Raw genomic sequence first — 65386 nt, 5'->3', positions numbered from 1 at the left:
TGACCTCCAGTGTCCCCAAGGGACCATGTGTAAGATGCTGGATGGTCAACCTCAATGTGTCCATCAGCAACCAACCTGCAGCGACGTCCAGTGCCAGAAGGGGACCATGTGCCAGATGGTCGATGGTTGGCCAAGATGCATCCAAGTCAAGACTGCCATAAGGAGACCTTCATGCACTGACCTCCACTGTCCTAAGGGAACAACGTGTAACACGGTCAATGGGTGGCCTCAATGTGTCCATCACCAACCTTCATGCAATGATGTCCAGTGCCAGAAGGGGACCACATGTCAGATCATCGATGGTTGGCCAAGATGCATCCAAGCCAAGACCTCCATAAGGACACCTTCATGCAGTGATGTGCATTGTCCCCAAGGTACCACCTGCAGCATGGTCAATGGCCAACCCCAGTGTGTCCAGATCAAGATACCCCCAAGGCCACCTTCCTGCCATGACCTCCAGTGTCCCCAAGGGACCACGTGTAAGATGCTGGATGGTCAACCTCAATGTGTCCATCACCAGCCAACTTGCAGCGACGTCCAGTGCCAGAAGGGGACCATGTGCCAGATGGTCGATGGTTGGCCAAGATGCATCCAAGTCAAGACATCCATAAGGAGACCTTCATGCAGTGACATCCAGTGTCCAAAGGCAACCACCTGCAGCATGGTCAATGGGTGGCCTCAATGTGTCCATCACCAACCTTCATGTAATGACGTCCAGTGCCACAAGGGGACCACTTGTCAGATCGTTGATGGTTGGCCAAGATGCATCCAAGTCAAGACATCCATAAGGAGACCTTCATGCAGTGACCTCCAGTGTCCCAAGGGCACCACCTGCAGCATGGTCAATGGCCAACCCCACTGCGTCCACAACCCACCCTCATGCCAGGATATTCAATGTCAGAAGGGGACCTCCTGCCAGATGGTCGATGGTTGGCCAAGATGCATCCAAGCCAAGACCTCCATAAGGACACCTTCATGCACTGACCTCCACTGTCCCCAAGGTACCACCTGCAGCATGGTCAATGGCCAACCCCAGTGTGTCCAGACCAAGACACCCCCAAGGCCACCTTCCTGCCATCACCTCCAGTGTCCCCAAGGGACCACGTGTAAGATGCTGGATGGTCAACCTCAATGTGTCCATCACCAGCCAACCTGCAGCGACGTCCAGTGCCAGAAGGGGACCATGTGCCAGATGGTCGATGGTTGGCCAAGATGCATCCAAGTCAAGACCTCCATAAGGAGACCTTCATGCAGTGACCTCCACTGTCCCAAAGGGACCACCTGCAGCATTGTCAACGGGTGGCCTCAATGTGTCCATCACCAACCTTCATGCCAGGACATCCAATGCCAGAAGGGGACCACATGTCAGATCATTGATGGTTGGCCAAGATGCATCCAACCCAAGACCTCCATAAGGAGACCTTCATGCACTGACCTTCACTGTCCTAAGGGGACAACGTGTAAGATGGTCAATGGGTGGCCTCAATGTGTCCATCACCAGCCCACCTGCAGTGATGTCCAGTGTCAGAAGGGGACCTCCTGCCAGATGGTCGATGGTTGGCCGAGATGCATCCAAGCCAAGACCTCCATAAGGACACCTTCATGCAGTGATGTGCATTGTCCCCAAGGTGCCACCTGCAGCATGGTCAATGGCCTACCCCAGTGTGTCCAGACCAAGATACCCCCAAGGCTGCCTTCCTGCCATGACCTCAAATGTCCTCAAGGGACCATGTGTAAGATGCTGGATGGTCAACCTCAATGTGTCCATCACCAGCCAACCTGCAGCGACGTCCAGTGCCAGAAGGGGACCATGTGCCAGATGGTCGATGGTTGGCCAAGATGCATCCAAGCCAAGACATCCATAAGGAGACCTTCATGCAGTGACCTCCACTGTCCAAAGGCAACCACCTGCAGCATGGTCAATGGGTGGCCTCAATGTGTCCATCACCAGCCAACCTGCAGTGATGTCCAGTGCCAGAAGGGGACCTCCTGTCAGATGGTCGATGGTTGGCCAAGATGCATCCAAGCCAAGACCTCCATAAGGACACCTTCATGCAGTGATGTGCATTGTCCTAAGGGAACAACGTGTAACATGGTCAATGGGTGGCCTCAATGTGTCCATCACCAGCCAACCTGCAATGATGTCCAATGTCAGAAGGGGACCTCCTGCCAGATCATTGATGGTTGGCCAAGATGCATCCAAGTCAAGACCTCCATAAGGACACCTTCATGCAGTGATGTGCATTGTCGCCAAGGTACCACCTGCAGCATGGTCAATGGCCAACCCCAGTGTGTCCAGACCAAGATACCCCCAAGGCCACCTTCCTGCCATGACCTCCAGTGTCCCCAAGGGACCACGTGTAAGATGCTGGATGGTCAACCTCAATGTGTCCATCACCAGCCAACCTGCAGCGACGTCCAGTGCCAGAAGGGAGCCTCCTGTCAGATCGTTGATGGTTGGCCAAGATGCATCCAAGTCAAGACCTCCATAAGGAGACCTTCATGCAGTGACCTCCAGTGTCCTAAGGGAACAACGTGTAACATGGTCAATGGGTGGCCTCAATGTGTCCATCACCAACCTTCATGCAGTGATGTCCAGTGCCAGAAGGGGACCACTTGTCAGATCATCGATGGTTGGCCAAGATGCATCCAAACCCTGACCTCCATTAGTAGACCTTCTTGCAGCCACATCCAATGTCCCAAAGGGACCACGTGCAGCATGGTCAATGGGTGGCCTCAATGTGTCCATCACCAACCTTCATGCAGTGATGTCCAGTGTCAAAAGGGGACTGCATGCCAGATCATTGATGGTTGGCCAAGATGCATCCAACCCAAGACCTCCATAAGAACACCTTCATGCAGTGATGTGCATTGTCCCCAAGGTGCCACCTGCAGCATGGTCAATGGCCTACCCCAGTGTGCACAAACGAAGACCTCCGTAAGGAGACCTTCATGCAGTGACATCCAGTGTCCCAAAGGTACCACCTGCAGCATGGTCAATGGGTGGCCTCAATGTGTCCATCACGAGCCTTCATGCAGTGATGTCCAGTGCCAGAAGGGGACCACATGTCAGATCATCGATGGTTGGCCAAGATGCATCCAAACCCGGACCTCCATTGGTAGACCTTCTTGCAGCCACATCCAATGTCCCAAAGGGACCACGTGCAGCATGGTCAATGGGTGGCCTCAATGTGCCCATCACCAACCAACCTGCAGCGACGTCCAGTGCCAGAAGGGGACCATGTGCCAGATGGTCGATGGTTGGCCAAGATGCATCCAAGCCAAGACCTCCATTCGTAGACCTACTTGCAGCCACACCGCATGCCCCAAGGGGACCACCTGCAGCATGGTCAATGGCCAACCCCAATGCGCCCAATCCAAGTCCGCCGTCCGGAGACCTTCCTGCGGTGACCTCCACTGTCCCATGGGCACCACGTGTGAGACGACCAATGGCTGGCCCCATTGCGTCCCCCGCCGACCCTCCTGCAGCGACACCCCGTGTCCCCCGGGTGCCACCTGCGCCGTGCTCAACGGGTGGCCCCGTTGCCTTCCCACCCGTCCCCTGCTCACCTCCGTGTCCCGGCACCTCCATAAACCCTCCCCTCCCCTGGCCCCCAGCTTCTCCTCGCCCCCCATGTCCTGCACCGGCATCCACTGCGTCTCCCTGCCCGCGTCCTGCCCCGACGTCCCCTGCCCGCCTCCCACCGCCTGCGTCCTGCTCCACGGCCGCCCCACGTGCGCGTCGCGGCCCTCCTGCCGCCACCTCCGGTGCACGGCGGGCACAGGCTGCAAGGTCCTCAACGGGTGGCCCCGCTGCGTCCGCCGGCCCTCGTGCCGCGACCTCCGCTGCCCCGTCCGCACCACGTGCCGGGCGGTGGGAGGGCGGCCCCACTGCGTCCCCATGGCCAGGAGCATCCCCGCCGCCCCCTGCTCCGCCTTGGCGTGCCCCGAGGGCTCCGCGTGCAGGGCGCTGGGGAGCACCCCCCGGTGCGTGCCGGTGCCGCAACCGCCGCTCGTGTGCCACGTCTTGGGCCGGTGGCGCTACCGGGCCTTCGATGGGAAGAGCCACGGCTTGAGCGCAGCCTGCACCCAAGGGCTGCTGAGCACCTGCGGCTCCCAGTTGGCCCCAGTCGAGGTGAGCGCCGGGGGGCAAGCGGGGAGAGGAGCAGGAGCCACCTTCGGCCACGTCAGCGTGCGAGGGGACGGCTTCGAGGTGGTTCTGCTGCGGGGAGAGGAGACCGTGGCCAGGGTGAGGAGGCGGTGGCGGGGAGGGTGGGCGATGATGATGGTGGTGGATGATGGTGATGATGATGGATAATGGTGATGATGATGATGGTGATGGATGATGGTGATGGATGGTGATGGATGATGGTGATGATGATGGATGATGGATAATGGTGATGATGATGATGGTAATGGTGATGATGATGATGGTGATGGTGATGATGATGATGACGGATGATGGTGATGATGATGCATGATGGTGATGGTGGTGATGGTGATGATGGGTGATGATGGGTGATGATGGGTGATGATGATGATGATGATAATGATGACGACAATGATGATGATGACGGATGATGATGATGGTGATGATAATGATGACGATGATGGTGGTGATGGTGGTGCTGATGATGGGTGATGACGATGATGATGATGACGATGATGGGTGATGACGATGATGATGATGACGGAGATGATGATGACGATGATGGGTGATGGTGATGATGATGATGATGACGACGCTGCCTTCTTCATCCTATCCCAACTCTCTCCCTCCCCACAGGTATCCGGCCGCCCGTCCCGCCTGCCCCTGACCCTGGCAGGGGGCTGGGTGCGTGTGGAGCGCCGCGGGGGCCAGCGCAGGGTGACCACGGCCACGGGAGTGCGGGTGGCCATGGGGGGGGACGGCGCCGTGACCGTGACGGCCCCAGTGGAGCTCAGGGGGCAGCTCTGTGGGGTCTGCACCCAGGACAAGGACAAGGAGGGAGAGGAGGGGACGTGCGGTGAGTGGGGCGGTGGGGATGGGTGATGATGGTGATGATGGATGATGATGATGGATGATCATATAATGATGGATGATGATGATGGACGATGACGATGGATGATGATGATGATGATGACAGATGATGATGATGGTGATCAATGATGGATGATGATGGATGATGATGATGATGGTGATCGATGATGGATGATGATGATGACGGATGATGACCATTACCTGCCTGCACCACCACCACCACTAACCCCTTCTCCTCTCCCCCCCCAGCTCCCCACTGCACCCCCAAATACCCCCAGGATCCTTGTCCCCCCCAACCCCTTCCATTGCCCACCTCCAGCCCCACCACCTCCACCTGTTCCGTGCTGGGCATGGGGCACCTCCGCACCTTCGACCGCCTCCATCACCAATTCCCCATCTCCTGCGGCCACCTCCTGACCGGGATCTGCTCCGGGCCCGGATCCTTCCGTGTCCTGCTCCGGGGCGGCTCCGGCGGCCTCCATGGGGTGGACGTCCTGGCAGGAACCACACGTGTGGGGCTGGAGCCCGGCTTGGTCACGGTGAGCAGCTACAATGGGGAGCACGGTGGTGGGATGGGGGGAGAGGGTGGAGCGGGGCCTTGAGGGCCCCCTCTCCCACCCCATTCCCACCCCATTCCCCCCTTTCCCACCCCATTTTCCCCCATCTCCCCTCATTCCCACCCCATTCCCTTCCATTCCCCCCACTAACACCCATTTCTCCCCATTCCCACCCCATTGCCACCCCATTCCAGGTCAACGGCATCCCCATCCGCCTGCCCTACGCCTCCCCTACGTCGGGGCTCAGCCTGGAGCGCCGGGGCTGGGAGGTGACCGTGGGCACCCACCATGGGGTGGCGTTGACCTTCGATGGCCACCACCGCTGGGTGAGCGTCACAGCCCCGGCCCCACTTGGGGGGCACCTCTGCGGGCTCTGTGGGGACATGGACGGGGACCCCCGCAACGATGTGGGGCAGGAGGACAAGGGGCAGGTGGGAAGTGAGCGACGGGAATGCCGGGAGGCGCTGGGATGCGGGAAGGAGGAGGAGGAGGAGGAGGAGTGCCGGGTGATGGTGAGGAAGGACGGACCGTTCCGGCGCTGCCATGGCCTTGTCCATCCCGGCACCTACTACCGGGATTGCGTGGCCGACGGCTGCCACCCCGGTGGGATGTGCCGGGTGCTGGCTGCCTACGCCGCTGCCTGTCGGGACGCCGGGATCACGGCTCTGGAATGGCGAGGGAAGGATCTGTGCCGTGAGTGACGTCCATGGAAAGGGGTGCAAGGGGGGGGAGGTGGAGCTGCGGGACCCATAGGGAGCCCAGGGAGCGAGGTTGGGGGGGATGGACGAGGTGGACCCATAGAGCACCCATAGGACCCATAGAGCATCCATAGGGTATCCATAGGACTAAGGTGGGATGGGGAAGAAGGTGGACCCATAGAGCATCCATAGGACCCATAGAGCATCCATAGGACCAAGGTGGGGTTGGGAGGGAGAAGATGGACCCATAGAGCATCCATAGGACCCATAGAGCATCCATAGGACCCATGAAGTATCCATAGGACCAAGGTGGGGTTGGGAGGGAGAACATGGACCCATAGAGCACCCATAGGACTGAGGCGGGGTTGGGAGGGAGAAGACGGACCCATAGAGCATCCATAGGACCCATAGAGCACCCATAGAGTATCCATAGGACCAAGGTGGGATGGGGAGGGAGAAGGTGGATCCATAGAGCATCCATAGGACCCATAGAGCATGCATAGGACCCATAGAGCACCCATAGAGTATCTACAGGACCAAGGTGGGATGGGGAGGGAGAAGGTGGACCCCTAGAGCACCCACAGAGCACCCAAAGGCGGACCCCTAGAGCACCCATAGAGCCCCCAAAGGCGACCCCAGCCCCACCAGCCTCTGCTCTCCCCCCAGCACCCAAGTGCCCCATGGGCACCCATTACTCCGCCTGCGTCCCCGGCTGCGTGTCCCCCCCCGAGGCCAGGAGCAGCCCTGGGTGCTCCGCGGGGCCGAGGGCGGCTGCGCCGGGCGCCGTGGGGAGCTGCCGCGCCGTGGGGCAGCGCCACTTCGTGACCTTCGACGGGGCAGCCGCGGCCATCGCGGGCAACTGCTCGTACGTGGTGGCGCGGAGCTGCGGGCACCGGGAGCGCCGCGGCGGCTTCGCCGTCACCGTCAGGGACCCTGCGGGAGGAGGCAGGAGCGTGGTGGTGACCGTGGGCAGGAGGAGATGGGTGATGAGGGCAGGGACGAGGAGGGAGGTGGAGGTGAGTGGGGCTGGGAGGGGATGGGGAGGGATGGGGATGGAGATGGGTTGAGATGGATGGGGATGGAGATGATGGGTGGGGATGGAGATGGGTTGAGATGGATGGAGATGGGGATGATGGGTGGGGATGGAGATGGAAGGGGACAGATGGGGATGGGGATGGATGGGGATGGATGGGGATGGAGATGATGGATGGGGATGCGGATGGATGGGGTTGGATAAGGATGAAGATGATGGATGGGGATGGAGGATGGGGATGGATGAATGTGGATGGGGATGAGTGGAGATGTTGGATGGGGATAGAGGTGGATGGGGATGGATGGAGATGGGTGGAGACGACGGATGGAGGAGGATGAAGGCTGGGGAAGGACGGATGGAGGTGGATGGAGAAGGATGAAGGACAGGGATGGATGGATGGAGGTGGATGGGGATGGAGGAGGATGAAGGCTGGAGAAGGATGGATGGAGGTGGATGGAGGAGGATGAAGGACAGGGATGGATGGATGGAGGTGGATGGAGGAGGATGAAGGACAGGGATGGATGGATGGAGGTGGATGGGGATGGAGGAGGATGAAGGACGGGGATGGACGAGCAGGATGTGACTCCCTCGTCCCCATTGCCCCCCAGCTGGATGGACTCCCTGTGCCGCTGCCCTTCTGCCTGGAGGACGGCTCTGCCTGCGTGTCCCCGTCCCCCCGGCACGGCACCACCTCGGTGGTCCTCAGCACCGCCTTCGGCCTCACCGTCACCGCCGGCCCCTCCGTGGCCATCACCTTGGCCTCCCACCACCGCAACCTCACCTGCGGCCTCTGCGGCAACTTCGACGGCCACCCCTCCAACGACCACCTCGTGGCCACCGGCCCCGGCTGCCACCGGCCCTGCCCCGGCCCCGCGTGCCCCCCCTGCCACCAGGCCCCCAAAAGAGCCTTCGTCCACGGCGAGCTCTGCGGCGTCCTCCGGGCCCCGCGAGGCCCCTTTGGGAGCTGCCACCGCGCCGTCGACCCCGGCGTCTTCTTCGACGTGTGCCTGCGGGAGCTGTGCGAGGCCCCCGGCGCCAAGCGGGTCCTGGAGGCGGTGCTGAGGGCCTACGAAGCCGCTTGCGTCCAGGCTGGGGCGCGAGTGGAGCCTTGGAGCGTGCCGGATGCGTGCCGTGAGTCGGGGAGCGCGGGCCGGGGGGGCCGGGGGCGTCCCCGGGGGCTTGCCATGGGCGACGGGGGCCATCGAGGACACCGAGACCTGCCCGTGCTCACCTTCGTGTGGCCGGCGGTGACACCCCTGGGTCCGTCTGGGACATCCCTGGGTCCGTCTGGGACATCCCTGGGTCCATCTGGGACATCCCTGGGTCCGTCTATGACATCCCTATGTTCATCTATGACATCCTTATGTGTCCATCTATGACATCCCTGTGTCCATCTATGACATCCTTATGTGTCCATCTATGACATCCCTGTGTCCATCTATGACATCCCTGTGTCCATCTATGACATCCTTATGTGTCCATCTATGACATCCCTATGTCCATCTATGACATCCTTATGTGTCCATCTATGACATCCCTATGTCCATCTATGACATCCCTGTGTGTCCATCTGTGACGTTCTCCAGCTCTTTGCCCATCCAGGACATCTTGACCCGCTCATGTTGGCCTGTGGGTGTCCATCAAGGACATCCCCATGTGCCCACAATGACCTCAGTATGGTCATCCATGGTGTCCTGCCCCTCTCCATGTGTCCCCTACGGGACTGCCCGCCCCTGTCACCTCTCCATGGCCATGGGGACCTCCATGATGGCCTTCACGTGTCCATCATGGTGTCTCTCCATGCCTCCATGGCGTTATCCACCTCTCCATGATGTCTCCCTGGTGTCACCCAACAGCCCCGTGGTGCCCCGAGGACAACGGTGGTCCCCATCGGAAGCTGCTGCCGAGAGACCTGGTCACAGGTGAGGGGGGGACATGGTGGTGGGGGGATGCCATGGGGCTGGATGGAGGTGGATGATGGTTGGATGGATGGATGGAGCCATTGGAGATGCATAGATGGATGGAGCCATTGGAGATGGATGGATGGATGGAGCCATTGGAGATGGATGGATGGATGGAGCCATTGGAGATGGATGGATGGAGCCATTGGAGATGGATGGATGGAGCCACTGGAGATGCATGGATGGAGCCATTGAGATGCATGGATGGAGCCAATGGAGATGGATGGATGGAGCCACTGGAGATGCATGGATGGAGCCATTGGAGATACATGGATGGATGGAGCCACTGGAGACGCATGGATGGGCCATGGAGGTGCTCATGGCCCCATGTCCTCCTGCAGGTCTCCTCCCTGGAGCTCTCCCCCTGCAAGGCCTCACCCAGACCCTGGCAGTCCCCGGGGCCGTGGTGGGGCAGGTCCTGGGCCTCCGACCCCTCCAAGTGCTCCCTTTGGTCCCATAGGATCCACGGGTCCGCAAGGAGCACCCATGCGACCCCCAGCGTCGGGGCTGGCACCTCCTGTGCCCGTCCCACCACCCCTGGGAAGGAATAAAAGCTTCTTGGTGGCACCTCAAGGGGGTTTGTGGTGTGGTACATGGCCTGCCCCATGGGGACACCACCATGGGGCCACCAACCACCACCATGGGGCCACCCAACCACCACCATGGGGTCATCTCCACCACCATGGGGCCACCCAACCACCACCATGGGGTCATCGCCACCACCATGGGGCCACCAAACACCAGCATGGGACCACCTGCGCCCCTTCCAAAAGCACTCCATGGAGCAGTTGAACCCTTTATTGGCCACCAGGCAGGTGACAACGTTGCCCCCTCCAGCCCCATGGTGGCCCATATCAGCCGCCACCACCACGGTGACACCGGTGTCACCTCCTTGGGGTTGGAGATGCTCAGATCTTGCCTGGGAAGATCCCTTCTTCGCGATACTCGTCCCATGTTGTCACCTGTATGGGGGACATCATGGGGACACCATGGGGACATCATGTGGGACATCATGGGGACACCATGGGGACACCATGGGGACATCATGGGGGACATCATGGGGACCATGGGGACATCATGGGGGACATTATGGGGACATCATGGGGACACCATGGGGGACATTATGGGGACATCATGGGGACATCATGGGGTGCATCATGGGGACATCATGGGGGACATCATGGGGACATCAGAGGGTGGATGGTGGCACCAGGAAGGGCTTGGGGATGATGGGGGGGACCCATAGATCATGGGGCCACCATAGGGGACCTAAGGAGCATGGGGAAGGCAAAAGGAACCCAAGGGCCATGGGGACACCATGGGGACACTGTGGGGACCTTGAGGGCCATGGGGACACCACAGGGGCCCTAAAGAGCATGGGGCCACCAAGAGGAACCCAGAGACCATGGTGACATCAAGAGGAACCCATAGACCACAGGGACCCCCTGGAGACCCCTATGGTCATAGGGACACTCTGGAGACCCCAAGGAGCATGGGGGCAACCCAGAGACCCTGAGGACCATGGGGACCCCCAAGAGGACACCAAAAAGAACCCCACCACCTTGAGGCCCCCCCCCCCCCAAGCCCCATAGGGCCCCCTTGGTGCAACCCCACAAGCCCATGGACCTCCTGCTAACACCCCCCCCCCCCCCCCACCTCGGACCCCACTCACCCACGCAGTAGGACACAGGGACTTGTAGACCCTGTAGTACCACTGGCAAGGAGCAGCGTTCGCCCCTTTGGCGGCCATGGCCTTCTGGCACCGATGGAAATCTGGGCACGGGAAGAGCAGGAGGGCGTCGGGAAGGGGTCCGGGATGAGCCCACGGCGCCGGGCCCCTCCCCGCGGGATGCCCCCGGCCCTACCGACGTAGTTCTGCCAGCAGTTCTTGGTCTGGTTCTGGTTGGGGAAGCGGCTGTCGAACGGAGCCGTCTTGTAGCGCTTCAGCTTGGCCTCGATGTCCTCAGCCATGGCCTGCGGGAGCAAGGAGCAGCGGCTAATGAGCCCCTGCTTCGTTAACAGCCCCGCAGGGGGTTGTTAATAGCTTCTAAGGGTCATTCATTGCCCTCATGGGGTCATTAATAGCTTCATAGGGTCATTAACTGCCCTGATGGGGTCATTAATAGCTTCTAGGGGTCATTAATAGCTTGTTAGGGTCATTCATTGCCCTCATAGGGTCATTAATAGCTTGTTAGGGCCATTAATTGCCCTGATGGGGTCATTAATAGCTTCTAGGGGTCATTAATTGCCTTAATGGGTCATTAATAGCTTCATAGGGTCATTAACTGCCCTAATGGGGTCATTAATAGCTTCTTAGGGTCATTAATTGCCCTGATGGGGTCATTAATAGCTTCTTGGGGTCATTAACTGCCCTGATGGGGTCATTAAGAGCTTCTTAGGGTCATTAATTGCCTTAATGAGGTCATTACTAGCTTGTTAAGGTCATTCATTGCCCTAATGGGATCATTAATAGCTTCTAAAGGTCATTAATTGCCCTGATGGGGTCATTAATAGCTTCATTGGGTCATTAATTGCCTTAATGGGGTCATTAATAGCGTCTTAGGGTCATTCATTGCCCTCATGGGGTCATTAATAGCTTCTAAGGGTCATTAATTACCCTCATGGGGTCATTAATAGCGTCTTGGGGTCATTAATTGCCCTGATGGGGTCATTAATGCTCTGCTGGCGGGGGCGGGGGTGAAAGCAAGAGGTGGGTAGAATGGAAGTAGGGGTAATAAGAGGTGATTAATGGGCTTAATTAACCCACAATGGGATAATTAAGACCCCCTGGCCTTCATTAAGAACCCTGGCATTGATTAACACCTCTTGGCATTAATTAATACCCCCGTGGGTTAATTAATGGCCATTAGGGCAGCATTAATGCCCCCCCCCCCCCGCTTTGTAATGCAAAAGGAAATGGTAATAGGAGGAGAGGCTTAATAAGGGGTAATTAATGGGTTAATTAAGCCATAATGGACTAATTAATACCCACTAGGGTCAATTAATATCCTCCCGTGGCTAATTAATAACCCCCTTCGGTAATTAAAGGCCATTAGGAGTAACTACCCCCCCCCGCAATGACAAACGGAAGGCTAGCATAGGGTAATTAATAGGTTAATTAAACCTATTAGGACTAATTAATACCCTCGGGGCTAACTAATACCCCGCAGTGCTCCCAGTAACCCCTTGGGGCCCTCCCAGTGCTCCCAGTATGGCTCCCAACAACGGCGCCATTGCTCCCAGTTCATCCCAGCGCCCCCCCTCCCAGCGCATCCCAGCGCCCTCCCATCGCTCCTAGTGGCGCTCCCGTCGATCCCAGTCGATCCCAGTCCATCCCAGTCCATCCCAGCCCCTCACCCGTCTCCGCTCAAAGTCACTTTCAAGCCGGAACCACCGAGACGCAGCGGAAGCGCGGAGCACCCCCGGAAGTGACGCGACGCACCCGCTCCATAGACTTCAACGGCAGGAACCATAGAGACGGCTGCGGGAGGGGGAGGGAGCGGCCCCATGGAGGAAGAGGGAGGGCTGAGCGACGCCATGGGGGGGGGAGGAGCCAGGAGGTGGATGGAGAGGACCCAAAATAGCACGGAATTGACCCAAAATAGCACGGAATGGCCCCCGAAAGACCCCAGCGTGGCTTTAAAAAGCTCTTCCTGCCCCATAATGCCCCTTCAGCCCCCAAAATGGTCCCAAGAGCCCTCGGGACACCCGAAAAACGCGGTTTTGACCCTAAATTCCCCCCCAAACCCCCACATTTTTGTCTCCAGTGCCGCCCAGAAGCCCCCAAGTCCCCGGTTTTATCCCCAGATCCTCCCCAGAACGGCCCAAAGCAACGTTTTTGACCCCAAACCCCCATTTCTGTCGCCAAACGCCATCAGAAACCCCCAAACCCCCATTTCTGTCCCCAAACGCCATCAGAAACCCCCAAACCCCCATTTCTGTCCCCAGATCCGCCTTAGAAATCCTGAAATTCCCATTTTTACCCCCAAATCCCCCTCAGAGGGAATTTTTATCCCCGTATTCTCTCAAAACCCCAATTTCTATCCCCAAAACCCTCCCCAAACCCTATTTCTCCCCGGAAATTCCCATTTCTGTCCTCAAATCCCCCCAGAAGCCCCCAAATTCCCCCTTTTTCACCCCAAAACCCCTTCCCCCCCCCACCCCGGGGTCACATTGGGGCCGCGGGCGGGCACTAGGACCCAGCAGCGCTGGAAGGGGGCTTTTACGTCAGAAAGGGGGCGGAGTTTAGGGGAGGCGGTTCCGGTTCCGGTGTTGTCGGAGGGGCACGTGGGATGAGGCCAGGTACGGACTGGGATAAACTGGGATAAACTGGGATCTAATGGGGTCTAATGGGAGGGAATGGGATGGGGCTGGGATGTGATGGGACAGACTGGGAGGAGCGGGGGGGGTGAGGGGTGGTGCTTGAGCCAAACTGGGAATACTGGGAGCCTGCAGCCCCGTGCTCCCAGTGCTGCCAGTTTAACACCGGTTCCACAGGGTTCAGCCCCCGCGGGGGGGGACGCGGCGGCTTCCGGGGGGGCCGAGGTAAGTGGGGACCTTCCCAGTGCTCCCAGTATGGAGCTGGGAGAGCCCCTGACCCTCCCAGTCCCCCCCAGTCCCCTCCCAGTCTATCCCTGTCTATCCCAGTCGCTTTTAATGCCCTCCCAGTCTATCCCAGTCCCTCCCAATTCCATCCCAGTCCATCCCAGTCTATCCCAGTCCATCCCAATTCCATCCCAGCCTATCCCAGTCCATCCCAGTCCCTTCCCAGTCTATCCTAGTCCATCCCAATCCCCTCTCAATCTATCCCAGTCCATGCCAATCCCCTCTCAGTCTATCCCAGTCCATCCCAATCCCCTCCCAGTCTATCCCAGTCCATCCCAATCCCCTCCCACTCTATCCCAGTCCATCCCAATCCCATCCCAGTCTATCCCAGTCCATCCCAATCCCCTCCCACTCTATCCCAGTCCATCCCAATCCCCTCTCAATCTATCCCAGTCCATGCCAATCCCCTCTCAGTCTATCCCAGTCCATCCCAATCCCCTCCCAGTCTATCCCAGTCCATCCCAATCCCCTCCTACTCTATCCCAGTCCATCCCAATCCCCTCTCAATCTATCCCAGTCCATGCCAATCCCCTCTCAGTCTATCCCAGTCCATCCCAATCCCCTCCCAGTCTATCCCAGTCCATCCCAATCCCCTCCCACTCTATCCCAGTCCATCCCAATCCCCTCTCAATCTATCCCAGTCCATGCCAGTCCCCTCTCAGTCCATCCCAATCCCCTCTCAGTCTATCCCAGTCCATCCCAATCCCATCCCAGTCCATCCCAATCCCATCCCAGTCTATCCCAGTCCCTTCCAGTCTATCCCAGTCCCTCCCCACCCTCTCCCAGTCCATCCCATTGGATCCCATTGCTGTCTGCAGGAGGCGGGTTCCAGCCCCGCGGTGGGGCCCGAGGGGGCGGGGCCGGCCCCAGGGGGCGTGGCCGAGGTGGCGCAAGGGGCGGGGCCAGAGGCGGGAGGGGTGGAGCCTCCCGCGGCGGCTTCCGGGGGGGCAAGAAAGTGACGGTGGAGCCTCATCGGCACCCAGGTAATGGGATGGGATGGGAATGGGATGGGAATGGGGTAGACTGGGATGGGGTTGGGATGGACTGGGAGGGGGTTGGGATGGATTCAGATAGACTGGGAGGGGATTGGGAGGGACTGGGATAGACTGGGAGGGGATTGGGAGGGACTGGGATAGACTGGGAGGGGATTGGGAGGGACTGGGATAGACTGGGAGGGGATTTGGATGGACTGGAATAGACTGGGAGGGGACTGGGATAGAGTGGGAGGGGATTGGGAGGGACTGGGATAGACGGGAATGGGTTTGGGATGGACTGGGATAGACTGGAATGGGTTTGGGATGGACTGGGATAGACTGAGAGGGGATTGGCATGGACTGGGATGGGATTGGGATGGGCTTGGAGGGGATTGGTATGGACTGGGATAGACTGCGATGCACTGGGATAGACTGGATGAGATTGGGATGGACTGGGATGGGGTTGGGATGGACTTGGAGGGGATTGGGATGGACTGGGATAGACTGGGATGGACTGGGAGGCACTGGGGGTCACCTGTGGGTCCCTGTGTCCCCTCTCCAGGGGTGTTCATCTGCCGGGGCCGGGAGGACGCTCTGGTCACCCGCAACCTGGTGCCGGGAGAGTCGGTCTATGGGGAGAAGAGGATCTCAGTGGAGGTACTGGGATGGACTGGGAGGGCACTGGGATAGAGTGGGAGGGCACTGGGGTGGACTGGGAGGGCGCTGGGATGGGCTGGGAGGGCACTGGGATGGACTGGGAGGGCACTGGGATGGGCTGGGAGGGCACTGGGATGGACTGGGAGGGCACTGGGATAGACTGGGAGGGCACTGGGATGGACTGGGAGGGCACTGGGATAGGCTGGGATGGAGTGGGAGAGCACTGGGATGGAGTGGGAGGGCCCTGGGATGGACTGGGAGGGCCCTGGGATGGACTGGGAGGGCACTGGGATAGACTGGGGGGGCACTGGGAGGAACTGGGAGGGCACTGGGATGGACTGGGAGGAACTGGGATGGACTGGGAGGAACTGGGATGGACTGGGAGGAACTGGGAGAGGCGGAGGGCGCCCTTGGGCCGTCTCGCACTCCGCCCTGGCCGCACTGGGAGGCTCCAGGGCTGCTCTGCGCCCCAGGACGGGGACACCAAGGTGGAATACCGCGCCTGGAACCCCTTCCGCTCCAAGCTGGCCGCCGCCATCCTGGGCGGCATCGACCGCATCCACATCCAGCCCGGAGCCAAGGTGCTCTACCTGGGAGCGGCCTCCGGGACGACCGTGTCCCACGTCTCCGACATCGTGGGGCCGGTGAGCAGCGTGGCGGGCGGGATGCCCGGAGCACAGGGGTGCTGGGGGCAGAGCGTCCGGAGGGATGCTGGGGGCAGAGTGTCCATAGGGATGCTGAGGGCAGAGTGTCCATAGGGATGCTGAGGGCACAGTGTCCATAGGGATGCTGAGGGTACCATGTCCATAGGGATGCTGAGGGTGCAGTGTCCATAGGGATGCTGAGGGTACCATGTCCATAGGGATGCTGAGGGTACCGTGTCCATAGGGATGCTGAGGGTGCAGTGTCCATAGGGATGCTGAGGGCAGAGTGTCCATAGGGATGCTGAGGGCAGAGTGTCCATAGGGATGCTGAGGGTGCAGTGTCCATAGGGATGCTGAGGGTACCGTGTCCATAGGGATGCAGAGGACCCCACTAATGCCCTATGGGTGGTGGTACCGTATCCATAGGGATGCAGAGGACCCCAGTGATGCCCTATGGGTGGTGGTACCGTATCCATAGGGATGCAGAGGACCCCAGTGATGCCCTATGGGTGGTGGTACCGTATCCATAGGGATGCAGAGGACCCCAGTGATGCCCTATGGGTGGTGGTACCGTATCCATAGGGATGCAGAGGACCCCATTGAGGCCCTATGGGCGATGCCACCACCCATGGGTGTCCTCCTTGTCCCCAGGAGGGCCTGGTTTACGCTGTGGAATTCTCCCATCGCTCCGGTCGGGATCTCATCAACGTGGCCAAGAAAAGGACCAACGTTATCCCGGTCATCGAGGATGCTCGGCATCCCCATAAGTACCGCATGCTGATTGGTGCGTTGGTTTCCATGGTGACATCCTGGGATGCTCCGGGGCGGGGGGGGAGTGTTCCTTGGGGTCCGGGTCCCATTGTCCGGGTCCGTATCCATAGGGATGGTGGACGTCATCTTCGCGGACGTGGCGCAGCCGGACCAGACGCGCATCGTGGCGCTGAACGCACAGCACTTCCTGCGCCGCGGCGGGCACTTCCTCATCTCCATCAAGGTAACACCAGTATAGACCAGTATAGACCAGTACCAAGCACCGAGAACCAGCACCGAGCAGGAATGGGGCACTGAGAAGCTGTAAGGGCCAGTAATGGGATACTGGGAACCAGTAATGGGGCATAGGAACCAGTAACAGGGCACTGGGAACCAGTCACTGGCTGCTGAGAACCAGTAAGACCTAGTAATGGGACACTGGGAACCAGTGGCAGGGCACTGGGAAGCCATAAGGACCAGTAATGGGATACTGGGAACCAGTGATAGTTCATAGGAACCAGTAACAGGCTACTGGGAACCAGTAAGGAACAGTAATGGGACACTGGGAACCAGTAACAGGGTGCTGGGAACCAGTTACTCCCCAGTACAGGGTTACTGGTCCCCCGTTAGATACAGTATGGGGTCATTGGTCCCCAGTATGGGGTCACTGGTCCCAGTTAGTCCCAGTATGAAGTCACTGGGCCCAGTTAGTCCCAGTATGGGATCACTGGTCCCCAGTATGGAGTCACTGGTCCCAGTTAGTCCCAGTATGGAGTCATTGGTCCCCAGTATGGGGTCACTGGTCCCAGTTAGTCCCAGTATGGAGTCACTGGTCCCCAGTATGAGTTCAGTCCCCCCACCAGGGGGCGCCCTCCCCACTACGTGTCTTAGCCCTCCAGCAGGGGGCGCTCTCCCCCAGTGCAGTCACCGCCCCGGCAGCAGGGGGCGCCCTCCCCGGTGCCTCACACCTCCCCCGCAGCAGGGGGCGCCCTTTCCTCAGCCCTGCCCTGGCGCCCCCTGCAGGCGAACTGCATCGACTCGACGGCGGCGCCCGAGGCCGTGTTCGCGGGCGAGGTCCGGCGCATGGCGGCCGAGAGGATGAAGCCGCAGGAGCAGCTGACGCTCGAGCCCTACGAGAGGGACCACGCCGTGGTCGTGGGGGTCTACAGGTGCCCCCTGCTGGACGGGAGGACTGGGAGGGCATTGGAGGGCACTGGGGTGGGATTGGGAGGGCATTGGGATAGACTGGGAGGGACTGGGAGGGGATTGGAGAGCACTGGGATGGCATTGGGAGGGCATTGGGATGGATTGGGAGGGCATTGGGATAGACTGGGATGGTTTGGAAGGGACTGGGAGGGATTGGAGGGCACTGGGATAGACTGGGAGGGGATCAGAAGGCACTGGGATGGATTGGGAGGGCATTGGGATAGACTGGGAGGGTCTGGAAGGGACTGGGAGGGGATTGGGGGGCACTGGGATAGACTGGGAGGGGGTTAGAAGGCACTGGGGTGGATTGGGAGGGCATTGGGATAGACTGGGATGGTCTGGAAGGGGACTGGGATAGACTGGAAGGGACTGGGAGGGGATTGGAGGGCATTAGGATGGAGTGGGGGGTATTAGAGGGCACTGGGATACACTGGGAGGGTGTTAGAAGGCATTGGGATAGACTGGGAGGGACTAGAGGGGAATTAGAGGGCATTGGGAGGGACTGGGAAGGTCTGGAAGGGAACTGGGAGGGACTGGAGGGCACTAGGATAGACTGGGAGGGGATTGGAGGGCATTGGGAGGGACTGGGATAGACTGGAAGGGACTGGAGGGGAATGAGAGGGCACTGGGAGGGGGGACTGGGGTCACATGACTGACTTGTGTTCCCCCCCGCCCCCCCTCTGTCCAGGCCTCCCCCAAAGGAGAAGTGATGCCGCCTCCTTCCACCCCCACTTCGGGGGGGGCGGGACCAGCGCTGGCCCCGCCCCGTCCACCATTTTGGGGCGAATTCTCACGAGTTTAGGGTTTTGGGGGGGAGGGCTTGAAAATAGGGGTTTGTTATAAAAATAAACTGGAAAAACCCAACTTTTGCAGCTGGGGGCACTGAATGGGGGGGAAGGAGGGGGGGGGGTATTAGCCCTGGGGGAGGGCACTAGGACCCTGCGGAGACGGTCTACATGGGCCCTAGGACCCTGCAGGCAGCATTGGGTCCTTCTGGGGGGCACTAGGACCCTGTAGGCAGCATTGGGACCTTATGGGGGGCACTAGGACCCTGTAGGCAGCATTGGGACCTTATGGGGGGCACTAGGACCCTGCAGTCTCCTTTGGGACCATTATGGGGGGCACTAGGACCCTGGGAGCCCCCAGTTCATCCCAGTCACTCCTGCCTAGAGCTTACTGGGACCCCACTAAAACCCTCTCTCAGCCACTGGGAGTAACTGGCGGACCCTGGGGGTAACTGTGAAGGAACTGGGGATAACTGGGAGCAATTGGGACCCTCCCCATTGATTCTCCCCCCCCTATTCCAACCGTTGAAACCATAGAGGGGGGGAAGAACTGAACTGGGCCCAGTTTAGACCCGTGTGTCCCTCCCAGTTGCTTAATGAGCTTAATGAGCTCCCCCAATTAACCCCCCTGGGGGAGCTCTTAAGGAGCCGCCACCCGATTGGTCGATGCAAGAGGAGCCACCACCTGATTGGTCAATGTGAGAGGAGCCTCCACCTGATTGGCTGCCGCGAGTCCTGGGTGAGGCAAAAGGAGCTGAGTCAGCCCCAGCCCAGCCCAGTTCAGCCCAGTTCAAGCCAGTTCAGGCCAGTTCAGGCCAGTTCGAGCCGGTGGCGGCGGTTGGGGCTCAACTGGGATTGGCTGGGAACCGGATGGACCCGCTCCTTGCCCTGGAGGTCCTGGGAGGGGCCTTCAAGGGGCTTCTAGGGTTGGACTGGGAGGGACTGGGAGGGACTGGGAGGTCGCGGTGATGGGCACGAGGATGCGTTGTGGGTGTAGCTCCTTCTCCTCCTCTTCTACAAAGACCAAAGGGGACCCAATGGTGGCCATCGCCATCCCCATCCATGAGGACCATGGTGGCTATCGCCATCCTCATCCATGAGGACCATGGGGGCCATCTCCATCCTCATCCATGAGGACCATGGTGGCCATCGCCATCCTCATCCATAAGGACCATGGTGGGCATCTCCATCCTCATCCATGAGGACCATGGTGGGCATCTCCATCCTCATCCATAAGGACCATGGTGGGCATCTCCATCCTCATCCATAAGGACCATGGTAGGCATCTCCATCCTCATCCATAAGGACCATGGTAGGCATCTCCATCCTCATCCGTAAGGACCACGGTGGCCATCGCCATCCTCATCCATAAGGACCATGGTGGCTATCGCCATCCTCATCCATAAGGACCATGGTGGCCGTCGCCATCCTCTTCTACAAGGACCATCTGAGATGTGACTTTGAGCTTCTCAACCATGGGCTGGTGTCCAATGATCCCACGTTTGGGATGAGATCCCATTGAAGATGCACCCATTGACCATCTTCACCCATTCCCATGGCCTGGAATCCAGCATGGAGCCACATTTGGCATCAGATCCCATTGGAAATATGTCTTTGGTGCTATCTTCTCCCATTTCCATGGCCTGGAATCCGTCATGGACCCACGTTGAGGACCCAATCCCACTGGAGATCCCCATTCCCATGGCCTGGAATCCAGCATGGACCCACATTGAGGACCCGATCCCACTGGAGATCCCCATTCCCATGGCCTGGAATCTGTCATGGACCCACATTGAGGACCCTATCCCATTGGAGAGCCTCATTCCCATGGCCTGGAATCCATCATGGACCCACACTGGGGACCCGATCCCATTGGAGATCCCAATTCCCATGGCCTGGAATCCATCATGGACCCACACTGGGGACCAGATCCCATTGGAGATGCCCATTCTCATGGCCTGGAATCCATCATGGACCCACACTGGGGACCCGATCCCATTGGAGATGCCCATTCCCATGGCCTGGAACCCCTCCCGGGCACTTCCTGGCTGCCGGAGGAAGGTTCCGGGATGGGGCGCGGGCGGAGGAGCCGCTTCCTGCTCCAGCCCCACATAAAAGGCCCCGGACGAGCGGTGCCAGGAGCAGACGCGGCCGCATCCGCCCGGGAGGAGCCGCTCCCGCCCCGGTAGGGACACGGGGCCCATTCCCAGCCCCTTTCCCAGCCCCCTCTGCCCCATTCCAGCCCCATTCCCAGCCCTTTTCCCACCCCTCCTGTGCCCTTTTCCCTTCCCCCTTTTTCCTCTTCCCATCCATTCCCACCCCTCCTTTTCCCATCCCCCTTTTCCCTCTTCCCATCCCCCTTTCCCAATCCCTTTTCCCTTCCCCCTTTTCCCTGTTCCCGTCTCAATTCCCTTCCCCCTTTTCCCACCCCTCCTTTTCCCATCCCTCTTTGCCCTATTCCCATCCCTTTTTCCTTCCTCCTTTTCCCAACACCCCTTTGTTCCCAACCTTCCTTTTCCCATCCCCCTTTCCAGTCCTTCCCCCTTTTCCTATCCTCCCTTCCCTTTTTTCCTTCTTTTTTCCCTTCTTTTTAACTTCTTTTTTTTCTTCTTTATTTCCTTCTTTTTTCCTTTCTTTTTTCTTTTTTCCCTTCTTTTTTCCCTTCTCTTTTTCCTTCTTTTTCTTTCTTTCCTTCTCTTTTCCTTTCTTTTTCCTTTTTTCCCTTCTTTTTTCCCTTCTCTTTTTCCTTTTTTCCCTTCTTTTTTCCCTTCTCTTTTTCCTTCTTTTTCTTTCTTTCCTTCTTTTTCCTTTCTTTTTCCCCTTTTCCCTTCTCTTTTTCCCTTTTTCCCTTCTTTTTCCCTTCTTTTCCCGTTCTTTTCTCTCTTTTTCCCTCCTTTTCCCACCCCACTTTTCCCTTCCCTCTTCCCCCTCCTCAGCCCTCCCTCCCTGTCCCCAGAGGTCCATGTCCCCATCCCAATCCCACCATCTCCCCCTCAGCTCCCGGTGCTCCGGCATGAAGATCCTGCTCCTGATGCTCCTGGCACTGGAAGCCACAGGTAGGAGATGACCTGGGGCCCATGGGTCCTTATGGACCCCCATTGACCCCGTGGACCCCCACTGACCTCATTGATCCCCACTGACCCTATGGACCGCCCCCCATTGACCCTTTAGACCTCCCTCCATTGTCCCCATGGACCCCCAGTGACCTCATTGACCCCCACTGTCCCTATGGACCCCCATCCATTCTATGGATCTCTCCCTGTTGACCCTATGGACCTCCCCTCATTGTGCCTATGGACCCCCATCCACCCTATGGACCTCCCCCCATTGACCCCACTGACCCCATGAACCTCCCCTGCCATTGACCCCCATTGACCCCATTGACCCCCCTGACCCCATGAACCTCCCCCCCCATTGACCCCCATTGACCCCATGGACCCCTGTTGACCCCACGGCCCTCCCAGTGTGTCCCACATCGATGTGGCCTCTTCCAACCCTCATTCACCTCCTTACCCAGGGGCTTGGAGACACGGGGCTGGGGCCACCACAAGCGGTCCCAGTGGTCACAGGAGGGCCCTGTCCCCCCCATCCCTTCCCATTGTCCCCATAGCCTCAAGGAACGTCCTCTGGGTGATCGAGGGCACCTCCTGTGACCTGCCCTGGCAAGCTGCCCTCTTCAAAGGAGACCGCTTCATCTGCGGTGGGACGCTGGTGGACAGGAGCTGGGTGCTGACGGCCGCCCATTGCCACGTCCCGGGGTAGGAACCCCCTGCCTTTGGGCTCTATGGGTTGTGGTGAAGCTTAGCTCTGCTTTGGCCTCTTCTGTGGGTCCATGGCTCTGCTCGAGGTGGGTCTCTGTGGTCACCTGCTAACCCTAACCCTAACCTTAACCATAACCATAACCCCAACCCTAACCATAACCATAACCCTAACCTTAACCATAACCCTAACCATAACCATAACCCTAACCTTAACCATAACCCTAACCATAACCCTAACCATAACCCTAACCATAACCATAACCCTAACCATAACCATAACCCTAACCATAACCCTATCCCTAACCATAACCCTAACCATAACCGTAACCCTAACCTTAACCATAACCATAACCCTAACCATAACCCTAACCATAACCATAACCATAACCCTCACCATAACCCTAACCCGATGCTTTGGGCTCCATCAGCTTCATCAACGTGCGGTTGGGTGGCCGGAGGCACAAGGACTCCAGTGGCCCCGAGCAGAGGAGACACTCGGCCATGGTCTTCAAGTACCCATGGTACAACGAGACCAACAAGGACGGGGACCTGATGCTCATCAAGTTCCACCTCCCCATCCACATCAACAAGCAGGTGAAGCCCTTGCCATTGGCCACCCATTGTCCAGTGCCCGGCAAGACCTGTCAGATCTCAGGATGGGGGTCCACCACCAGCCCAGAAGGTAGGAAGCCTGGTGACCCATATATATGGGGTGGAATGGGGACCTCTTGATGTGGGTCACATCCCCATGGGGACATGGGGAAAGGTTGGGTGAAGTTTGCCCATCTTTGACCACGGTGAGGACACCAAGAAGCAGTTGGGTGCCACCAAGAGGGTTGATGAACTCCAATGAGGTCCAAGTTGGGTCTGGGTCGGATGCTCTGGTCCATATCCCCATCATGGGTGACCCCATCTCCTCCATCACCCAACTTGGGTGGCCAGTGAGGACCTCAAGAAGCTTTGGAGCTCCTGTTGGGTACCAGCAATGGGTGCTCCAATGAGGTCCAAGTTGGGTCTGGGTTGGACGCTCTGGTCCATCTCTCCAACATGGGCGACCTCACGCTCTCCATCATCACCCACAGTCACCTTCCCTGAGGACCTCCATTGCACCAAGGTGACCATCATCCCACAGGACCAATGCCGGCGCATCTACCCGGACTCCATCACCACCAACATGGTTTGCGCCGGTGAATCCCGGAGCAGGGCCGACTCCTGCCAGGTGGGTCCGTGGGCATCGATGGACCTTTGGAGGAGGTCCTAGGAAGAGAGCAGCTGCCATTGGGTGGCATTTGGTGGGTCCATTGGGGTGATGGAAGATGAACACCCAAATGGTCCATGATCTCGGTGGGGGGGGGAGCTTTGCCATGAGCCCCATTGTCCTCCATGGCACCCATCTCCTACCCCCTCAGGGTGACTCCGGGGGACCTCTCATGTGTGATGGGCGCCTCCAAGGGATCGTCTCTTGGGGTCCTGGTGTGTGCGGAGACCCCAAGAAACCCGGAGTCTACGTCAACCTCTGCAAGTACACGCGGTGGCTTCAGGAGACCATGAGGAGGAAGTGAGAGCTCCCAGCCCAGCCCCACCCTGGCCATGGGATGGAGCCGCCCCAGAGCTTCTCTTCCTGGTCCTCTTCCATGAGGAAGGTCCCCAGAGCCGGCCGGTCCGAGCGCTGGGTGAGGAGCAGGCAGGGCTCGACCACAAGGACCCTGTGGAGTTGTTGCTGGATGAATAAAGAGCTGTTGGACGTGGCTTTTCACCACGTCTTCTACTGCTGGAGAAGGGCAAGAGGTGGTCCCAGGCGTCCCAAGGTTCATAGGGGCAGAAGATTGAGCGCAGGCTTCGGGGTAGACCTGTTGGCCCTGATGGGGCTGACCCATTGCCTCCACTGTGGGGTAGACACAAAGACCCCTCGTAGACCTGTTGGCCCTACCATGGGGTTGACCCATTGACTCCACCATGGGGTAGACCTGTTGACCCCACTACATTGGACGTGCTGACCCCACCGTGGCACATCTGGTGTCCAGTTTGGGGTCACACAGAGCTCTTTGCATCACCATGGAGGGGACCAAACCCACCTTGGTGTCCTCCAACAACAGCAACAAGCCCCAGGGCATTGTTGGGGGGGGGGGGATTGCTCATCCATGGGGTCCTCATGGTCCCATCTTGGTGTTGGGATGGGCTGGAGAAGGTGTCTCTAGGACGCTGATGGTCCATGTGTCCATGAAGTCAGTGTGTCCATGGAGCTCTGGTCAATGGGGGTCTCATCACTGTGTCCATGGAGCTGTAGAAGCCACAGCCAGGTCCTTGAGGTCCACTTGGACACCATGTCCATGGAGCTGAGGTTGTGTCCATGTGTCCAATGTGTCCATAGAGGTCTGGTCAATGTGCCCATGGAGTCAATGTGTCCATAGAGGTCTGGTCAATGTGCCCATGGAGTCAACGTGTCCATAGATGTCTGGTCACCACGTCCATGGAGCTCTGGTGTCCATGAAGAGCTGGTCACTGTGTCCATGAAGAGTTAAGATGTCCATGGAGGTGTAGAAGCCACAACCACGTCCTTGAGTTCCACTTGGTCACCACATCCACGGAGCGAGCTTGACCCATCCACATCAAAGTGACCACTACAGATCCAGGTCCTGCTGCCCATGAAGCCACCAACCAGCACCCAAGGAGGTCTCCATGTCCATACGGACACCACGGTGGGTGCTGGACCCACCCAATGGCGATGGGATGGTCCCCAAAGCCGAACCCCTACCGGGCTGAGCCACCCCGACTCCCATGTCCCCGGTGTCACCCAGGCCACTGCCACCCACGGCGCCACCAACCCCAATGTGTCACCCAGGGCCACCCCTTTGTGTCACCCAGGCCATTGCCACCCATGGAGCCAGCCTTGGGGCCACCCCTTGTGTGTCACCCATGAGGCCATCAGGGAGCGGTTGGAGGACAAGGAGGAGGAAGAGCCCTGCCCCTATGAGCTGGAGGTGGTGGGATGAGGGTGGACCAGGAGGTCCTGGGTGGCCTTGGCAATGGGTGGCAGGTCCAGGCTTAGCTCTGCCTTGGCCCCGCAGGGGGGGTGAAGTCATCGGCCCCAGTGCCACCACGTCGGAGGGAACTGGGAGAACTGGTTTGGGGCCTGCCCCTGCCTCGGGCGCTGGGAGCTTGGCAGAGGTGGGGCCATGGCTCCGTGGGGCCCCACCAGGTTCCTGCTTCAGGGCTCCCGCAGTGTGTTCTGCACCCCCCCGATGTGGGGCCGTGTCCCCCCCATGGCCCCCCGTGGACCCCCATGTGCCCTATGTCCCCCCAAGTCCTACCATGGCCCTCATGGCCCCCAATGTCTTCTTACGGCCCCCCAGTGTTCTACCATGTCCCACCATGGCCCCTCATGGCCCCCTATCTCCCCTCATATCCCCATGTGCCCCATGTCCCCCTTTGTCCTCCATATCACCCCAGTGTCCCCCCAAGCCCCCCTCATGGCCCACAGGGTCCCCTCATGGCTTCCTATGGCCCCTTATGGCCCTTCCATGGCCCTTCATGGGACCTCCATGGGTGGGATCTCCACAGCCCAGCCCTCCATGGATGAGACCTCCAGGAGTGGCTTCTTCCTGGAGCAGACACCACGGCCTGAGGACCCGGTGGACACCATCCCCATGGATGAGCTCTTTGCAGAGCAGATCTCCATGGGAGAGGCTCACTACGAGCCCAGAACCTCCATGGGATGGGATCTCCATTGGCCTGGAGGCCACAAGCTCTTTGCTGAGGAGCTCCGTGGATGTGGTGGGACCAAAGCCAAGCTCCGGGTTGCTCCTGGCAGCAGCAGAGAGCGGGATCAGCATCTTCCAGGCATGATTCATCCCATCCATGGTCTTCTCCACCCTTGGTTGCTCCTCAAGCTTTTCATTGAGCCTCGAGCTGCTCCCAACCCCACCAAAGGGACCATTGAAGAAGCCTTCAAAGCACCACGTTGATGCGGTGGTCTCACCACCACTGAGGATGAGAAGGGTTGGGACATAGGGATGGACATAGGGATGGAGGAGAAGGAAGGATGGAAGGATGGATGGGTGATGGATGATGGATGGATAAGATGATGGATCTCCATGGCTCCCAGATGGAACCACCCGTCTGGAGCAGGGTGATTCCCTCTTCTTCCGCTGTTCCCTTTGGGAACATCAAAGCCACAATCAGCCTCCAGGACCAGGGAGGTGACACCCACGTTGTCCAACCACCCTTTGACTCACCCCACCAAGGCCACATCCCACTTTCCACCTCCACTATAAAGGTGCTCAAGGCACCAGCTCCCAACTTCCCAACACAGACAGAACTGGCTCTGACCTTCTCCGTCAGGTGAGTCCCATCTCCATGGATGGTCCTGGATGCTCCAAGGGGGTTTCTCCAGCTCTTGATGGCTCCATGTCGTGGGCTGGGGTTGGATGGGTTTGGTAGGAACATTTTGGGGTTGAGCAGTTGATGTTGGGTGTCCCAGTTGATGTTGGGTGTCCCAGTTGATGTTGGATGTCCCAGTTGATGTTGGGTGTCCCAGTTGATGTTGGGTGCCCCAGTTGATGTTGGATGTCCCAGTTGATGTTGGGTGCCCCAGTTGATGTTGGATGTCCCAGTTGATGTTGGGTGCCCCAGTTGATGTTGGGTGTCCCAGTTGATGTTGGATGTCCCATTTGGATTGGGAGATGATGCTTCTTGAGCTCGGGGTGGTGGCTTTGGTGCTGAACTCAAGCAAACCAAGGCGGAGGTGCAGGTCCAAGCCCACCCCAAGGTCCATAAGGGTGATGATGCTCCGAACCCCTTGGTCACGGTGCCTTCATCCCATGCTGGAGGTAGAACATCACTGAGGACCTTGGGACCAAGAGCTCCTATGGGTTGATCCAGTGGGGTTTCTCTGCCCCAGGAATGGCTCGTGGTGGACATGGGGCCTTCAGCTTCCTCCCCATCTTCATCCTCACCACTGCTCTTCTGCTGAGGACCCCCCAGCCGGCGCAAGCTCAAGTGGATGACAACCAAGGCGATGAGCGTAAGTCCAATGGGGGGCCAAGGAGGGAGGATGGGGACAAGCGTGGGTGGGATGGGACTGGGATAATCCCATGGGAATCTTGATGGTGGGAAGATTTGGGCAAGGCCTGATGGGGTTGGGAAGCTGCTTTGGAGCAAAAGCCACCTCATTCCGTGTGGAGGAGAAGTCCTGCATCCTGTTGGGATAACTCCCTATAGGGAATTCTGTTCCAGCTCCATGGTCCACAGGGAGTCACCTGGATGAGGCTTCATCCCAATGGGAATATCTTCCTTTCTTCTGGCCTCCACAACGGTGTCCTACCAAAGGAGAAGCCCAGCGGATGGGTCTCAACAGGGTGGAATCTGGGATGTAAAGAGCTTGGATCTGCCCCAGTCTTGGTGTTTCTTCACCCATAACAGTGTCCTCAAAGCTGCTTGTGGGTCTTCTGGAGGTGCTGACCAGCCATTGGCTGGATGAGCCTTGGTGGACCACTTGGGATGGAGACACCATCGTGTTGCTTGGAGCTCTGGTTGCCTCTGGGAATCCAAGGGGATGGATCCCACCATCCATCTCCTTTACTTCCACCTCCATTGATGGACCCTTGAGCTGGTTCCTCTCTCCTGTGAAGCCCAGGGAAGCTGCTGAGATGCCTTCAAGGAGCTCGGTGGGATCTAAACTTGCCAGGATGGTCCTTGGGATGAGCAGGGATGGACTTTGGCAGCGCTGCCGGGACCGGATAGTGGCGAATTCCAAGCGGCTGGAAGCTGGGGCGTCTCCCACTGCCACCCAGTACAAACCAGTCCCGCTGGTAGATTCCAATGTCCCAACCTGCTCTGTGAAGGCTGGACCATTCCAAATGCCACCTTCTCCAATGAAGGGCAATGCTTGGAAGTCCTCAAAAGAGGCCAGAACCAGCTGGAATGTCCCACATTGTGGAACGGGTGTTGGAGAACCCATCTGGAGGTCCTACTGCATGGTTTGGGGTGGGAAGGGGGTTTTTCTATTGGAAAAGCCCCATTTTTGGGTGTTGATGGTCATGACCTTAAGGTGGTGATGGCCTCAAGGTGGTGATGGCCTCAAGGTGGTGATGGGCTCAAGGTGGTGTTGATCTTAAGGTGGTGATGGCCTCAAGGTGGTCATGGTCTCAATGTGGTCATGGTCCCAATGTGGTCATGGCTCAAGGTGGTCATGGTCTCAAGGTGGTCATGGTCCCAGTGTGGTCGTGGTCCCAGTGTGGCCATAGCTCAAGGTGGCCATGGTCTCAAGGTGGTCCTAGCTTCAGGATGGTCATCCCATAACCCTCATTCATCATCAATACCCTGACAAGGCGGAAGAGGACCTCGTCTTGTAGATGTTGGTTGGTGTGGGATTAGCTTCTCAGCACCGTGTTCTCCAAGGACCACCACCGTTGGGCAGCTCTTCAAACCAAGGCGAGATGGGGAGATCCATGCTAGACCTTCACCTGATGGAAGACCCAAAGACCTCCCAAACAACACTGACGGCCCTCGACTGCTTCTTGTCAACCAACCTGAAGGACCTGAGCCACATTCCTCACATTCCTCTTATCGCTTCCCGCTGTGTCAGGGCTTCTCCTGCTTGGGTTGATGCAACCAGCTCCTGCCTCGGTCCAAGATGGGCATGGGATGAGCCATCCCGGAGGTCGGGAGCGCTGGGAGCTGGTCCTGCAGGCTTTCCACCAGCTCCTTGGACGTGTGTCACCTCCAACCTTGACCTGGGAGGAACGTCAGAGGTGGAACCTGAGGCCCCTCCCTGGAGCCCAGGGTGAACCCAGAGGAGATCAGGGGCTCCTGGGGACTTCCTGGTGCTTGGTGACCCCCAGGACACCGCATGGATGCGAGGAACCAGTCCCAGGGGTCTCCTAAAGGGAGGTCCCACCTCCATCCTATGCCTGCTTATGGAGGCCATGGAACTTCAGAGGGTGCTTCGAGCAGCTGGAATCACGTGCAGGGCCCAAATCTGCTCCTTTTACCCCCAAATCAGATCATTTTTACCCCAAATCACCTCTTTTTACCCCAAATACTATTTTTTTCCTAAAATCACCTTTTTACCTGAAATCATCTGGCTTTACCCCAAATAATCAATTTTTTCTCTAAAATAATCTTTATAACCCAAATAGTCCCTTTTCCCCCCCAATCATCTCTTTTTCCCCCCAAATCATCCTTTTTGCCTCAAAATCACCTTTTCCCCCAAATAATACCCTTTTTTCCCCAAAACCGTTGTTTTTGCCCCCAAATCCTTTCTCCCCAAAATCCTCTTTCTCCAAATAATCCCTTCCCCCCCCCCCCCCCCAATATCTTTTTCCTCCCAAATCCTCTCTTTTTACCCCCAAAACCATCTGGTTTCCATCCAGGAACCCACCTTTGTGGGACCTGAGGAGGGTGGTGAGGGACTCTTCACCTTGACCCGTCATCCTGACCATTATCTTCACTCATCACCTTGACCATCATCTTGACCCATCATCTTCACCCGCCATCTTGCCCCATGAAACCCTAGACCCACCAATCTTTGCTGGCTTGAAGATGCTTTTGGCATCTTCTTCTGGCTCTTGCAGCCTCTAGCCATGGAGACCTTCCCCTCTTCTCTTCCTGAAGCCTTCTCCTTGTCAACCTCACCCCACCAGGTTGCTGTGGAGGACCCCACTGATGGTGACATCTCATGGTGCCCCTTTGGTGTCTTCCAGTGCCGGAGGAGGACGGGTCCCGTATCATCGGGGGGAAGCCTTGCTCCATCAACCAGCGACCCTTCCAAGTGGCCCTCATCAAGAGAGGGCAGATCCTATGTGGAGGAAGCTTGGTAGGTGCCCAATGGGTCCTCACAGCTGCCCACTGCAAGCAGCCGCTCAGGTAAGACCCATGTGCCCCTTGCTTCCCAACCAGCCAATGGGGAGAGGTGGGGTTGCTTGGTGCCCAGATGTTGGTCCTCCTGGAAGACAGGGTGAAGCTTCTGTGTCCATGACCCCACTTTGAGTTATGGGGCCCCTTGAGGTTTGGGCTCCACCAATGAGCTTCTACTTGTGTTATGGAGCTGGAGATGGACCATGATGGGTCCATACAAGGGTCGGGTTCCACCAATGACCATTTGCTTAAGCGTAGGTGCCCCCCCCCCCATAGCCAAGGATCTCCAGCTTCTCCATAAGGGCCCATGAGAGGAAATGGGACCTCTGGGAGGGTTTCTCCTAAGAAGATGTTGGGTTGAGGGACGACGGAGTTGAGATGCTGTCGATGGAGGAAGATGAAGCCAAGGACTTGAAGAGGTCCTCAAGGAGCCATCGTGGATCCTCAAGTCATTCCTGCTCTTCCCCTCAAGGGAAATGGGATAAGGTGGTCCCACCTTCACCCCGAGCATGGAGAAACCTCCAAGGCCTTGAGATGTCTCCTTTGAGGTGCCACCACTGAGTCCTTGATCTTCCCCATGCAGGGACCTCAGGGTGCTCATAGGGACGGACACCTTGAGGGAGGGCACAGGAGAAGTCAGGTCCATCTCAAGGCTTCTGGTCCACCCGTCCTACAACCCCCGGAGGAACGACAATGACTTCATGCTCCTGAGGCTCAGCCGGCCCGTCCACTTCAGCAGCGGCATCAAGAAGATCAGGCTGGCCACCAGGTGCCCCATGGACGGGATGAGGTGCAGCGTCTCCGGCTGGGGGACCACCAAGTCTCCAGGAGGTAACTGGTGGGTGCAGGAGAGCTCAAGGGAAGAGCTGGGGATGGGGTTGGACCTCGCTTGGGATGGGGCAGAAGAGGCATCTCCAAGGAGAGCAAGTCCTCATGGAGAACGTCATCTACTTGGGTTCTTCTTTGGGGTGGGTTCCTTTGGTGGTCACCAACACCATCCCAACCCACCTCCACCATCCCAACCCACCTCCACCATCCCAACCCATCTCCATCATCCACCAGCCAAAGGAGCCCATCCAAAATGGGACAAGGTCTTCTCAGGCTTCATTGTGGGTGGGTTTGGACCTTCTCAAGCTTCTCCTTGTCCATTCCCACTTTGTTCTCCAGCGAAGCTCCCTCAGAACCTGCAGTGTGCGGCCATCCAAGCCTTTGGGAGGGACAAGTGCACCAGGGCCTATGGCAACGCCATCACCCCCAACATGTTCTGTGCTGGTGTCCCCCAAGGGGGGGTTGACTCCTGCCAGGTGAGGTTCCATCAAGCACCTTCTTTTGAGCTCCAAACCCAAGGGCAGATGGGTTCTGGTTGGGTTCCTTCAAGCCATGGACCAAGTGGTGGGTTCATGTGAGGTTTGGGTTCCACCAATGACCTGCTTGAGTTATGGAGCTGGGGATGGGTCCTGGACCACGATGGGTCCATACAAGGGTTGGGTTCCACCAATGACCTGCTTGAGTTATGGAGCTGGGGATGGGTCCTGGACCACAATGGGTCCATACAAGGGATGGGTTCCACCAATGACCTGCTTGAGTTATGGAGCTGGGGATGGGTCCTGGACCACGATGGGTCCATACAAGGGATGGGTTCCACCAATGACCTGCTTGAGTTATGGAGCTGGGGATGGGTCCTGGCCCACGCTGGGTGCATCTGAGCTTTAGATCCCCACCACCAGCCTCCTTCTTGACCCCACAACCGAGCCTTCACCCCAACACCCAACGTGTCCATGGGGGTTCCTCCACTGCCATTTCCATCCCATCAACCCCAGCCCCGTCCAAGCCCTTCCCTAAGGTCCTTATGAGCCCCACATAGTGGCTCATAGTTCCTCTCCCCACAGGGTGACTCTGGAGGCCCCTTGGTGTGCGATGGGGTCCTCCAAGGGGTCGTCTCGTGGGGCATGGCCGTCTGTGGGCGCCGAGGACAACCCGGGGTCTACGCCAACGTCTGCAGGGCCGTGCCCTGGATCAGGAGGGTCATTGGGAGGTCCTGAAGCCTCCATGGGGCACCTCAATGGGCTCCCAGCAGCTCCCTTCCTACTGGGGGAACTGGGAGCACTGGAGGCATGAGAGCTCCGTGGGGCACCCCAATGGGTCCCATCAGTCCTTGCTGGGAACTGGGGGAGGAATAAAGGAGAAGAGTGGAAGTGGAGTCATGGAGTTAATGGGGGAACTGGGATCAATGGGGGGCAATGGGAACTGGGAGCACTGGGAGTAATGGGGGGAAATGGGAACTGGGAGCACTGGCAGCAGTGAGGGGCAATGGGAACTGGGAGCACTGGGAGCAATGGGGGACAATGGGAACTGGGAACACTGGGAGCAGTGGGGGGCAATGGGAACTGGGAGCACTGGGAGTAATGGGGGGCAATGGGAACTGGGAACACTGGGAGTAATGGGGGACAATAGGAACTGGGAACACTGGGAGCAATGGGGGACAATGGGAACTGGGAGCACTGGGAGCAATGGGGGACAATGGGAACTGGGAGCACTGGGAGCAGTGGGGGGCAATGGGAACTGGGAGCACTGGGAGCAATGGGGGACATGGAGACATCTCCATTGGGTGGCCCAGGAGCCACCTCGAGGTGCCCGAACCGGTCACCCCAGTTCCCAGCAGGAGCTGGCAGGGGCTCAAGGTGGGAGGTGACAGCGGAGGGCACTGGGGTGAACTGGGAGGCACTGGGATGAGTTCAGAGGCACTGGGATGAGCTCAGAGGCACTGGGAATGACAGGAAGGACACTGGGAAGCACTGGGATGAACTGAGATGACCCTGGGAGGCACTGGGAAGGATGGGAAAGGCACTGGGATGAACTGGGAGGCACTGGGAAGGATGGGAAAGGCACTGGGAGACACTGGGGTGAGCTGGGAGGCACTGATAAGCACTGGGAGTCGTTGACTGGTCCATGCCTACCCCAAAAGCCTCTGATTGGCCCTTACCTGCCCCAGCTGGCTCTGATTGGCCCGCAGCCACCCTGACAGCCTCTGATTGGCCCACACCTGCCCCAGCTGGCTCTGATTGGCCCATGCCCACCCTGGCGGGCTCTAATTGCCCAGTCTGGCTCTGGCCAGTGCCTACCCTACCCGGCTCTGATTGGCCCATTCCCACCCCAGGGGGCTCCAATGCACCTGTGACCCACTCTGCCCAGCTCTGATTGGCCCAGGGCCACCCGGGTGGGTTCTGATTGGCTCAGATGGCTCTGATTAGCCTGGCCCACCCCAGCCATTCCTGATTGGTGCAGTGCCACCCTGCCTGGCTCTGATTGGCCTAGGGCTGCCCCAGCAGGCCTCCCTGGTTGGACCGCCCCGACCAGCCCAGGCGGGGCCCGGTTGGATTTAAAGGGGCCAGAGCTGGGTCCCCACCAGGTGCCGCTTCCTCCTCCTCTTCCTCCTCTGCTTCCTGCTTTGCTTCCGCCTCTTCCTCCCATCACCATGCAGAGATTCCTGCCTGTGCTGCTCCTGGCCACCGGTGAGGGCACTGGGATGGACTGGGATGGACTGGGAGGCAGCGGGAGGGACAGTGGGGGGGATTGAGGGGCACTGGAATGACCTGGGAGGGAACTGGGGGGGCACTGGGATGATCTGGGATGCTCTGGGATGAACTGGGAGGGGACTGGGATGCACTGGGAAGAGACTGGGGGGCACTGAAGGGGAACTGGGGGGTACTGGGATGGACTGAGAGGGACTGGGAGACAATGAGGGGCACTGGGGAGCACTGGGATGGACTGGGATGAACTGGGAAGAGACTGGGGGGGCACTGGAGTAGACTGGGAGGCACTGGCATGGACTGGAAGGTACTGTGAGGCCACTGGGAGGCACTGAACTGTAGTGGGAAGGAGCTGGAGGTGAACTGGGGACACTGGGAAGCAATGGGAGGGCCCTGGTGTGGGTAAGAGGGAAAGGGAAGAGACTGGGGATCACTGGGATGAACTGGGAGGGAACTGGGAGGGGAACTGGGGGCTCTAAGGAGGAAATGGAGTAATGCGAGGAGGCACTGGGAGGCATTGGGAGGCTACTGGGGGCCACGAAGGGGGAATGCTCCAGGATTGGGAAAGAACTGGGAGGCACTGGGAGACAATGGGAGGCAGTGGGTGGGAAGTGCCAAGTCACTGGGAGGGCACTGGGAGGATGCTGGGTGGGAAGCGATCAGTCACTGGGAGCACTGGGAGGGCACTGGGAGGCGCTGGGTGGGAAGGGAACATCTGGGTGGCATGGGATGGCCCAGGAGGACTTGGAGGTGGCAACTGGGAGGCACTGGGAGATACGGGGAAGCAACTGGAAGACACTGGGAAAAGCAACTGGAAGACACTGGGAAGGAAAGGAAGTGCTGGGAGGACATGGGGTGGCCCAGGCGACCTTGTAGGTGGCATCTGGGCAGCTCCCATGAAGCAACTGGGAGACACTGGGAAGCAACTGGGAGGTAACTGGGAGACACTGGGAGTCCCTGGTGTCTCCCCATGTCCTGCAGTGGCTGTGGGGGACGAGACCCGGATCGTGGGTGGCCAGAGGTGCCAGAAGAGGCGTCACCCCTACCAGGTTGTCCTCTTGGGCCCTGAGAAGAACATCCACTGTGGTGGGGTCCTCATAGGGAGCTCCTGGGTGCTGACGGCCGCCCATTGCGACACCAAGAGGTGGGAGGTCTCCATGGGTCAATGAGGTTGGTGGGAGGGCCCCACAGGTCAATGGGGTTGGTGGGAGGGCCCCACGGGTCAATGGGGTTGGTGGGAGGTCCCTAATGCTCAATGGGGTTGGGTGGGAGGACCCTATTGTTCAAGCGGGTTGGGTAGGAGGGCCCCATTGGTCAATGGGGTTGGTGGGAGGACTCCATCTCCTCACCATGGACCTTCCTTTGTGATGGACAAGGAGGCTCCGCCATGGAGAAACAGGGAAGAACCCCCCCAGTTGAGCCTTTTGGTGGCCACATGGACCTCCAGGTCCTCGTGTTCTTGAGCACCACAGAGGCCTCCAGTTGACCTATTGGGTGGCTTTGGCCTCCCTCGAAGCTAGGGAGGAGGAGAAGCTTTGGGTCCTATGAGGAGCTCCTCCATGGTCCTTTGTCCATCCCCCAGCTCCATCCCCATCCGCATGGGCGACCACAGCTTGAAGACCAAGGAAGGGACGGAGCAATGCATCTCCTCGGCCAAGGCCTTCATCCACCCCAACTACAACCCCACCAGCCATGACAGTGACATCATGCTGCTGAGGCTCCAGAAGCCCGCCCGCTTCACCGAGCATGTCCACCCCGTGGCCTTGCCCAAGAGGTGTCCACCCCCCAACACCGAGTGCGTGGTGTCGGGCTGGGGCAGCACCAGCAGCCCCGAAGGTAGGTGGGGACAGCGCCCATAGCACCACGGACAGCGGCGGCAAAGGGCTTGGGGGTATCTCCATGGCTTGGGGGTACCTCAATGGCTTGGAGGGATCTCGATGGCTTGGGGGTATCTCAATGGCTTGGAGGTATCTCAATGGCTTGGAGGTGTCTCAATGGCTTGGGGGTATCTCGATGGCTTGAAGGTGTCTCAATGGCTTGGAGGTATCTCAATGGCTTGGAGGTGTCTCAATGGCTTGGGGGTATCTCGATGGCTTGGAGGTGTCTCAATGGCTTGGGGGTATCTCGATGGCTTGGAGGTGTCTCAATGGCTTGGAGGTGTCTCAATGGCTTGGGTGTATCTCTATGGCTTGGAGGGTATCTCGGTATCTTGGAGGTGTCTCAGTGGCTTGGAGGAATTTCAATGGCTTGGGGGTATCTCAATGTTTTGGGGGTATCTCAGTGGCTTGGGGGTATCTCAGTGGCTTGGAGGTATCTTGATGGCTTGGCGGTATCTCACGTGGTGACCTGGCTCCCTCAGAGGTCCATTGGGTGCCTTTGGAGCTCTCCATCCCCCCCTCACCTTGAGGGCATATCCCATAGCACGGTGCCACCTTCAGCTGGAGAAGACCCCATTGGACGCACTGGTCCCACAGGACCTCCAACCAAGCCCCATTGTCCCCAGGCTACTTCCCTGATGTCCTCCAGTGTGGTGTGGTCTACACCATGGCCAACGAGAAGTGCAGCAGGCTCTACCCCAAGGGCATCACCAAGAACATGCTGTGTGCTGGTGTCAGCATGGGGGGCACCGACTCCTGCCAGGTAGGTCTTGGGGGGTTCATGGCTCCTGCCCTACACCTATGGGGTGGCTTTGGGGTGGAGAACCTCCATGGAGAAGAAAGGGGGGGCGGTAGGAACAACGCTGAGAGGTCTCTTGGTGTTGAGGGGCAAGAGAAGCACAATGGGGACCACTGGGTGCTATGAGGACCACTGGGTGCTATGGGGACCATTTGGGTTCTATGGGTGCTATGGGGTTCACTGGGTGCAATAGGGACCATCTGGGTTCTATGGGTGCTATGGGGTCCACTGGGTGCAATAGGGGCCATCTGGGTTCTATGGGTGCTATGGGCACCACTGGGTGCAACAGGGACCATCTGTGTTCCATGGGTGCCATGGGGACCCCCAAACTCTATAGGAGCCCCCTGCGTGCTATGGGACCCCACAGGACATGGTGGTCTCCATGACCCCATCACCAATGGAGAACCACGGCACTGAAGCCCTCCCTGTGTGCTGCTGGGGTCGGTCGGAGGCCCTCCCACCACGGGGCCACCCCATAAGCTCCTTGTCTCCCATAGGGTGACTCAGGAGGTCCCCTCGTGTGCCAGGACGAGCTCCAGGGCATCGTGTCCTGGGGGATGCAGGTCTGTGGCCAACAGGGCAAGCCTGGGGTCTACACCCGCGTGTGCGAGTTCACCTCCTGGATCCAGGACACCATGAGGAGGAACGGGCGCGCCTGAGCCCCCGGCCGGAGGAAAAGGTCTCCTCCTCCTCATCATCCTCCTCCTCTTCCTCCTTTTCCTAATCCCAGCCCGGACCCAGCCGGTGTCGTCTTCCCCCTCCTCCCACCCCGTTATGGCACCTTCGGCATGGAATAAAGCCCTGGGAAACGTGGCTCCACCACGGGCATGGGGGGAGCGCGGGGGGGTGGTGGCCGTGGGGGACAACTCGCGGCCGTGGGGGCAGCCGATAAGCGCGCGTCTCCAGTGCCGCCTCCACAACCCAGCACCACCCGTCCCCGTGTCTCCAGAGCTCCATATCCCACCTCCATAGCTCCACCTCCGTGTCCCATCTCCATATCCCACCTCCATAGCTCCACCTCCATGTCCCATCTCCATATCCCACCTCCATAGCTCCACCTCCATGTCCCATCTCCATATCCCACCTCCATAGCTCCACCTCCATGTCCCATCTCCATATCCCACCTCCATAGCTCCACCTCCATGTCCCGTCTCCATATCCCACCCCCATAGCTCCACCTCCATGTCCCACCATCTCCATATCCCATCTCCATAGCTCCACCTCCATACCCCACCACCTCCATCTCCCACCTCCACAGCTCCATCTCCCACCTCCATAACTCCATATCCTACCTGCATACCCCACCATCTCCACATCCCACCTCCATAACTCCATATCCCACCTCCATGACTCTATATCCCACCTCCATACCCCACCATCTCCCACCTCCATACCCCACCATCTCCCACCTCTATAACTATCTCCCACCTCCATATCCCACCATCTCCCACCTCCATACCCCACCATCTCCCACCTCCATATCCCATCTCCCACCTCCATATCCCATCTCCCACCTCCACAGCTCCATCTCCCACCTCCATCCCCCAGCACCCCAACCCCTCCCCATCTCCTCCCCTCCATCCACCACCTCCGAGGTGAGGCAAGCCCAGGCGGTGCCGGAGAAGCTCCCAAGGGATTAAGGGAGCGTCTGGGCGCCCATGGGACGCCTCCAGCTCAGCCCCGGGGTGGGCCGTGCCCCGACGCCCTTATAAAACCCATTGGGTGCTCACGTGGGGTGGGACGGGCACCCAAAGGTGGCCACGGAGCCCAGCAGACGCCGCGGCCACCACCGAGGTCTTCGCTGGCCACTGAGGAGGACAAGGGCAAGGGGCACGGCCCCCGGCCCCGGCTGGGGCGCAGTGGGGACCCACGGAGAGGTTGGATGCTGGTGGTGGGCAATGGGGGCCATTGAGAGGAGGTTGCGGGGTGGGGATGGGGCTCGGGGCTTCTCCTGCTCTGCGTGGACTGAGGATGGGGGGTCCTTGTCACTGGTTGCTGCCCAAGTGTCCTTCTGTGGTGGAGGCATCCCTGATCTTCCCCTTTCCTTGATTTTCCATGGTTGATCCATCCCTGATCTTCTCCTTTCCTTGTTTTTCCATGGTTGATCCATCCCTGATCTCCTCCTTTCCCTATTCTCCATGGCTGATCCATCCCTGATCTCCTCCTTTCCCTGTTCTCTATGGTTGATCAATCCCTGATCTCCTTTCCTTGTTCTCCATGGCTGATCCATCCCTGATCTCCTCTTTTCCCTGTTCTCTATGGTTGATCCACCCCTGATCTCCTCCTTTCCTTGTTTTATCATGGTTGATCCATCCCTGATCTCCCCCTTTCCCTGTTCTCTATGGTTGATCCATCCCTGATCTCCTCCTTTCCCTGCTCTCCATGGTTGATCCATCCCTGATCTCCTCCTTTCCCTGTTCTTAATGGTTTGATCCATCCCTGATCTCCTCCTTTCCCTGCTCTCCATGGTTGATCCATCCCTGATCTCCTCCTTTCCTTGATTTTCCATGGCTGATCCATCCCTGATCTCCTCCTTTCCCTGCTCTCCATGGTTGATCCATCCCTGATCTCCTCCTTTCCCTGCTCTCCATGGTTGATCCATCCCTGATCTCCTCCTTTCCCTGCTCTCCATGGTTGATCCACCCCTGATCTCCTCCTTTCAATGTTCTTAATGGTTTGATCCATCCCTGATCTCCTCCTTTCCCTGTTCTCCATGGTTTGATCCATCCCTGATCTCTCCTTTCCCTGCTCTCCATGGTTGATCCATCCCTGATCTCCTTTCCCTGTTCTCCATGGTTTGATCCATCGCTGATCTCCTCCTTTCCTTGTTTTTCCATGGCTGATCCATCCCTGATCTCCTCCTTTCCCTGCTCTCCCTGTCTCCTCCTTCCTCCATCTCCAGCCTTCCTACTCCATGTTTCCTCCATCCCTGTATCGATCCCTCCCTGTTCTCCATGTCTCCTCCATCCTTATGTCCATAGTTCCTTCTCCATGTTTCCTCCATTCCCATCCCCATCCTTCCTCCATCTCCATCCTCATCTCCACCCTCATCTCCATGCTTCCCTGTTCTCCATTGATGTTCCTCCATCTCCATCCTTCCTCCTCCATCCATGATCTCCATCCCTCTCCAACCCCTCCACAGGGCACCCCCCAGCCCATCCCCATTGGGAGCAAGGAACCTGCGCCCCATGGGCCCCATTTCCTTTATCTGTGGGGCCCACGGCGCATGGCCACAGGGAGTGGTGACCCACACCCATGGGTGGCTCCGACCCATGGCCATGGGAACCGTGACCCACAGTCACGTGGAGCTTTGACCCACTTCTATGGGGCCCACAAACCTCCATGGGGAGCAATGATCCGTGGCTGTGAGGAACCGGCACCCACGGCCATGGGTACCTCCAAGCCATGGCCAGGAGGATCCACGACCCACATCCATGGGGACCAATGCCCCACGTCCATGAGGATCCATGACCCACATCCATGGGCACCTCCACCCCATGGGAACCCCTGACTCAGACCCACGGACAGCCTCAACACTCATTCAACCACGGCCATAGGGGAGATGACTCCCCCCACCCAAACCTATCTATCTCTGGCCCCACCACCTTGAGGACCTATGGGGCCACCCCAGGTTCCTTATGTCCAGAGCCCCACTGGCTCCATCCCATGGGAGGCATCCAAGGGCAGAGCGAGGTTCTGGGAGGTCAATGGCCTGGAGACAAGGAGGGGGAAGGTGGAGGACGTGGTGGAACCCGTAATTACGTGGCCTCATTAAGGATGACTCTGCTGCTTGCTCCTATGGGCCCATGAGGTCACGCATTGCAACAGCTCGATGGCGATGACGGGGCCAATGGGGTGGAGGTGGTGGGGTGAAGGCCACCCCTATGGGGTCTTATGGGACCTATGGAGGTCCTTATGGCCCAGCTCATCTTCTCCTTGGTGCAAAACCCCTATGGGGGGGGGGAACGACACACATCTAACTGCTCTGCCCCACAGTGCCCGCAGCGATGGAGGTCCCCAAGCTATGGGGCACCATGAAGGTGCTGAGAACGTTGCTTTTGGTGGTGTCCATGGGTGAGTCCGTGGGGCGGCGGGGTGGGAGCATGGGGCAGGCACGTGGCTCTAACACGCGTGTTCTTGGCGTGTCCTCCCATGTAGCGACGTCGGCGGTGGAGGGGGACACGCGCGTGGTCGGGGGCATGGACTGCGAGCCCCATTCGCAACCATGGCAAGTGGCCATCTTGGACATGTACAAGCTCTACTGCGGTGGGGTCCTGGTGGACAAGGAGTGGGTGGTGACGGCGGCCCATTGCACCACGCCAGGGTAAGGACCAGGTCCTCGGGGTGCCCAGGGTGGCTCCTCACCCATAGCGTGGTCTTCATGGTCCATGGCGTGGTCCCATGCAGGTTATGGACCCATGGGTCATGGTCTTCACGGTCCATGGCGTAGTCCCATGCAGGTTATGGACTCATGTGTTGTGGTCTTTGTGGTCTTCATGGTCCATGTTTGGTCTTCATGGTCTTCATGGCCATGCCGTGTCCTACACATGGTCCATGCCGTGCCCTACACATGATCCATACCATGTCCTACACACAGTCCATGCTGTGCCCGATACATGGTCCATGCCGTGCCCTACACATGGTCCATACCATGTTCTACACGTGGTCCATACTATGTCCTACACATGGTCTATTCCGTGCCCTAGACATGGTCCATGCCATGCCCTACACATGGTCCATACCATGTCCTACATACGATCCATACCATGTCCTACACACGGTCCATTCCATGCCCTACGTATGATCTATACCACATCCTACACGTGGTCCACACCATGCCCTACATATGATCCATACCATGTCCTACACACGGTCTATGACCCCCATACCCCATGTCCCACCCCCCAATGGTGACCACCCCCTGTGCCCCATAGGATCACCAGTGTGCACATGGGCAAACACAACCTGTACACCCGGGAGCGCGGGGAGGTGCAGAAGATGGTGCAGAAGATGGTGGCCCACCCCAGCTACGACCCCACCACCAAGGACAACGACATCATGATGATGAAGCTCCTCACGCCCGTCACCATCACCGACAGGATCAAGCCCATCTCCGTGGCCTCCTGCCTGCCCCAGCCTGGGACCACCTGCACCACGTCAGGATGGGGAGCCACCACCTCCCCTGAAGGTACCTGAGTGGCTCCGGGGGCTCTTATGGGGAGGTTTAGGGGGGTCTTATGGAGGTTTAGGGGGTCCTTATGGGGGTTTAGGGGGTCCTTATGGAGGTTTAGGAGGGTCTTATGGGGGTTTAGGGGGGTCTTATGGAGGTTTAGGGGCTCCTTATGGAGGTTTAGGGGGTTCTTATGGAGGTTTAGGGGGTCCTTATGGAGGTTTAGGGGGTCTTATGGAGGTTTAGGTTCTCCTTATGGAGGTTTAGGGGGTTCTTATGGAGGTTTAGGGGGTCCTTATGGAGGTTTAGGGGTGTCTTATGGAGGTTCAGGGAGTTCTTATGGAGGTTTAGGGGTGTCTTATGGAGGTTCAGGGAGTTCTTATGGAGGTTTAGGGGGGTCTTATGGAGGTTTAGGGGGTCCTTATGGAGGTTTAGGGGGGTCTTATGGAGGTTTAGGGAGTTCTTATGGAGGTTTAGACGGTTCTTATGTAGGGGATGGGGACATCAGGCTCATCTTGGTGCCTTGCTCCATCTCCTCTTATGGAGATATGGGCCCCTTCAAGGAGATCCGTGTGCCCTTACGCAGATCTGGGTCCCTTTATGGCCATTTGGGTCCCTTTATGGCCATTTGGGTCCCTTTATGGCCATTCGGGTCCCTTTATGGACATTTGGGTCCCTTCATGGCCATTTGGGTCCCTTTATGGCCATTTGGGTCCCTTTATGGCCATTCGGGTCCCTTTATGGACATTTGGGTCCCTTCATGGCCATTTGGGTCCCTTTATGGCCATTTGGGTCCCTTTATGGCCATTTGGGTCCCCTCATGGCCGTTTGGGTCCCCTTATGGTCACCTGGGACACATGGGTTCCCTTATGGCCATCTGGGTCCCCCCATGACCACCTGCACCCCTTTAAACCCACCCAAGCCCATCCACAAGCTCCCAACACCACCACCCCCACCCCGATATCCCCCTTCCCTCCCCCCAGCCCCACATTGGGGCCCCCATAGACCCCATCCCACCACATTGGGTGCCACCTTTGGGTGGGCTTTGGCTGCTGTGGGGCACAGCTCCCGCCGGGGGCCGGGTCCATCTCCTTTGGTCTCTTTCTTCTCCTCCCCTCCCTTCGCTCTTTGTCCCTTTGTGTCCCACCCCAGTCACTTACCCGGACGTCTTGCAGTGCGTCAACGTCACCATCTTCTCCACGGCCGAATGCCACCGCCTGTACCCCGGCTCCATCACCGACAACATGCTCTGCGCCGGCAGCCTCCAAGGTGGGAGGGACTCGTGTCAGGTACGGAGCAGAGCGCAGGAACCAGCGCCAGGGCCTCCTGAGGTTCCTCTCCATGGGCATCCTGAGGTCCCTCTCCATGGGCACCCTGAGGTCCACCTTGATGTCCTGTTGAGGTCCATCTCCATGGGCATCCCAAGGTTCCTCTCCATGGGCATCCTGAGGTCTGTTTCCATGGGCATCCTGAGGTGCACCTTGATGTCCTGTTGAGGTCAGTCTCCATGGGCATCTTCAGGTGCACCTCTATGGGCATCCTGAGGTCCATCTCCATGGGCATCCCAAGGTCCACCTCTATGTCCTGTTGAGGTCCCTCTCCATGGGCATCTTGAGGTCCACCTTGATGTCCTGTTAAGGTCCATCTCCATGGGCATCCCAAGATTCCTCTCCATGGGCATCCTGAGGTCTGTCTCCATGGGCATCTTGAGGTCCATCTCCATGGGCATCTTCAGGTGCACCTCTATGGGCATCCTGACGTCCATCTCCATGGGCATCCTGAGGTCCATCGTGATGTCCTATTGAGGTCCATCTCCACGGGCATCCTGAGGTCCATCTCCATGGGTATCTTAGAGGTCCATCTCCATGGGCATCTTGGGGTCCACCTTGATGTCCTATTGAGGTCCATCTCCATGGCCTCCTGAGGTCCATCTCCATGGGTATCTTGAGGTGCATCTCAATGGGCATCCTGAGGTCCATCTCCATGGTCATCATGAGGTGCACCATCGATGAGCATCCTGAGGTCCATCTCCATGGGCATCCTGAGGTCCATCTCCATGGGTATCTTAGAGGTCCATCTCCATGGGCATCTTGGGGTCCACCTTGATGTCCTATTGAGGTCCATCTCCATGGGCATCCTGAGGTCCACCTCCATGGGCATCTTGAGGTGCATCTCAATGGGTATCCTGAGGTGCATCTCCATGGGCATCTTGAGGTGTACCTCTATGGGCATCTTGCGGTCCATCTCCATGGGCATCTTGAGGTGTACCTATATGGGCATCTTGAGGTCCATCTCCATGGGCATCTTGAGGTCCATCTCCATGGCCTCCAGAGGTCTATCTCCATGGGCATCCTGAGGTCCATCATGATGTCCTATTGAGGTCAATCTCCATGGGCATCCTTAGGTCCATCTCCATGGGTATCTTGAGGTGTACCTCTATGGGCATCTTGAGGTCCACCTCCATGGGCATCTTGAGGTGCATCTCCATGGGTATCCTGAGGTCCATCTCCATGGGCATCCTGAGGTCTCTCCCAGCATCCTCTTGGGCACTGGTGGTCAACTTAGGGCTGGGTTTCAAGGGCTGACCCTCAGGTGAAGCTCATGGCGGCCTCCCGTTGACTTGGGCAACTCAATGGCCACTCACCCCAAGGGCACTTGAAGAATCCAGTGGCAGCTCTTCAGCCCAACAAGAGTTGCCCAGCTCAATGGGGGCGCTTGCCCCGACCACTTGCCCACATTGGAGTTGACCAACCCAACCCCACCCCACTTGGCCAACGCAAAGAGCTCACCCAATGAAGGCCAACCCCATGGGGCTGACGCCACATTTCTCCTAGGGTGACTCCGGAGGACCCCTGGTTTGCAACAGGAGCCTCCAAGGGATCGTGTCTTGGGGCATGGAGAAGTGCGGGCAGCCCAAGCGCCCCGGCGTCTACACCAAGGTCTGTAGATACGCCCAATGGATCCACCAGACCATGGAGGACAACTGAGCTCCAAGCGCCATCGGGGGGGAGTGGGAGGGTGGTGAAAGGAGCAATGGGCCACCATAAGCTGTGGGGTGAAGCTGCTGAGATGTGGGGTGGGAGGAGAGCAGAAATTAAAGCCTTTGTGATGGTTGCTTTGGTCCTTTTGAGCTCACGGTGATGGGCTTCAAGATGGGGTCTCCACCAGCTTCCAAGCCATCATCTACCCTGGGTCGTGCTGGCACCGAGGACGTGGTGGTGGCCAAATGGGCTCCAAGCCATAGAGAGGTTGGGCAAGGCAAGCGGGATCTATGTCTTGGGAGATGCCCAGTAGGAATGAAGAACCCAACATGGGGCATCCAGTCAATGAGGGTCAACCCAACGGGGGTCACTCATTCATTGGTCAACCCAATGGGGCTCATGCATTCATTGGTCAACCCAACGGGGGTCACTCATTCATTGGTCAACCCAACGGGGCTCATGCATTCATTGGTCAACTCAACGGGGGTCACTCATTCATTGGTCAACACAACAGGGGTCACTCATTCATTGGTCAAGCCAATGGGGCTCATCCATTCACTGGTCAACCCAACAGGGGTCACTCATTCATTAGTCAGCCCAATGAGGCTCATCCATTCATTGGTCAATCCAATGGGGGTCACCCATTCATTGGTCAACCCAACAGGGGTCAGCCAATGGTCAAGGAGAAGACGTCGCCATTGGTTGAGCTCTTCTTCAGACCTCCTCAACCCAACGTGCTTCCACGCCATTGGCTGGGCTCCTCCTAAGTCCCCTCCACCTCAGCTTGGAGCCACCCCATTGGCTGGACTCCTCCTAAGTCCCACCCACCCCAAATTGGGGCCATGCCATTGGCTGAGCCCTATCCAAGCCCTAAACTGGCATCTCACTGGCTGAACTCCTCTTAGGTCCCTCCCACCTTAACCTGGAGCCATCCCATTGGCTGAGCTCCTCCTAAGTCCTGCCCACCTCAACTTGGTGCCCCCCACTGGCTCCTGGTCCTGCCCCAGTGGGGGGGCGGAGCTTCGCCCTCTCCAGCCAATCAGAGCCCGGGCTTGTGTGCCCTTCTGAGGCCCCTAAAGCCTCATTAGCGTTAATGAGCCACCCCATAATAGGCACCCAGCCCCACACCCAGGGCGAGGCCTTAATCCGGCCTTAATGGGGCAGCACCCGCCCCACACGTCACCCCATAGAGAGACACAGGGACCTGCTGTGACCCATAGATGGACCATGGGGACCTTCTTTACCCCATAGCTGGACACAGGGACCCGCTTCACCCCATAACTGACCCCTATGGCAGCCTCTATCAGCTCATAATCGAGCCCATCGGCATCCCATAAGTGGCCCCACTGGCACACCATAACTGTCCCCCACGATCCCCCCCCCACAGCCACCCCATCATTACCCCACGGCCACCCCTTTGTCACCCCATTGTCCTCCCCATGGCCACCCCATCATTACCCCACGGCCACCCCTTTGTCACCCCATTGTCCTCCCCATGGCCACCCCATCATTACCCCATGGCCACCCCTTTGTCACCCCATTGTCCCCCCCATGGCCACCCCTTTGTCACCCGTTGTCCCCCCCATGGCCACCCCATTGTCACCCTATAACCAAACCCATTGTTACCCAGTAAGCCCCCCATGGCAACCCCTTTGTCACCCTATAACCAACCTCACTAACCCCATTGTCCCTATTGCCCCCCATTACCCCTATTGCCCCTCATTGACCCCCATTACCCCCATTGTTCCCATTACCCCCATTGCCTCCCGTTTCCCCCCATTACCCCCACTGACCCCCATTACCCACATTGCCCCCATTACCCCCCATTACCCCCATTGCCCCCATTGCCCCACAGCCCCCATATGAGCGAGTGGGGGAGGGGTGGGAACGCGTCACCTGCCCCCCCCACCAAGGTCTCATTAACGACCCCGTTAATCATTAACTGGAGCCTTAATGAGCCCCAGTGGGGCCCCGACCCCCCCAGACCCACAATGGCCGCACCCGGAGCCCCACCCCTGCTGCTGCTGCTGCTGCTGCTGCCCCCCATGGATGCAACCGGTAAGGGGGGCTTTGGGTGCTCTATAGGGGTCCTTTGGGTACTCTATGGGGGTTATGGGGCTCCTTTGGGTGCCATATGGGGGCTATGGGGGTCCTTTGGGTGCTCTATGGGGGTTATGGGGCTCCTTTGGGTGCCATATGGGGGCTATGGGGATCCTTTGGGTGCTCTATGGGGGTTATGGGGGTCCCCTACTTGCTATATGGGGATCTTTTGGGTGCTCTCTGGGGGCTATGGGCATCCCTTAGGTGCTGTATGGGGATCCTTTGGGTCCTCTATGGGGGCTATTGGGGTCCTTTGGGTGCTCTATGGGGGGATTTGGGGGTCCTTTGGGTGCTCTATTCGGTGTTATGGGGGGGCCTTTGGGTGCCATATGGGGGGTTATTGGGGGCATTTGGGTGCTCTATGGCGGTTCTGGGGGGCCCTTGGGTGCTCTATGGGGGGATTTGGGGGCCGTGTTGGGTTATGGGATGCCTCATAGCAGGCTCTGGGGTGCGCCTCCTCCCATCACCCCTTTTAATGACCTCATCCCTGCTCCCTCCCATAGCCCCCCAATGGGGTGGGCGCATCCTGGGGGGCTCCCCGTGCCCCATAGGGGGCCATGGGGGGCTCGTGCTGCTGCTGCACTTTGGCTACCCCTACTGTGGGGGGGCACTCCTGGGACCCCAATGGGTGCTGAGCGCAGCACATTGTGAGGCCAGGTCAGGGCTATGGGGATAATGGGGCAATGGGGGTAATGGGGGTAATGGGGGCAATGGGGGCAATGGGCGCAATGGGAGCAAGGGGGGCAATGGGCACAATGGGGGCAATGGGGATAATGGGGGTAACAGGGTTAACGAGGGCAATGGGGGCAATGGGCGTAATGGGGAAAATGGAGGTAATGGGGGTAATGGGATCAATGGAGGTCAATGGGGATCAGTGGAGATCAATGGGGATCAATGGGGATCAATGGAGGTCAATGGGGACCACTGGGGATCAATGGGGGTCAGTGGAGGTCAATGGGGATCAATGGGGATCAATGGGGGTCAGTGGAGGTCAATGGGGATCAATGGAGGTCAGTGGGGATCAATGGAGGTCACTGGGGACCAATGGGGATCAATGGGGGTCAATGGGGATCAGTGGGGATCAATGGGGGTCAATGGGGACCATCAACAGGGGTCAATGGGGACCAATGGGGATCAATGGGGATCAATGGGGGTCAATGGGGACCAATGGGGATCAATGGGGGTCAATGGGGGTCAGTGGGGGCAATGGCTCCCCTGTCCCCGCAGCCACATCCAGGTCCTGGCCGGTGCCCGCAGCCTCTCGGCCTTCTCGGGCCAGGAGCAGTTCTCGGTGGCCGTGGCCTCCATCGCCCACCCCGGCTTCGGCACCGGCAGCCATAGCCATGACCTGATGCTGCTGCGCCTGGAGCCCCCCCTCAACCTGTCCAGTGCCGTCCGACCCCTGGCCCTGCCCCGTACCCCCCCCGACATCGGCACCAACTGCACTGTCATGGGCTGGGGCACCACCACCAGCCCCCAGGGTACCGGGGGGCAGTGGCAAGCGGGGGGGAACCCACACTGGCCAATGGGTGGTGGCATCTTCAAGGGGTTGGAGACCTCCATTGGGTTGGGTGGTGGCATCTCCAAGGGGTTGGAGACCTCCATTGGCCAATGGGTGGTGGCATCTTCAAGGGGTTGGAGACCTCCATTGGCCAATGGGTGGTGGCATCTTCAAGGGGTTGGAGACCTCCATTGGCCAATGGGTGGTGGCATCTCCAAGGGGTTGGAGACCTCCACTGGGTTGGGTGGTGGCATCTCCAAGGGCTTGGAGACCTCCATTGGCCAGTGGGTGATGGCATCTACAAGGGGTTGGAGATCCCCATTGGGTTGGGTGGTGGCATCTCCAAGGAGTTGAAGACCCCCATTGGCCAATGGGTGGTGGCATCTCCAAGGGGTTGGAGACCCCCATTGGCCAATGGGTGGTGGCATCTTCAAGGGGTTGGAGACCTCCATTGGCCAATGGGTGGTGGCATCTACAAGGGGTTGGAGACCTCCATTGGCCAATGGGTGGTGACATCTACAAGGGGTTGGAGATACCCATTGACCAATGGGTGGTGGCATCTCCATGGAGACAGCACCCAATGGCCAATGGGTGATGGAGGTGGCATCTCCAAGGCTTCCCCCATCCCCTCCTGCCCCCAGAGACCTTCCCAGACACCGTCCAATGCCTCAACGTCTCCGTGGTCGACGGCCTCGAGTGCGGCTCCGTCTACGGCCCCCAGGTGACACAGGACATGGTGTGCGCCGGGGCCGACGCTGGGGGCAAGGACTCCTGCCAGGTACCCCCATAGCCCCCCATGGCCCCCTCTGGCCCCATGGCTAAGCTCCTCTCATGGCCCCTTCTCTGCCCTAGGGTGACTCTGGGGGACCCCTCATCTGCGATGGGGTCCTCCAGGGCATTGTCTCATGGGGGGACCACCCCTGCGGGCAGCCAGGGCGGCCGGGAGTCTACACCCGGGTGTACAACTACGTGCCCTGGATCCTGGAGAGCATGGGGGAGGCCTGAGCCCCACGCGTCCCGCATGGGAGCCACCATGGGTCCCAGCGAGGACCACCCCATCCCACCATGGAACCCATCATAGAGCCAACAGAGACCATCTCATCCCATTATGGAACCCACCATAGATCCAACAGAGACCATCTCATCCCATTATGGAACCCACCATAGATCCAACAGAGACCATCTCATCCCATTATGGAACCCACCATAGATCCAACAGAGACCATCTCATCCCATTATGGAACCCACCATAGAACCCCAATAAATCCCCACCCAGCATCTCTAAGGCTTCTCCTGCCCCGGAAACAGGCACAAATGACCCCAAATCAGGCAGAAATGACCCCGAATTGGGCAGAAAAGACCCAAGATGGGCAGAATTGGGCAAAATCAGACAGAAATGACCCCAAATTGGACAGAAATAAACCAAATTGGACAAAACTAACCCCCGAGTCAGACAGAAATGACCCCAAACCACGCAAACGATGTAAAATCGGGCAAAACTGACCCAAAATTGTGTAGCAATGACCCCAAATTCAGCACAATTGACCTAAAATCAGTAGAAATAACCCCAAATTGAGCAAAGTTGACCCCAAATTGGCCAGAATTGACCCAAACCAGTCCCAAAGCAGCTCAACACTGGTTCAAGGGCCGGGGGGGGTGTGTGTGTGCAATTCCCACCTAATTCCCATCTCCCCCCCCCCCCCCCGGTTCCCAGCCCTTTTCCCGCCCCATATCCCATGGGCTCCGTGGGGCTGAGTCACGGGGCACAGCAGCGTTATGGGGCATTAGGAGGGGGGTAATTAGTGCTGGGGGGTAATTAGAGCCATCAATGGGGCCGGAGGGGCAGGGAGGAGTCGCGTTGGGATTTGGGAGCATTCCCGCGTCCCGGATCCCGCCGCCTCCTCCCCAGAGCTCCCGGGATCGAGGCTGGGTTGGAATGGGAGGGATAGGGGTGGGGGGGGAGCCAGGACTCTATGGCGATATCCCAGTGTTCATCCCAACATCCATCCCGGCATCCCAACGTCCCAGTGTCCATCACATCCATGGCAACACCCACGTCCAATCCCCATCCCATCCGTTGCATTCATCTCGGTGTCTATCCCAACATCCATCCCTATCCCAGCATCCATCCCAATACCGATCCCGTCCAATCCATCCCAAGATCCAAGCCAACATCCACCCTTGATTTCTCCGAATCAGCCCCAACATCCATCCCATCCACGGCAATCATCCCGTCTATCCCAACACCCATCCCAACATCCACCTGACATCCATCCCATCCATCCCCTCATCCATCCCAATCCTTCCATCCACGCCACCATTCATCCCACCCAACCCAACTTCCATTCCAACACATATCCCAGCATCCATCCCCTCTACCCCAATGTCTACCCAACACCCATTCCAACATCCATCCCAACATCCCATTGGACATCCCAACATCCATCCCAACATCCATCCCATTGCCCATCTCTACACCCATCCCAACATCTCATGGTGCACCCCATCATCCCAATGTCTGTTCCCCCATCCCAACATCCATCCCAACACCATCCCGTGGTCCATCCCAACACCCATCCCATCATCCCGCGGTCCATCCCTTGCTCCTCCCCCTGGGCGGAGCCATTGGAACAAAAGCCAACCCCAACAAACCAGGACACGCTGGGGAACGCCAGGACACGGCACAGACACACCAGGGATAGGAGGTGCCATGGGGGGGCCATGGGGGGGCCATGGGGATGGATAAAGGGAGGGATAAGGGTGGGATATGGGGAAGGGGAGAGGGGGACAAGGAAGAAGGAATAAGGAAGGAAGGAGGAGGAAGAGGGAAGTGGTGGAAGGAGGAAGGAGGAAGGAGGAAGGGATGGGGAAGAAAGGAGGGGGGATGGAGGCGATGGAGGGGGATGGAGGGGGACGGGGGGGATGGGGGGGATGGAAGGGGATGAAGTGGGATGGAGAGGGAAGGAGGGGATGAAGCAGGATGGAGGGGGATGGAGGGGGGATGGAGTTGGGATAAAGGGGGTTTGTTGGGATACACGGACACGGGCAGGTCCCCATTCACCCTTCCCTGTGTCCCCCCCAGGACAATGGAGCTACTGCCAATGAGCCTGGTTCTGCTGCTGATGGGTACAGAGGTGTCCCCATATCCCAAATCCCATATCCCATATCCCAAATCCCATATCCCGTATCCCATATCCCAAAACCCATATCCTGTATCCCAAATCCCATATCCCAAATCCCATATCCCATATCCCATATCCCAAATCCCAAATCCCATATCCCAAATCCCATATCCCGTATCCCAAATCCCAAATCCCATATCCCAAATCCCATATCCTGTATCCCAAATCCCATATCCCAAATCCCATATCCCATATCCCATATCCCAAATCCCAAATCCCATATCCCAAATCCCATATCCTGTATCCCAAATCCCATATCCCAAATCCCATACCCCACACCCTGTATCCCATGGCCCATATCCCAGGAGGAGCCATCGGGCAGGATGAGGACAGGATCATCGGGGGGTATCCCTGTGTCCCCCACTCCCAGCCATGGCAGGTCTACATCTACAGCCCCGTGCGCTGCGGTGGGATCCTCCTCAGGGACAACTGGGTCCTCTCGGCTGCCCATTGCAACAGCAGGTGGGGATACAGGGATATGGGATATGGGGGATGGGATATGGAGTATGGGGGATGGAGTATGGGGTATGGGGTTTGGGATATGGGGTATGGGATATGGGGTATGGGGTATGGGGTATGGGATATGGGGTATGGGGGATGGGATATGGAGTATGGGGGATGGAGTATGGGGTATGGGGTTTGGGATATGGGGTATGGGATATGGGGTATGGGAGATGGGGTATGGGATATGGGGTATGGTATATGGGGTATGGGGCTTGGGATATGGGGTATGGGATATGGGGTATGGAGTATGGGGGATGGGGTATGGGGGATGGAGTATGGGGGATGGAGTATGGGGGATGGGGTATGTGATATGGGGGATGGAGTATGGGGGATGGAGTACGGAGGATGGAGTATGGGGTATGGGATATGGGGTATGGGATATGGGATGGGGACACATCCCATGGACATGTGCATGAGAAGATGGGACAACCCAGCCTGGGGGCACACCATAGGGGGTGGAGATGGGACTGCCCCTGTGGCCGCACATTTGCCACCTTCCTCCCTGTATCCCATGGCCCCACATCCCATATCCATGGCCCTGCACCCCATATCCACTGCCCCACATCCCATATCCATGGCCCCACATCCCATATCCATGGCCCTGCACCCCATATCCACGGCTCCACATCCCATATCCACGGCCCCACATCCCATATCCACTGCCCCACATCCCATATCCATGGCCCCGCATCCCATATCCACGGCCCCACATCCCATACCCACTGCCCCACATCCCATATCCACGGCCCCACATCCCATATCCATGGCCCCACAGGGGTCTCCGACTCCGCCTGGGAGAGAATGACCTCCAGCAGCAGGAGGGGACGGAGCAGAACCGCCTGGTGGCCAAGGCCATTCCGCACCCGGCCTTCAACCCCACCACCCTGGACAACGACCTCCTGCTCCTCAAGCTGGACCGACCCGTGGGGCTGGGCCGCGCCGTGCGGCCCCTGGCCCTGCCCCGTTCCTGCGCCCCCCCCGGCACCACCTGCCTGGTCTCGGGCTGGGGAACCGTCACCACCCCGCAGGGTGAGCCGGGAAGCCAGTGGGGGCCCATAGGGAACCTGTAGTAGAGCTGTAGTAAACCTGTAGTAGACCTGTAGTAGAGCTGCAGTAAGGCCACCCCAGTGCCTCCTGCCTGGTCTCAGGCTGGGGAACCGTCACCACCCCCCAGGGTGAGCTGTGAAGCCAATGGGGGCCCATAGGGAACCTGTAGTAGACCTGTAGTAAACCTGTAGTAGAGCTGTAGTAGACCTGTAGTAGAGCTGCAGCAGAGCTGTAGTAGACCTGTAGTAGAGCTGCAGTAAGGCCACCCCAGTGCCTCCTGCCTGGTCTCAGGCTGGGGAACCGTCACCACCCCGCAGGGTGAGCTGGGAAGCCAATGGGGGCCCATAGGGAACCTGTAGTAGACCTGTAGTAGACCTGTAGTAACCCCTGCCCACTACCATTGGCCTTGTTTGAGACTGGGGAACCATCACCACCCCCTACACGCAGCCTGTAGGTGATGGCCAACCTACAGTAACCCCTCCCACTGGCCGAGGAGCAACACCAGGCCTCGGGTTAACCTATGAGTAACCTATGAGTAACCTCATAGTAGACCCCAGAGCACCCCAGGAGCCCCCTGGGGGTGTCCCCGACCCCCTTTGACCCCCCCCCCGATGCCCACAGTGACCCTGCCCCGGCACCTGATCTGCGCCTACGTGGACATCCTGCCCGATGCCGCCTGCCGCCAGGCCTACCCGCAGCGCGTGACTCCCAACATGCTTTGCGCTGGGGTGCGCAACCAGCGCATCGACTCCTGCCAGGTACCTGGGGGGGGACGGGACAGACACCCCAAAAGCATCCAGCCCCAAATCCTCACCCCCCCCCCAACTCAACCTCTTCACCCCAAACCACCACGGTGGTCCCCCATCCCCACCTGGCCTTCAACCCAAGGACCTTCTTCTCCACCAATGGGGCACCCAGAAGCATCCCCGACCCCAAATCTGGGGTGTCCCCCATCTAACTATGGGATGTCCCTCCCAACTAGGGTGACTCTGGAGGGCCCCTGTCCTGTAATGGGACCCTCCAGGGCATTGTGTCCTGGGGGCTGCAGACCTGTGCCCTGCCCGGGCGCCCCGGGGTCTACACCCGCGTCTGCAACTACGTGGGATGGATCGAGAACACCATGAACCGCAACTAGAACACGCCAAGGACACGGGACATGGAGCTGGACTGCTCTAGACCACAACTACATGGAGCTGGGCCACCAGAGACTATGAGTAGGGACATGAGGACATGGATAAGGACCATCACGGGCACTATGGACTATGAGTAGGGACATAAGGACACGGATAAGGACCATTGTGGATCACTATGGGCTATAAGTACGGACATAAGGACATGGATAAGGACCATCACGGGCACTATGGACTATGACTAGGGACATGAGGACATGGATAAGGACCATCGTGGATCACTATGGGCTATGAGTAGGGACATGAGCACATGGATAAGGACCATCATGGGCACTATGGACTATGAGTAGGGACATGAGGACATGGATAAGGACCATCGTGGATCACTATGGGCTATGAGTAGGGACATGAGCACATGGATAAGGACCATCACGGGCACTATGGACTATGAGTAGGGACATAAAGACATGGATAAGGACCATCACGGGCACTATGGACTATGAGTAGGGACATAAGGACATGGATAAGGACCATCACGGGCACTATGGGCTATGAGTAGGGATATGAGCACATGGATAAGAACCATCGTGGATCACTATGGGCTATAAGTACGGACATAAGGACACGGATCTGGACCATCCTGGACCACCATTGACTACAACTGCGGCCATACATGGAGCTGGGTCCCCACAGACTATGAGCAGGGACACAAGGACACAGACCTGGCTCACCATAGACCACCGTGGACCACCACAGGCCACCATGGACCACAAGGACACAGACCTGGACCGCCACGGACCACATCTACGGGCCACCACAACGCGCGTGTGGAGGACACGGCCACGGCGGGGACCCGACAGAGGGGGGAGGACCAATAAAGCAGGAGCAAAGCCAACGCTGAGCCCATCCCCATGGCCCATCCCAGCACCCCCAGGCACGGTCCTGGGGGGCCCAAACCCCCCCCCCCCCGCCCCGAGATGCATCTTGATGGGCTTCTCCATTGAAGTCTTTATTGAAGGGGGGAGATGGGGACAAGGGCCCCCCCCCAAGAGGGGACCCCAAGGGGGTGGTTGGAGATGACCCCAAGTGGCGGCCACCTCAAATACGGGGTTGGGGAGGAGGAGTGTGATGGTGGGGGACCAAGACGGCCGGCCGGCCACCTTCGGGTGTCCACCTGATTGGCTAAACCCCTTCTTCCTCCCACCCACATGACCCCCGCTGAGCTCCCCTCAACCAATGAGACGAGGCCACAGCTCGACCTGCACCAATCCTGAGAGAGACCACGCGGCACGGGCCCAATCAGGACCCCGTTTGGGCGAGCGAAGCCGCGGAGAAGCCACCTGAGATGCGGTGGAACCCATAACCCACGTCCTCACCTCCCCTGCCTCCATCTCCTCCCATTGGGACCCAAAGGTTCCTTTCCCCCCCCCCAGAAAGCAGCTCCAAAGGGCCCCCCATTGACCTGCGGCCGCAGGGGGTGGCGGTTACATGGCGCTGGGGGTGCCGGGTGCCGGGGGGCGGTGGAAATTGGTCTCCTTGAAGACAAACCAGCAGCTGCCGAGCCAAAGGATGAGGTTGAGGAAGCCGAAGGCCTGGAGGGGAGGAAGGGGACGGAGGTGAAGCCCCTCGAGAGGCCCCATCAAGGACCCCAGCAGGGTGTCCCCCCCCTCGCAGCACCCACCACGGAGACGTTGAGGGCACCCATGGGGGTGGTGGCACTGCGGGTGCAGGTCACAGCCGGGGGGTGGCAGGAGGGCAGGGGAGCTGCCACCGAGGCCTTGACGTCCACCAGTGCCTTGGCCCACGCTGAGGAGGCCACGAGCCACAGGAAGGAGAAGGCAGCGGTGGCCACGAGGTCCTGCGGGAGACGCGGGAAGAGGTCAGGAGGCCCCACCGAATCCCATGGGATAAAGAGGTCAGGAAGCCCCACCAAATCCCATGGGATATGGGCTGGGAGGGCACCAAGCGTTACGGAGCTCGGGGGGGCACAGGACCATGGCGCTGGACCCCCAGGCATGGTTGGACTGCATAAGCCATGGGCCAAGCCTTACCCTGTGTCCTGGCCACGGCAGCAGAAGGAAGGAAGGACAAAGCATGGTTACGGCCCGGCCCCGGTGTCCCACCCCACCGCCGGGCCCCCCCAAGGGATGGGAGCAATGGGGCAGCTCAGGGGTATGGAGCTGGGGGGTCAAGGAGGTGGGGGCTGGCCAATGGGAGGGCAGGAGAGGACCAAGGGGGTGGACGGTGACTGGATGGATGGGGGGTGGGTGGCTGGTGGTTGGCTGGTGGATGAAATGATGAAAGGCACGATGGATGGTGATTGGATGACGTGGGATGTGAGATGGTGATTGGTTGGATGGATGGGGGTTGGATAATGATGGATGGGGGTTGGATGATGACTGGATGGATGGATGGTGATTGACTGGATGGATGGGGGTTGGATGCTGATAGGATAATGACGGACAATGATGGATGATGACTGGATGGATGAATGGTGGTTGGTTGGATGGATGGCAGTTGGATGAAGACAGGATGATGATGGACAATGACTGGTTGGATAGATGGGGGTTGGATGCTGATTGGATGCTGATGGATGAAGGTTGGACGATGACTGGATGGACAGATGGCGACTGGTTTGATGGATGGGGGTTGGATGCTGACTGGATGATGCTGGATGAAGGCTGGAGGATGACTGGATGGATGGCTGGTGATTGGTTGGATGGATGGGGGTTGGATGCTGATAGGATAATGACAGACAATGTTGGATGGTGACTGGCTGGATGGATGGGAGTTGAATGATGATGGATGGGGGTCGGATGCTGACTGGATGATGCCGGATGAAGGCTGGATGATGACTGGATGGATGGCTGGTGATTGGTTGGACGGATGGGGGGTGGATGCTGATAGGACGCTGATGGACAACATCAGACGATGACTTGGATGGCCGAAGACCGGACAACGATTGGGCAGAGATCCGATGACAACCGGCCGACGATTGGACGACGCTGGATGGCCAAAGACCCCACCCCCCACCCCCCACAACATCCCCCCCGGCCAGGACTCACCGCCAGGGGCAGCTTCCCCCCGGCACCGCGGTAGCGGTGCAGGTAGCCCAGGTAGAGGAGCAGCGCGCCCAGGCTGTACAGCAGGGAGGAGACGGCCACGAGCACGAAGAAGCGCGCCGAGGACGAGAAGTCCCCGACCAGGTGCACGTCCGCAGCCCACGTCCGGTTGCAGAGCGTGGTCAGGGAGGGCGCGAAGGTGGCCACGTTCATCCTGGGGGGGCCCAGGGGGGGTCTGCTCCAAGGCACGGAGCTCCTGGAGCTCCCCATGGGCCGTCCCCAAGGCACACGGGGAGGGAAGGATGGGGGGGGGAAGGTGGGAGTTGGGAATGGGGTGGGAATGGAGAAGGGGATGGAGGTGGGATTGAAGGTAGGGACTGGGGAGAGGGTGCAGGTGGGAATAGGGAATGGCGATGGGAGCAAGGTGGGAATGGCGATGGGAGCAAGGTGGGATTGAAGGTAGGGATTGGGGAGAGGGTGCAGGTGGGAATAGGGAATGGAAGCGGGAATGGCGATGGGATCCAGTGGGGATGGGGATGAGGCTCTGCCCCCTCCCTCCCCGCAGCCAATCAGAGCGTGGGGGCGGGGCCTCACCGGAAGGGGTAGGCGAAGGCGGCGCTGACGGAGGCGTTGGGGCTCCCGGCGCAGCTCAGGCGGAAGCTGACAGAGCCCTGGAAGCCCCCGAGGGTGGCGAAGGCGAAGATGGAGAAAAACTGCGGGAAAACGGGAAAAAGTGGGAATTCCAGCCCCAAATCCCACCCGGGATGGGCTTCCCACGAGGAAAAGGAAGAAAAGCGGGACAAAACCGGGGCTTTGGGGATAAAAAAGGCTCAAAAAGGGATATTCGGGGTAATTCAGGACTGGGAGCGGGGAGCTTTAAGTGTGATTGATGGAAAACACAGGAATTCGGGATAGAAATGAGATGGGAAGCAGGTCAGAAATGTGGGATTTGGGGGGATTTGGGGATTTTAAATATGAATCAATAAAAAAAACGGGAATTTTGGGACAAAGGGAGGTGCGAAATGTGTCAAAAAGCGATATTTAGGGAATCTAGAAATGAAACTTTGGAAATTTTTAAGTGGGATTGATGGAAAAAGTTGGAATTCTGACGGCCAAAACCCCAACAATGCTCAAAGTCACCATAAACGCCCTAAAATTGGGAATCTGGGGTGGAAATGAGGCAGGAAAGGGCTGGAAAAGGGCACTCTGGGGGTGGGAGTTTGGCTTTCCGAACCGGAACCACTGGAAAAATGGGAATTTGTCCCCCCAGCCCCCCCGCCCCCTCTTAGGCCCTCGCAGTCCATCCCAATCCCCCCCATTCCCATCCCATTCCCCTCCATTCCCACCCCAGTCCATCCAGGCCTCCCCAACCCCCCCACAGCCACCTTCCAGTGCCCCCCCTCCCGCATCCCAGCCCCCCCATTCCCATCCCCTCCCCCCCCTTTCCCCCCCCTTTCCCCCCCGCCCCCCCCGGCCGCTCTCCCCTCACCCCCTGCAGGGCCCGGATCAGCCCCAGGGGCTCCCGGGCCGGGCCCAGGTCCCACCGCGGAGCCGCCATCTTCCCCGCACCGCCCCGGAAGTGACGTCAGGACCGCCGGAGCACGCTGCTCATTTGCATACGAAGACACGCCCCGCCGGCTATTGGCAGCTAATTTGCATGCGTGACCCCGCCCCCCCTTCCCCCGGGAGCTTTTTTTGCATATCCGGACAAGCCCCTCCCCCTGTTATTACGCTCATTTGCATCGACCAATCCATTCAAGCGCTGTTTATTGATGTCATTCGCAAGGCCCCGCCCACAACGTGTGCCTCACGCGCATGGGGCGCCACAAAACACGGCCCCCCCCCGTGACATCACATACAGAGCAGCCAATCAGCAGCACGGAGGAGCGAGGCTCCGCCCCTCCATTGGAAAAGGCCGGCCCCACTCCCGCCCTGGGTCCTAATGCACCCCCCCCAGCAACGTGGGGCTCTCAACCACCCCCCAACTGCCCCAATGACCCCCCAACTGCCTCCACCTGCCCCATAACTGCCCCGATGACCCCACAACTGCCCCTCAAGTGCCTCCACCTGCCCCCCCAACTGCCCCAATGACCCCACAACTGCCTCCACCTGCCCCATAACTGCCCCCAATGGCACCCTCTCTGCCCCCCAAGTGCCCCCTCAGAAGTCCCAGATGTTGAGGGCCCCCCGGGCCCGCCCCAGCCCCACCACCCTCCTGCGCAGGCTCCGGCCCCCGGCCCCCACCACCTCCACCTCCACACCTGCCCGGGGGTCCACAGCCCCACGGACCCCGGCCCCATGGCCCCGGGCCCTGCAAGCACATGCCCCATTGCCCCCACAGCCCCCAGCCCCATGGCTCCTGCCTCCACCAACCCTATGGCCCCCAGCCCCATAACCATCACCCTTATGGCCCCCAGCCCTACACCCACAGCCCCCATCCCCATGTGCTTCATCCCTACAGCCCCCATCAGCCCCATAACCATCCCCTTTATGGCCCCCATCCCCACACCCACAGCCCCCATCCCCATGTGCTTCACCCCTATGGCCCCCATCCCCATCCCCTTTATGGCCTCCAGCCCCACACCCACAGCCCCCATCCCCATCCCCTTTATGGCCCCCAGCCCCACACCCACAGCCCCCATCCCCATGTGCTTCACTCCTATGGCCCCCATCCCCATCCCCTTTATAACCCCCAGCCCCACACCCACAGCCCCCATCAGCCCCATAACCATCCCCTTTATGGCCCCCATCCCCATCCCCATCCCCTTTCTGACCCCCATCCCCCCACGCCCCCCACCCCCCCTCCCCCATCACCTCCTCCAGCCCCCTCTTGCCCAGCGCCAGGCGGGGCCTCCCGCGCTGCAGCGCCCCCTGCAGGACGCACGCCTGGCACAGCCCCCTGCTGGCGGCGAACCCGCACCGCGCGCACGCGCGCAGCTCCCGCCACGCCCCGCCCCCCCCGGCCCCGCCCACCCGCAGCCGCCGCCCCGAGTGCCCGAGCGCGGGCACGGCGGCGGCGCGCGCCGCCTCCAGGGCCTTGAGCAGCGCCCGCGCGTGGCCGCGGAAGGCGCGCGCCGCGTGCGCGCACTCGGCGCTGACGTAGCGCAGGCGCCGGAAGTGCGCGTAGAGCACGATCTCCTTCTCGCACGCGTGGCGCAGGGGCTTGCACCGCGGCACCGGCGCCCAGGGCCGGCCGCGAGCGGGCAGCGCCGCGGGCACCGCAGCGGGCCTCGGGGGGGCCTTCCGGGGGGCCTTGGCACGGCCCGGGGTGGCCTCTGTAGGGCCTGAGCTGGGTGGAAGGCCCATGAGGCTCAGCAGGGCGCCCATGGGGTCCTTGGGGGTGTCCGTGGGGCCCTTGGGGGTCTTCATAGGATCCTTGGGGGTTTTCATGGGGTCCCTGGAGGTGCCCATGGGGCCCTTGCAGGTCTCTATGGGGTCCTTGGAGGTCTCTATGGGGCTCGGGGCAGTTGGAGACCGCACAGGGACCCCTATGGAGCTCCTGGAGGTCTCTATGGGGTCCTTGGAGGTGTCCGTGGGGTCCTTGGGGGTCTTCATAGGATCCTTAGGGGTCTTCATGGGGTCCTTGGTGGTGCCCATGGGGCCCTTGGAGGTGTCCATGGGGTCCTTGGTGGTGCCCATGGGGTCCTTGGAGGTCTCTATGGGGCTCGGGGCAGTTGGAGACCCCACAGGGACCCCTATGGAGCTCCTGGAGGTCTCTATGGGGTCCTTGGAGGTGTCCGTGGGGTCCTTGGGGGTCTTCATAGGATCCTTAGGGGTCTTCATGGGGTCCTTGGTGGTGCCCATGGGGCCCTTGGAGGTGTCCATGGGGTCCTTGGTGGTGTCCATGGGGTCCTTGGTGGTGCCCATGGGGTCCTTGGAGGTCTCTATGGGGCTCGGGGCAGTTGGAGACCCCACAGGGACCCCTATGGAGCTCCTGGAGGTCTCTATGGGGTCCTTGGAGGTCTTCATGGGATCCTTGGTGGAGCCCATGGGGGTCTTGGTCCTCCTGCCAGTCTCTATGGGGCCCTCCGTGGGGCTCTCCATGGGGCTCTCTATGGGGCCCTCCGTGGGGCTCTCCATGGGGCCCTCGGTGGGGCCCGCACCGCCCTCCCAGGCCGCTCTCCGCAGCCGCGCCACGTCCCCACGCAGGAAATTCATCAGCAAAGTCTCGGCGATGTCATCAGCGTTGTGCCCTAAGGCCGGTTCCAACCGGTTACACCGGAGCCATCCCAGTTAGACCCAGTTCCATCCCAGTTAGACCCAGTTCCAACCAGTCAGACCCAGTTCCATCCCAGTTGGACCCAATTCCAACCAGTCAGACCCAGTTCCATCCCAGTCAGACCCAGTTCCATCCCAGTTAGACCCAGTTCCACCCCAGTCAGACCCAGTTCCATCCCAGTCAGACCCAGTTCCACCCCAGTCAGACCCAGTTCTACCCCAGTCAGACCCAGTTCCACCCCAGTCAGACCCAGTCAGCCCCAGTTCCACCCCAGTCAGACCCAGTCAGCCCCAGTTCCACCCCAGTCAGCCCCAGTTCCACCCCAGTCAGACCCAGTTCCACCCCAGTCAGACCCAGTTCCACCCCAGTCAGCTCCAGTTTCATCCCAGTCAGCCCCAGTTCCATCCCAGTCAGACCCAGTTCCATCCCAGTCAGACCCAGTTCCACCCCAGTCAGCTCCAGTTCCATCCCAGTCAGCCCCAGTTCCACCCCAGTCAGCTCCAGTTCCATCCCAGTCAGCCCCAGTTCCACCCCAGTCAGACCCAGTCAGACCCAGTTCCATCCCATTCACACCCAGTTCCATCCCAGTCAGCCCCAGTTCCACCCCAGTCAGCCCCAGCTCCCTCCACTCACACCCCAGGACGCCAGCGCCGTCCCGGCCCCCTCCAACCCCTCCCAGCATGCCCCCCAGTGCCGTGCCCCCCCCGGCCCTCACCGGTCGCGATGCAGTTGGCGCCCAGCAGCCGCGCCGCCCGCTCCAGCGCCTGCCTGCGCAGGACCCCGCAGAAGGTGCAGCGGGAGCCGGCGCCCAGCGCCGCCGCCACCTCGTCCACGCTCCAGCCGAAGAGGTCCCGGTGCGAGAGCACCAGCAGCGGGGCCCCCCCCCGGCCCTCCCGCACCGCCTCCAGCGCCGCCTCCCGGTACCCGGCGATGCCCTCGTCCACGGACACCAGCGCCAGGCGCAGGTGCAGGCGGGGGGCAAAGCGCTGCAGGAGGTGGCTCAGCACCGTCGAGTCCTTGCCACCGGAGGCGGCCACGGCCACGGTGGAGCCGGGCGCGGGGACGGGGCCGCGGGCGCCGGGTGCGCGGGTGATGGAGCCCAGGAGCTCGGCCTCGAAGCGCAGCATGAAGCAGTGGCGGCACAGCGGGGTCCCGCAGCGGGGCCGCAGCAGGGCGGCAGGGAGGGGGCACAGCTGGCAGCGAGGTGGGGGCATCGCCTGCAATGGGAATGGGGGGAACACAGCAGTGAAGGGGTGATGGGGGGGCACTAAAGGGGCATTGGGCACCCCAGCCCCCCCTGCTGCCCGCAATGGTCCCTCCCATCCCAACCCCCCCTACTGCCTGCAATGGTCCCTCCCATCCCACCCCCCCCTACTGCCGGCAATGGTCCCTCCCACCTCACCCAACCCCCCGCCCCCCACTGCCGGCAATGGTCCCTCCCATCCCAGCCCCCCCCCACTGCCAGCAATGGCCCCTCACACCCCAACCCCCCCCGCAATGGTCCCTTCCACCCCCCCATGGCCGCAATGGTTCCTCCCACCTCACCCCAAAGCCCCCAATGGCCGTAATGGTCCCTCCCAGCCTCAACCCCCCCCATAACACCCCCCGCCCCATAAATGGGCTCTTCCAACACCTCCCCCCGCCATTATCCGTGTCCCACTCACCCCCCACCCCGTTACCGGTAATGGTCTCTTCCGCCGGAGCCACGGAGCCGCCGCACACGCCACAAGAACCTTCCCAGCGTGCACCGCGCCGCGGAGGGGCGTGGCCACGCCCGCCAGCCAATCAGAGCGCGAGGCGCGGAGCCCACGGGGGGGCGTGGCAGATAGTTAATAGGGACAGGGTCATTAACAGCCGTATGGGGGCAATTAATGGCCCCCATGCGCTAATCAGTGTCCCCTAAGGGTAATGAATAGCTATGATGAGGTAATTAATGGCTCCTAAGTGCAATTAATAGCCATAAATTGGTAACGAATAGCCCGCATGGGGGAATTAATGGTATTGCTAATGAATTGCCCCCATGGGGTAATTAATGGCCCTCAAAGGATGACCAATAGCCCCCAAGGGACAAGTAGCAGCCCTGAAGGGTTAACCGACAGCCGCCATTCCTGCAGTGAATGTCCCCGTAGGGTAACTAATGCCCCTTGGAGGCTAAACAAAGGCCCCAAAGCGGTAATTGACAGCACCAAGGGGTAATTAATAGCCCAATGGGGGAATTAATAGCCACCAAAGGGCAATTAATAGCCCTAAGTGGTCATTAAGGGCTGATCAAGGCTCGTATGCAGTAATGAACACAGTGCAAGGGGGCGGAGCTTCCCGTCAGGGGGAGGGGCCTCGCCAAAAAGGGAACTAAGAGGGGAAGGGGGGGGCGGAGCTTAGCCCACGTGACCCCCATTGGCCCCTCCCACTTCCCCATTGTCTCCCAGGGCCTTGTCCGTGCGTCCGGCGCCATGAGACACGGCCCGGCTCTGCTGCTCCTGCTGCTGGGTGAGGCCACGCCCCCTTCCATAGGCTCCGCCCCCTCATTAGGCTCCTCCTACCGCCCCCCACCCCCTTGGCCCCTCCCACCCTGGGCAAAAGGAGACAATGTGGTAGGAAGGGCCAATAGGGTGGGAGAAGCCAATGGGGGTGGGAGGGGCTAAATGAGTGGGAGGGGCCAATGGGATGGGAGGAACCAATGGGGTTGGGAAGGGGCTGAAAGGGGGTGGGAGGAGCCAATGGGGAAGGAGGGGCGGAGCTTTCAGTGTTGTCACGTGATCACTCCCATTTCTCCCTGCAGGATTGGCAGCTGCAGAGGGAGGTGAGGCCCCGCCCCCCCTTTCCCTGAGGTCACGTGGTATCACGGGGGGGGGGGGGGGGGGTCAACATCTTTTCCCATGTATCCAATCAGATTGCAGCTCCTGCCTGCCGGGCCCGGGACCAATCGCAGCACTCGTGGCCGCCGACATCATCATGACACTACTCATCGCGGGCGGGGCCTACTGCCTGGGGGGGCGGAGCCGGAGAGGTGGGGGAGTGGCTTGGGAGGGAAGTGGGCGGTGACGGCGGGAGGGAGGGACCAGAGGGAGGGGCGGGGCTTGAGGGGGGGGAGTGGGAGGGGTGAACGGGAAGGGGCGGGGCGTGTGCGGGGGGGAGGGGGGGGGCATGACGACTCACCGCGGTGGGCGGAGCTTCCCCTCCCTGACCCCTCCCTTTTCCCCCCCCTCTCCCAGAGGGAGCCAAGCCCCGCCCTCCCGATGTGGAGCCGACCTATCAGGTGAGACCACTGCGGGGCGGGGGAGGGGGGGAAGTGGGCGGAGCTTGGCTCATATCTGACTCCACCCCCACCCCCCCTCCAGGAGCTGCAGGGCCCACGTGGGGACGTCTACAGCGAGCTCCAGCGGTAGCCCCACCCCCCCCAATAAAACTCCACTTTTTGCCTCAGTTTGCCTCAATTTGCTCTTTTCGCCACATTTCCATGGGGGGGGGAGGTGCGCGCTTCGTGCTCGTGACGTCATCGCCGCGCGCCGGAAGTGCGTCATTATCCCCCCTCCCCTTCCTTCCTTCTTTTGCCATCATGGCGGCAGCGGCGGCTCCGGCAGCGGCGGCGGCTCCGGCGGCCGGGTCTGGTCCCGGTCCCGGTCCCGGAGCTGCGGCTTCGGCCTCGGCCGGGAACGGAGCCGGGGGGAGCGGGGGGGCGGCGGCGGCGGCGAAGAGCGGCGAGGAGCGGCTGAAGGAGATGGAGGCCGAGATGGCGCTGTGAGGGCCGAGGGCGGGGCCACCGGGCTGCCATGGCA

The 65386-nt window shown here is 59.5% G+C and overlaps 11 protein-coding genes across 16 annotated transcripts in view; 8 read left to right on the top strand and 3 right to left on the bottom strand.

Moving 5' to 3' along the window:
- Positions 1-10052: 10052 nt before the first annotated feature.
- On the bottom strand, positions 10053-12734 carry LOC136006747 (cytochrome c oxidase subunit 6B1). Of its 3 annotated transcripts, none has more exons than XM_065664808.1 (4): positions 12627-12734; positions 11135-11243; positions 10942-11042; positions 10053-10231 (listed from the first exon to the last, which is right to left on the bottom strand). In XM_065664808.1, exons 2-4 carry the CDS (start codon positions 11238-11240, stop codon positions 10178-10180), a joined length of 261 nt encoding a protein of 86 aa, XP_065520880.1. In that variant the 5' UTR covers positions 11241-11243; positions 12627-12734; the 3' UTR covers positions 10053-10177. The 3 variants fall into 3 exon arrangements, with proteins under 3 accessions (XP_065520880.1, XP_065520881.1, XP_065520883.1); XM_065664809.1 differs by having other exon boundaries at positions 11135-11276; positions 12627-12720; XM_065664811.1 differs by having other exon boundaries at positions 11135-11279; positions 12627-12700.
- A 798-nt stretch (positions 12735-13532) lies between these two features.
- FBL (fibrillarin) lies at positions 13533-18969 on the top strand. 3 transcript variants are annotated; one of them, XM_065664807.1, is made up of 9 exons: positions 13533-13571; positions 13767-13814; positions 14693-14857; positions 15411-15505; positions 15979-16149; positions 16801-16933; positions 17031-17143; positions 17923-18068; positions 18794-18969. In XM_065664807.1, exons 1-9 carry the CDS (start codon positions 13562-13564, stop codon positions 18813-18815), a joined length of 903 nt encoding a protein of 300 aa, XP_065520879.1. In that variant the 5' UTR covers positions 13533-13561; the 3' UTR covers positions 18816-18969. The 3 variants fall into 3 exon arrangements, 2 of the variants coding, with proteins under 2 accessions (XP_065520879.1, XP_065520878.1); XR_010609250.1 differs by lacking the exons at positions 13533-13571; positions 13767-13814 and having other exon boundaries at positions 13815-14857; positions 17879-18068; XM_065664806.1 differs by lacking the exons at positions 13533-13571; positions 13767-13814 and having other exon boundaries at positions 13912-14857.
- A 2004-nt stretch (positions 18970-20973) lies between these two features.
- Positions 20974-24407, top strand: LOC136006757 (kallikrein-8-like). 2 transcript variants are annotated; one of them, XM_065664827.1, is made up of 6 exons: positions 20974-21075; positions 21888-21946; positions 22501-22648; positions 23080-23333; positions 23734-23870; positions 24061-24407. In XM_065664827.1, exons 2-6 carry the CDS (start codon positions 21904-21906, stop codon positions 24211-24213), a joined length of 735 nt encoding a protein of 244 aa, XP_065520899.1. In that variant the 5' UTR covers positions 20974-21075; positions 21888-21903; the 3' UTR covers positions 24214-24407. The 2 variants fall into 2 exon arrangements, with proteins under 2 accessions (XP_065520899.1, XP_065520898.1); XM_065664826.1 differs by lacking the exon at positions 20974-21075 and having other exon boundaries at positions 21657-21946.
- A 4681-nt stretch (positions 24408-29088) lies between these two features.
- LOC136006744 (transmembrane protease serine 9-like) lies at positions 29089-37527 on the top strand. Its single transcript, XM_065664805.1, has 11 exons — positions 29089-29232; positions 30025-30055; positions 30355-30517; positions 31092-31339; positions 31676-31812; positions 32398-32543; positions 33824-34020; positions 35020-35182; positions 35621-35874; positions 36542-36678; positions 37212-37527. Exons 1-11 carry the CDS (start codon positions 29089-29091, stop codon positions 37371-37373), a joined length of 1782 nt encoding a protein of 593 aa, XP_065520877.1. The 3' UTR covers positions 37374-37527.
- Positions 37528-40746: 3219 nt separating this feature from the next.
- On the top strand, positions 40747-44871 carry LOC136006743 (kallikrein-11-like). Its single transcript, XM_065664804.1, has 5 exons — positions 40747-40788; positions 40873-41038; positions 41649-41902; positions 43037-43173; positions 44719-44871. Exons 1-5 carry the CDS (start codon positions 40749-40751, stop codon positions 44869-44871), a joined length of 750 nt encoding a protein of 249 aa, XP_065520876.1. The 5' UTR covers positions 40747-40748.
- Positions 44872-45024: 153 nt separating this feature from the next.
- On the top strand, positions 45025-49532 carry LOC136006742 (trypsin-like). Its single transcript, XM_065664803.1, has 6 exons — positions 45025-45137; positions 46721-46923; positions 47403-47622; positions 48193-48446; positions 49108-49244; positions 49319-49532. Exons 1-6 carry the CDS (start codon positions 45025-45027, stop codon positions 49469-49471), a joined length of 1080 nt encoding a protein of 359 aa, XP_065520875.1. The 3' UTR covers positions 49472-49532.
- A 1590-nt stretch (positions 49533-51122) lies between these two features.
- Positions 51123-55207, top strand: LOC136006759 (kallikrein-14-like). Its single transcript, XM_065664828.1, has 6 exons — positions 51123-51171; positions 51549-51592; positions 51954-52110; positions 52928-53181; positions 53821-53957; positions 54182-55207. Exons 2-6 carry the CDS (start codon positions 51553-51555, stop codon positions 54332-54334), a joined length of 741 nt encoding a protein of 246 aa, XP_065520900.1. The 5' UTR covers positions 51123-51171; positions 51549-51552; the 3' UTR covers positions 54335-55207.
- A 115-nt stretch (positions 55208-55322) lies between these two features.
- On the bottom strand, positions 55323-58988 carry LOC136006760 (synaptophysin-like protein 1). Its single transcript, XM_065664829.1, has 5 exons — positions 58881-58988; positions 57986-58104; positions 57395-57605; positions 56011-56187; positions 55323-55921 (listed from the first exon to the last, which is right to left on the bottom strand). Exons 1-5 carry the CDS (start codon positions 58947-58949, stop codon positions 55814-55816), a joined length of 684 nt encoding a protein of 227 aa, XP_065520901.1. The 5' UTR covers positions 58950-58988; the 3' UTR covers positions 55323-55813.
- Positions 58989-59551: 563 nt separating this feature from the next.
- Positions 59552-63397, bottom strand: CTU1 (cytosolic thiouridylase subunit 1). The gene is made up of 4 exons (XM_065664830.1): positions 63290-63397; positions 62326-62827; positions 60189-61584; positions 59552-59702 (listed from the first exon to the last, which is right to left on the bottom strand). Exons 2-4 carry the CDS (start codon positions 62822-62824, stop codon positions 59552-59554), a joined length of 2046 nt encoding a protein of 681 aa, XP_065520902.1. The 5' UTR covers positions 62825-62827; positions 63290-63397.
- A 613-nt stretch (positions 63398-64010) lies between these two features.
- On the top strand, positions 64011-65033 carry TYROBP (transmembrane immune signaling adaptor TYROBP). The gene is made up of 5 exons (XM_065664825.1): positions 64011-64097; positions 64390-64410; positions 64501-64617; positions 64823-64866; positions 64949-65033. The coding sequence occupies exons 1-5, from the start codon at positions 64061-64063 to the stop codon at positions 64994-64996; spliced, it is 267 nt and encodes an 88-aa protein (XP_065520897.1). The 5' UTR covers positions 64011-64060; the 3' UTR covers positions 64997-65033.
- Positions 65034-65126: 93 nt separating this feature from the next.
- RBM42 (RNA binding motif protein 42) overlaps positions 65127-65386 on the top strand; it is a 4183-nt gene continuing 3923 nt past the window's right edge. Inside the window, 1 exon segment of the mRNA XM_065664813.1 lies at positions 65127-65348. Within this exon segment, the coding sequence (XP_065520885.1) occupies positions 65167-65348 (182 nt within the window). The 5' untranslated portion in view covers positions 65127-65166.

This window comes from Lathamus discolor, unplaced genomic scaffold (genome assembly GCF_037157495.1).
Source record: "Lathamus discolor isolate bLatDis1 unplaced genomic scaffold, bLatDis1.hap1 Scaffold_64, whole genome shotgun sequence".
Lineage (NCBI taxonomy): Eukaryota > Metazoa > Chordata > Aves > Psittaciformes > Psittacidae > Lathamus > Lathamus discolor.
This window is presented reverse-complemented; position numbering and strand designations above follow the sequence as displayed.

Coding starts and splice junctions, on each gene's coding strand:
- LOC136006747 (XM_065664808.1), bottom strand. CDS start 11,240: ATGGCTGAGGACATCGAGGCCAAGCTGAAGCGCTACAAGACGGCTCCG. Junction 11,043..11,134: donor CTGCTGGCAGAACTACGTCG/GTAGGGCCGGGG, acceptor TCCCGTGCCCAG/ATTTCCATCGGTGCCAGAAG. Junction 10,232..10,941: donor CCCTGTGTCCTACTGCGTGG/GTGAGTGGGGTC, acceptor TCCCCCATACAG/GTGACAACATGGGACGAGTA.
- FBL (XM_065664806.1), top strand. CDS start 14,395: ATGCCAATCCCCTCTCAGTCTATCCCAGTCCATCCCAATCCCCTCCCA. Junction 14,858..15,410: donor GGAGCCTCATCGGCACCCAG/GTAATGGGATGG, acceptor TCCCCTCTCCAG/GGGTGTTCATCTGCCGGGGC. Junction 15,506..15,978: donor AGAAGAGGATCTCAGTGGAG/GTACTGGGATGG, acceptor TCTGCGCCCCAG/GACGGGGACACCAAGGTGGA.
- LOC136006757 (XM_065664826.1), top strand. CDS start 21,853: ATGTCCCCATCCCAATCCCACCATCTCCCCCTCAGCTCCCGGTGCTCC. Junction 21,947..22,500: donor CCTGGCACTGGAAGCCACAG/GTAGGAGATGAC, acceptor TTGTCCCCATAG/CCTCAAGGAACGTCCTCTGG. Junction 22,649..23,079: donor GCCCATTGCCACGTCCCGGG/GTAGGAACCCCC, acceptor GGGCTCCATCAG/CTTCATCAACGTGCGGTTGG.
- LOC136006744 (XM_065664805.1), top strand. CDS start 29,089: ATGGGGAGATCCATGCTAGACCTTCACCTGATGGAAGACCCAAAGACC. Junction 29,233..30,024: donor CTCTTATCGCTTCCCGCTGT/GTCAGGGCTTCT, acceptor GTTTCCATCCAG/GAACCCACCTTTGTGGGACC. Junction 36,679..37,211: donor GGGGCACCGACTCCTGCCAG/GTAGGTCTTGGG, acceptor TGTCTCCCATAG/GGTGACTCAGGAGGTCCCCT.
- LOC136006743 (XM_065664804.1), top strand. CDS start 40,749: ATGAAGGTGCTGAGAACGTTGCTTTTGGTGGTGTCCATGG. Junction 40,789..40,872: donor GCTTTTGGTGGTGTCCATGG/GTGAGTCCGTGG, acceptor CCTCCCATGTAG/CGACGTCGGCGGTGGAGGGG. Junction 41,903..43,036: donor AGCCACCACCTCCCCTGAAG/GTACCTGAGTGG, acceptor GTCCCACCCCAG/TCACTTACCCGGACGTCTTG.
- LOC136006742 (XM_065664803.1), top strand. CDS start 45,025: ATGGGCTTCAAGATGGGGTCTCCACCAGCTTCCAAGCCATCATCTACC. Junction 45,138..46,720: donor CCAAGCCATAGAGAGGTTGG/GCAAGGCAAGCG, acceptor ATTGCCCCACAG/CCCCCATATGAGCGAGTGGG. Junction 46,924..47,402: donor GCCCCCCATGGATGCAACCG/GTAAGGGGGGCT, acceptor GATGCCTCATAG/CAGGCTCTGGGGTGCGCCTC.
- LOC136006759 (XM_065664828.1), top strand. CDS start 51,553: ATGGAGCTACTGCCAATGAGCCTGGTTCTGCTGCTGATGG. Junction 51,593..51,953: donor CCTGGTTCTGCTGCTGATGG/GTACAGAGGTGT, acceptor CCCATATCCCAG/GAGGAGCCATCGGGCAGGAT. Junction 53,182..53,820: donor AACCGTCACCACCCCGCAGG/GTGAGCCGGGAA, acceptor CGATGCCCACAG/TGACCCTGCCCCGGCACCTG.
- LOC136006760 (XM_065664829.1), bottom strand. CDS start 58,949: ATGGCGGCTCCGCGGTGGGACCTGGGCCCGGCCCGGGAGCCCCTGGGG. Junction 57,606..57,985: donor GCCTTCGCCTACCCCTTCCG/GTGAGGCCCCGC, acceptor GGGCCCCCCCAG/GATGAACGTGGCCACCTTCG. Junction 55,922..56,010: donor GTGCCCTCAACGTCTCCGTG/GTGGGTGCTGCG, acceptor CCTCCCCTCCAG/GCCTTCGGCTTCCTCAACCT.
- CTU1 (XM_065664830.1), bottom strand. CDS start 62,824: ATGCCCCCACCTCGCTGCCAGCTGTGCCCCCTCCCTGCCGCCCTGCTG. Junction 61,585..62,325: donor CGCCAACTGCATCGCGACCG/GTGAGGGCCGGG, acceptor AACCGGCCTTAG/GGCACAACGCTGATGACATC. Junction 59,703..60,188: donor GAGGTGATGGGGGAGGGGGG/GTGGGGGGCGTG, acceptor ATGTGCTTGCAG/GGCCCGGGGCCATGGGGCCG.
- TYROBP (XM_065664825.1), top strand. CDS start 64,061: ATGAGACACGGCCCGGCTCTGCTGCTCCTGCTGCTGG. Junction 64,098..64,389: donor TCTGCTGCTCCTGCTGCTGG/GTGAGGCCACGC, acceptor TTCTCCCTGCAG/GATTGGCAGCTGCAGAGGGA. Junction 64,618..64,822: donor GGGGGGGCGGAGCCGGAGAG/GTGGGGGAGTGG, acceptor CCCCTCTCCCAG/AGGGAGCCAAGCCCCGCCCT.